General features: G+C 33.5%; 1 protein-coding gene across 3 annotated transcripts; it reads right to left on the minus strand.

The window, feature by feature from the left end:
* Positions 1-2,435: 2,435 nt before the first annotated feature.
* LOC143237296 (carboxypeptidase D-like) lies at positions 2,436-38,690 on the minus strand. 3 transcript variants are annotated; one of them, XM_076476381.1, is made up of 9 exons: positions 38,447-38,690; positions 27,734-27,942; positions 19,249-19,346; positions 15,126-15,298; positions 12,678-12,877; positions 8,122-8,295; positions 4,559-4,711; positions 3,637-3,779; positions 2,436-3,062 (listed from the first exon to the last, which is right to left on the minus strand). In XM_076476381.1, the coding sequence occupies exons 2-9, from the start codon at positions 27,927-27,929 to the stop codon at positions 2,658-2,660; spliced, it is 1,542 nt and encodes a 513-aa protein (XP_076332496.1). In that variant the 5' UTR covers positions 27,930-27,942; positions 38,447-38,690; the 3' UTR covers positions 2,436-2,657. The 3 variants fall into 3 exon arrangements, with proteins under 3 accessions (XP_076332496.1, XP_076332495.1, XP_076332497.1); XM_076476380.1 differs by lacking the exon at positions 38,447-38,690 and adding an exon at positions 37,077-37,464; XM_076476382.1 differs by lacking the exon at positions 38,447-38,690 and adding an exon at positions 25,184-25,354 and having other exon boundaries at positions 27,734-27,874.
* Between the last annotated feature and the right edge of the window lie 25,483 nt (positions 38,691-64,173).

A 64,173-nucleotide genomic window follows, 5' to 3' on the forward strand; every position in this document is an offset into this window, starting at 1 on the left:
ACTTACGTTATCAGTGTTTTCAATTAGACACAAAGTAATGCTAAACATGATCTTATCACATACTTTGAGTAAGAATTATCCTTGGAAACACAAGTTGACCCTCGATATTATATAAGAAGTGTGTGTTGAAGAAACACAGCTATTTCAGTGAGTTAGTTATCTCACGTCACCAACTCTAAGATATTGTCAAGTCTACCATTTAAACGTCACTCACAATATGAAAAGTTACCTTTACTTTACCGTTAGTTCATATATTAGGAGCTGCTGCTACAAAACTAGAGGTTGATTAGCGTATAGTGTAAAGACGTGCTTGGTGTATAGTGGAAACAAACAAGTTTCTCCCATGCACATTTCTGTAACATGTTCTCTGATTATTTGTATTTACTAGTTCAGTGTATTTTATTGGAACTGAAGGACACATCGAAATATTTTGTTCCAATTTACATACTTTACTGCGAAATGTAACTGTTAATTATTCATGAATAAGCATTTTTCTAAGTTGCATTTATTCAGGTTATTAAAGTACATTACTATTTATTTCTGTATTCTTGTAACTGAACAGTTCACTGAGTATTTGATTTCTGTTTTCCTTTCACATTTGATGTTTATAAAAATGCTGACATAAAAATAACACGTGTAAGCTATACGATGTTTTATATATTGGGCTTGATTCCAAGTAAATCTGGAAAGTTCTCTGAAACATACATTTACTGTTATTTATTTAGTTCAGTTGCATTTACTAACAAAACACCTCAATGTTATCCAGTGCGTTACGAAGTAAACAAATCTTTTTACTACGATGACAATATGATCAAGTCATACCCGCCATCTGGTAACAATTTGTAAAGTTACATTCACAATGTTAACAGTTCGTAATATGACAGGTATTACAACTTCGATAATTTATAATAAATTTATGAGGATTATTGCTAGTTATCTATAAAAAGTGTACATAAACATCGTTGCATTCCAAAAAAAGATGTTTTGCAAAATAAAACACAAAAGTCGGGTAATTTATCAATTAAGTAAAATTCATGAACGAATTCACAAAAAATCTGTGTGCCAAATATCGTTACTTTATATTAAGTCGTTTGTATATGACAGTGGAAGTAAAAGCATGATTTTTTCCAACTTCAGGAGGTCCCCAGAACACTTGAACTGAAGAAACGTCCATAAAAAATAATATTATACTTTAAAGTGTTTAATGCTATATCATAAAATATGGTACATTACATATGATACTTAATACCATTCACAAAACAGTTATAGTTAGACTCGACTTTCATATAATGATCCTGAGTGATGCCACTGAATAGGTTTGCCCATTCACCTTTGAGTGCATTATAAACCTTACTGTTAGTCCTGTCATTTAGTTTAAAGAATTGGATAAAGCATTTGCAGAAGCCAGAGCTAGTGATTGATTCCTTCTCCAGAGCAGTAGTTGACAATTAAAGATGTTACATCTGAACTCCAGGGTTCTCTGATATTGTCATTTACTGTACATGTTCATAAGATACCGTTCAAGTTAAAGACTTAAGTTCCTATTGATAGTAAAAGTATTTCAAACATTTCTCCAGTTATTTTCGCCTAAACTTCAATTAACTGCAATTATTTATAACAATAAGAAAATTTTGATTCAATGCATTCAAGTATAAATCGAGCTCTTACGCTGTTCGTTATCATGAGTAGATTCGATCATTCTTTAAACAATTAATCTAGATTCATTAAAATAAAATGGCGGGAATTGTCAAAGTAGCTTATCAACTTTAACGTAGTGGTTTAGACATAATAGATGCTACAAGTATTTTGTTAGTTGTGTATAACAAGTTATTACACGTTGAAATTATAAGTCGCAACTTTTTAAAACTCAAAATTTTAAAGGAGTCAACTAAAAATATTTGACTTTGGAAGTTTCTGCATATTAAAGTTAGAAATCTAGCTGATAAATATTTTAAAAAGTGGAGTCATAATAAGTTTCTGTTTCGTTTTTGTTTTCTAAGTTGTCCCATTCATTATGTTTAAAAAATGTACTATTTGAGAAACTGAAAGAACTTTTGAAATGTGAAAAAAAAAAATGTTGATGAATGTATCTGGTTTTTCAAATACACAAGTTCCACAGAATACGAGGCCCGGGCATGGCTGGATGGTTAAAGCACTCGTTTCGTAAGCCGAGGGTGGCGGGTTCAAATCCGTGTCATACCAAATATGATCACCTTTTAAGCCGTGGGGGCGTTATAATGTTACGGTCGAACCCCCTATTCGTTGGTAAAAGAGTTGGTGGTGGGTGGTGATGATTAGCTACTTTCCTTCTGATCTTACCCTACCAAATTAGGTGCGGCTAGCACAGATATCCTTCATGTAGCTTTGCGCAAAATTCAAACAAAACAACAGAATACGTGACCACGTTATGAAATGCCAGGATAAAATCAACAGTCTTGTGTTACACAGCTTGCTTTATTTCAGTAAACTTCAAAAAAATAAAACAATACTTCTGGTGGATGAAAAACGAAACCTTAATTCGACAAAAGTTTGTAAACCCAAATTCTGCAACACTTTCTATGCATTTATGATACATTGTAATGGGTAACACAGAACTCATCATTTTGTAGTTTTTAAATCAAAAACGATGTATTTTAATTACCGATCTTCAATGTGCTTCATTGAGAAAATAAAACTGAGCCCATACATCCAAGTAATACTAGTAAGAGGTATGAACTGTCACGAGTCGTGTAGCTCTTTCCCGAGGCATCACCAAGAGCTCCAACTTGTGCATTAGTAGAAGCGTTTTTTGTAGATAGCTCATTTCTTATTTTTGTCACACCTTCAAACAGAAATGGATAATTTGTACTATCTGAAACCACGGAAACAGTTACATTGTGTGAACTGTATCTCGTAGAATAAAAGGTTCCTACAGAATCTTTTATTTCCAAATCAGAAGGCTTTGTCGTTGTTTTTAGTGCTTCCATCTCTTCTTTAGAGTACATTGTCAAGTTCAGGTATGTCATTTGATTATTCATAACAGAAAAATGAGCCTCTGTTACTGCAAAACCTTTCATATAAGCCTGAAAGACATGAATTGGACAAATTTTCAGTTTTTAAAAACATTAATCATTTACGATATTTCAATTTAATCGTAGTGCTATAACGTTTATTGAGAAGAAACATCAAGAAACAAAATATCAAGTGTATATTGCAATTGAATATATAAACAGTAATAGTTGTAATTACGTGTCTGTGGTATTTTTTTAGTATTAGCAAGTTACAATATCTCACCAGGTAATAATTTTTACATTAAATATTTCAAGATTTTCTTTTATAATAAATTACTATTATTGTTTTAATTTTTATGTCAGGACATAGTGACGATTTATAATATTGTGTCTTACGGATGTATAAATTATCTTTAAAATGTTATTTTAATTGAAAATAATATATTATTATTTTTAAATTGTTAATATTGAAAAAAATTTAAATTATTATTGATATATAATGTTATTGAATATTAAATAATACCATAGATAAATTATTATTATCTCTAATTATATAATAATGAATCATTTATTTTAATTATTATTATTGCTAAATATACGATATAAAATAACCATTCTTAGAAGTCTGTGTTTTTGTTTTTCTTACCTGGATGGTATAATTTCCAGGGAGAAGAATCCTCCAGTATTCGCCATTTTTTGTTGAACAGAAACTCATGTTTCGTCTTTCGATTTTCAATCTCGTTTTCGATAGAAAGTTTCCATTTGAGTCTACCACTAAACCTTTAACACCTAAATAAAACGGAACATGAATTTTCTAATATTGAAAAAAATTAATGATTACATGTTATATTTATTCTTATGGATGTCAAAATCATATTCAACACTTGAATTATTACCTTTTTTATATATTATCTACAACACAGCTAAGTGGTTTTCTTCAATTTTAAAAATAACGTCTGTTTCAAAGTAGTAGCACGGTATCGCATAAACTTAGTTATTGTAACAGAAAGAGGAAGTATGATATAAAAATCTATAAATATAAATCAATAACCTAGTTTTAGAAAATTAAAAATCGTACAGGTAGTTTTGTGAATAAGACTGTGGCATGAAGATAAGGGTACGCCATAATGTTGCATAGACTAATGTTAGGCCAAAACATTTCCGTTCTTAAGTATTATAACAAAATGTATAGACGAGAAAAAGAAATGAAATATGTTGTTGTTGTTTTTTAGGCACATTTTGAGAAAATCAAATATATTTCTAAAATAAATATATTATCCATTTTTTAAGACTGGTATTTATTTTATCACAAAAGAAACTATTAATACACACATAACTTGATACTGAACGAGGAGTTTATTTTAATTAACCATTGCAATCATTTACTGTTTAAGTTACAGCTAAAAAATGAATAAACTTTCAGATACACTGTACAAAATGCAAATGTTTAAATACAAAAAACTATTTTTTTCAAAAGTGTCAACAAAGACTATATTAATCACAACATTTTTCTATAAAAGTCCTCTATATCTACTTTATTTGTCTATATCTCTATGATAATATGCAACCTTCATGAGCAGCTCCCAAATATTTCAGCAGGGATTCGCGATTTGCTTCCCAAAATTGAGGTAATTCTGAATGATGGGGGTATTTGCAGCACGAAAGTTCGACAGTGATCTCCATACAACCTGCTTGCACATAGTTGTAGTCCTGCATTCCTCCTAGAAATAAGGCATAAGTATTAGTTCTCATCTTCCCAGGATGTGCAAAAATACGAATACATAATTATCTGCATTATATCATATTACGAAACTCAATAAACACTAAATAACCTTCAAAAGGAGAGACTGTCTTCATTCACTGCTGCTTCCATCTAAGGTTTATTAAACAAATATTATTTTAATAGTAAGTATGAACACTACAGTAGTATTACTTAATGTATCATTTATGAGAAAACTGGTCGCTAGGATAACGATAAAGGAATGTAAGTGATGTTAGCTCTGGGATTTTGTGTCTTCCACATGGATGGGAAACAGAAATGTATCAAATGGATTAGCAACAAATTATCGCTCGGCAAAGAAGCTGACCTTAGTTAACAATTGTCACAGAGCGGACAGTTATCTTACTTTCTTCATCCTGTTAGACTTTCATTGTCTACAAGTATTAGAATGAAAAGTTTTTTACATATTTTTATACATATATATGTAGTGTGACTTAATTCCTACTTAGCAAATATCCTTGGTTTGGCTAACTGACTCTATCCTATGTATATGCAAAGACTAGGTTCTTCATGCATAATAGTTGTGAGACTCGGTCTGGTAGTGACATTTCTCTTGCTTGTTAGCAAGTTTATTAACATATTTATGTGTTTGTTATTCCAGAGTAAGAGATGATGCCAAGTTAAGAAGAAATTCTGTTCTGAAGTCTTAAGAAGTAAGAAACCTAATTTGGTAACATGCGATGGAATCTGCCTTAGAACCTTCTATCAAAGTTTTTGTCACGCACGTAAGCAGGGGGTTTCGAGAGGCTCAACTGAACCCCTATTTTGTGACGTAAATAAAAGCATTTTTAAATAACTATAGTAGAGCCGCTTATGGAATCTAACGTTTATTTATATAGTATACATTCTTCTGATAAAGTATTAGCGTTTTTAAACTTGAAATAGTCGCATAACTCCAGACCCACATAGCATTAGTATGTTGTGCATTCTGACTGTGCTTCGCAAAATTGGTGTTGGTTTTTGATCCCGCAAATTAGAATCTCTCTTTCAAACATTCTGGATATGCTTGTAAGAAATAACAAATTTGTCAGCAAAAATAGTCCTCTCCAAAAGTGTCTGTTATATCCAGTAAGAATAAAAAATGAGAATTGCAGTGAGAGGTGAGCTCGGAACCGTGAAATAAATGTCGACTTAAACAAATTATTTCAGTAACGACGAACAGAAAATAATAAGATAGTTTAATAAGAAGTCTAAAATATTCAATAAAATTATGTATTAAACTCAAAGTAATATTTTACTGAAACTCAAATGGCAAAATTAATTATTTCTATTGAGCCACCTGGAGCATCCCGAGTCACTAATCATAGTTGTAGTAAACGTTAGTAAAATTACAGTTTAAATGTATATGTGTTTTGTTTTGTACATGCATTAATTTAAAATGCAAAATGTGTTCTATGCTGCTGAAGTTAGGTGTGCTGTGTCAATGACCTTTGATTTATATTCATTGATTTGGTGCCTTGTTCTGTAAAACAAATATAACAAGATGAATACAAACTTGGGAATTTAAAATCCTGTAAATAGGAATCGTAAAAAGTAAGGAAACAAAATTAGAGAATATTTTGTACATTATTTACTCAAACTGCAAACCCATGTTTTGCTGTTACCTAGAATTACATTTGGTGGAATCAAAATAGGGTTTCATGGTTTAAGTGAATAATGTTTACCTTATTTCCACTCTTGTTTCCTTACTTTTTTACGATCCCTATTTACAGCTTGTTAATTATTGTTAATTATTTACAGCTTGTTAATTATTGTTAATTATTTACAGCTTGTTAATTTTTACAGCTTGTTAATTTCTTTTTATTTATCTTGTTTGCTGTCTTTTTTTATGCTGAACTATGGGTAAACCATTAGTTGATGTTGTAACTAACTTTATACATTGTAGTGGTAACAAATATAGCTAGTAGTCAGCTGATATGGTTCCTGATGATTTACTGTAATTATTAACTATTTGATTGCATTAGTTCCAGATACAAAATGTTAAGTTGTAGTTTCAGATGGTCAGGGAAACTTCTTTGAGAACATAGTGATAATACATAGTTTCCGTGTAATTTAACTCTCTATATATAACGTATAGCAATAGATAAATATATATATATATAGACTAAGATTCAACCCCACTAAGGATGTGTAAAATTTTACTAGTAGAAAAGCAGCCTTTATAAATTAAGCATATACGTCTAGAACATTGCTTTAAATAAACTATTTGAAAATAGTTATTCTTCCTTACGAACCACATAGACGTAGAAGTTTCTACTGTAATATCTGAAAAAAAAACCCTTAAAAATTGTAAGTACTGCTGTTCAAAGGTAAAACATCATTTTTATATTTCTATAACTCTAAAAACCACATAAATAATCAGCTTCTATATTTATATCATTAAGAACATATAGTAGTGATATCGGTAAAACGATTTGTTTGTTTTTAAATTTCACACAAGGGCTATTTGCGCTAGCTATCCCTAATTTAGCAGTGTAAGACAAGGAGGGAAGGCAGCTAGTTATCACCACCCACCGCCAGCTCTTAGACTACTCTTTTACCAACGAATAATGGGATTGACCGTTACATTTTAACGCTCCCACAGCCAAAATGGCGAGCATGTTTGGTGCGACGAGGATTCGAACCCGCGCCCCTCAGATTACAAGTGGAGTGGATTACAAGTAGAATAAAAAAATAATTTTATAAAACAGGGACAAACAGGGATCGATGTATATGTGACCTAGCTAGCTATAGTAATATAGAAAATTTAAATGGTACAAGAAAGTCAAAATTTAAAAACGAAAATTATCCATACCTAGGAAAATCATTAATTTTGTTAATCTGAAAAAAAGATAATTTAGATTTGTAGATTTGAGTTTCTTGTTTCAATATTATTTCTGGCATTAACATTTTATATATTACTATAATTAGGATATGTATATACTGATCCCTTTTTGTTTTTTACAAAAAATAACTTTTTTATTACACTTGTTTATAAACAGGTATTCAAGTAGTCATGGCAAAGCTCACGTGGTGTCTTGTTATCTTCCAAACTTAGAAAAAATGTGTGAATGTAACTGATCATAGTAAACTGTTACTTCACTCATATGACCAATACTTTTGGATGAAAATCTTAACATTTATTTTTTAATTTCCGTATATCTTGTTTCACTGTTTCTAATTTACCCTTTTTTTAAAACACAAAATTATTAACTGCACTCATCATCTCTGAGGTGTGAATTTTGAGACGTAAATTACACTTTTATGGTTTTGAGTTACCTGGGTGAACCAAATGGTGCGTTAATGCATCTTAAAAATAGGAACTAGCTTTCAAAACATAATAAGCTTTAACTATGAAAAGTTTAACTGTACCTTTCACAGCGTACCATTCGGCACCATTGGTAATTCCATTTTCGAAGTCTGGAACACCCATCCGACATTGCTTTCCCTGGTGAATGATAGGGTGATTAGAGGAATACAGTAAAGCAAGATGGCGAAATACGTCGTCGTCTGGAGTAGAAGACTTAATATGCCTTAGAAGTTGATCTGAAAATCAAAACTTGAAGTTTTGTGACAGTATTTATAACATCCACACCAGTTGGATGTTTTCATGTATATCATTCGAAAGCACTAGATGTATGCATATTACATGCTGCATAAATTATAATGGACGATAAACTGTTAACATAATAAATTTGGTGGTTCTATGATGACAAAAGGGTTTATCCTACTTGTAGAATAGTTTATATTATGCTGCCTTTACTATTTCAAATAATAATATTCTCTTAGCTAGTTCATGTATATTTTTTTTACACTTTCGAGTAGCTTAAGTTTAATTATATAAATTAAAAGATTAATTTATTATTGTCCCCATTCTTCAATATGTTGATTTTCCATGGATAAAGTCAGTTTGTAGGCTACCTTAACACTAAAATGTAACTAGTAATGAATGAACGAAAAATAAAGTATTCCAAATTAAAAATAAAATTATAATTCTTCACACTGCACTCAGTAAAATACTTCTCGACCTAAAACTGCTGATATTATTTGTCAGTATGTAATATAAATACATCGACTACAGTTTGAGGAGATAGTTCTTTCTTGTCCATAGTCTATTTTTGTCAGAAGATAAACACAAACATTAGCAATATGTAATGTCATATAAGATTCTAATAATTCAACACAAACGGTTTATAATTATGTTTATCTTTTACTTCTACTCGAGATCTGTGGATCCAACACCCTAAGTTTTTTTTTTGAGAGGGAAACATGAGTATCCAGAGAAAACCTACGTTCACTACCCGGATGTTCTCAGAAGTGCTGGAAGTGCTGGAGAATTTCACAAAGAAAACTGCCTCTTACAATTAAGTTATGATGCATGTATTAATGATAAAATGATTAAAGTTTAGGATTAGTAGGATCACTGTCAACTTATGTAAACAAGATAGCATAATAAGACCAGTAGTTTCCAATATAGCCACATTTATCTTAATTGTGCAAGCAGGATATGACGAAAGTTAGGCAGAAAATTTGTAGCTATACATTTTATTTACAAAATACTTAGCTTTATAATATAGTATACAGTAGCGAAGGCTCACCAGTGTTTAGGATCGTCACATTAGAAAAAGATCATGGAAGTGTCATGCCTCAAACGCCATCAAAAATGAATAGAAGAGTCAAAGCCGCATTAGCTATGGCGCAGTTGTTCCAGGAATCCAAGTGGTGCCCTTCAGTGGCACAATGGTATGTCTGCGGACTTACACACTAAAAACCGGGTTTCGATACTCGTGGTGGGCAGAGCACAGATAGCCATTGTGTAGCTTTGTGCTTAATTCTAAAACAAAATCCAAGTGGTGAGGCGACCTCACTGATGACCCGTGCCATCAGATCAGTTTTTTTATAAATTTTCATTTTTTATCTATTATTTGTTTTATTCTTACTCAGTACAAACTAGATCAATTTGACTGACCTCGTAACCACCATAAAAATACAAAATATATTAAAGATTCCATTTTTCTTTCTCGAATGACTTCAAATTGTAGCAGGAAGCATTTCTTTACACTAAATAGTTTAAAACTTCTTAACTTTATACATCTGTTTATAATTAAATTATAAGAACGTACTTGTGCCTACTTCGATGTTAAATGAACTCTTAAATGTCATTAATTTCTCACGATGGAAAACGCGTTGCTTAGCCAAATAAATTATCAAGATGTAATTAGAGATTCTACTTCCGCCAAAGAAGAAAAAATTATTTTAGGGCAATGTTTTAGCTTGTTTTCGTAATGTTCTAGAAATAAATAATAATTATTATAATATTTTTAACATATCAGTTAACATAATATGTATTAATCATAATTAACTTCAAATATTTTGTACCCCCATTCAAATGGCCTTGATAAAATAACTTCGTTAAGGTATCAAACTACCTTAATGAGGACTTGGGAAGAGTATGTTAATATGATCAATTTGCAAGTGTTAATTAACACGTTTCTGGCCTTATAGAGTGTGCAGAACGTCACTTTAAGGGAAAATCTGGCCATCTGCAACATAATCATGAGAGGAAATATATAACAACTATAAGAAATATTTAAAATGTTTACTTGTGTACATACGCTATCATGTTGTGACTCGTTGTTTTATATTTGCATTGAATATACAACTTGAAAATTTTGTATGGCTGTCTATAGATATAGGTTTAGAACTCGGAAAAAAGAAAGTTATAAAGCGTGCATGTATATAAAAGTTGTAATATGTAGGATAGTCAAAACACATTAAGCTACCTATCCTGTTACTGTATTTTTTTTAAAATTCCTATTCCCCATTTTTAAATTAACAATTCTTAGTAACCTTCTATTAACGAGTTCCAACAGGTCTGTTTTTAAGATATACCTAATATTTTCACAGTTTTAGTTCCCGTTTTATTATTTAATTTATTTTGTTGGGAATAATCTACAGGGTGTTCAGAAAGTCACTGTGCAGTTTTGAAAGCAGCAATAACAGCATTCATTCAATCTATTTCGAGCCAGCAACTGATAGCGGTGTTTAGAAACAAAATAAGAAGGATCCAGGCCTGTATTGATGCCAACGGGGGTCACTTTCAACATTGTTTATAATTGTCATTCATACTTCCCTCCTGTATTCTATATTGAAATATATCTGTTAATAAATATATAAGTGAAGAGTGACTTTCCGAACACCCTGTATAAAATATAGTAGAAACATATTAGAGTGGTCTCCTTTCATTTCTGGCCCGGCATGGTCAGGTGGTTAGGGCACTCTATTCGTAATCTGAGGATCATGGGTTCGAATCCCCGTCACACCAAACATGCACCCCTTTCATCCGTGGGGACGTTATAATGTACGGTCAATCCCACTATTTCTTGGTAAAAGAGTAGGCCAAGAGTTGGCGGCGGGTGGTGATGACTAGCTGCCTTCCCTCTAGCCTTACACTGCTAAATTAGGACGGCTAGCGCAAATAGCCCTCGTGTAGCTTTATGCGAAATTCAGACCAAACCTTTCATTTCTACTTTAGAAATTAGAAGTGTTTTCACGATTATTTGCCTTCCCACAACTACCTGCATAGAGTGAAAGGCAGTAAGGGTTGAGACGTTGTGGGTTTAAGCACTCAACTCCGTACTCTTAACTGATTTTCAACATTATTCAGTAGTTCCCCAATCCAGTGTTTACAAATTTTCCAAATAACTAACAGGATCTAAATATTGTATCAATATACATTTTACAAACATATGCGTAACATGTAGTACGTTTATAACTGTACATCGTAGTGTTCATACATACGGTACCACTGTTAAAGATAAAATTGTAGCAGTAACGTCACGAGCAGTTGTCATCTAATATGCATTAAACAAATACAAATGTTGTCATTGTTTCTCGAGAAACCATCATACACCGACAACATATTTTGTTGAACCGAAGTGTTTCAAATGGAACATTGTTACTCTTTTACAGATTTGTGTCCATGATGGACATAGAAACTAAAGAACAATATTATTTTAAAATATCGTTGTCATAAAAATGGGGCTAGATATCTTCAAGAGATTACAGAAACAAGATGGGTAGCTGAAAGTGAAACTACAATCACCTAAAAAAGGTAACAAACAAGGTTTGAGAAATTATATTGTCATTATTTTTTCATGCCAAAAATCTCTATTTTGACCCCATATCTAAAAATCTGCAATATTCAGGGCAAAACTGGTTGGTAATGAATCAGAAGTATTCCTATCAAAAGAGGAGTAAGACAGGGATGTATAATTGTGCACAAAGTTTTTAATTTGTATACAGAAGATATTCTCAAAAACATTAATATGAACATCTTTATTTAACAGTCGAAGCTCCAGTTTAGTTTAAAATTATTCAATCGACGTATTATACTTGTAGTTGTTAGAAAAAGACTTTTTACGTGGTGGGACATGTTGCTGTAATTACTTTTTATTGTAGGAATCCACCAAGTAAGTTGGCGATAAATACTAAGATATCAAGCTTTTTATACGTAAAAAATAGCTGTAAATTATTACAATAAAATAATACATGAATATTATTCAATATGAAATAGAAATAATTAAAACTGTAGGATAATAAAAATGTTTATCTTTACAATATTGTTTTTATGTTAATTTTTCTTTTATTTTGCGTATTGGCTCACTTAAAGAACGTAAATAATACTGAAAAGTTATGACAAAAATAACTTATTGAATATAAGCTGGTAGAATAGTTGTTATTAAAACAACAAAAATACAGGTTTAAATAATATGAAAGCACTTGTCTTAAACAGATGCACTGGACGGTTCTCAGAAAATGACGCTTAAATCATGCAAAAAGGTTTTCATTTACCACGATTTGCACATTTTAACTATAATAAGTTAATGTTTCACATACTTAGAAAAAACAAAGCTGAAGGAACTTACTTGTGATCTTTTGTGAAGTAGGGAGATTGTCGTAAGGATATATAGCTACAAGAGCTCCTCCGTGAAGATTAGCTGATAAAATAAAAGGAGTTTTACTCAACCATTTCTTGACAGCTAATGTTTCAGGTTGCTCTTTTTCTTTATTGTCTTCAAAATAATCTGGGAAGTTTCGATTTAAGTCGTAACTATTTTTATTGTACCTGTAACGAAATAAAATGACAATAAACCTTGTTACAGTAAAGGTTCTTTTTGTGGTTGTTGTTTTTCCAACGCAAACCCACCTTGGGCTATTTGCTGCGTTAATTAAAAGGAATCTACCTCACTTTTTAATGTTGCAAGTTTGTAAACTTAATGGAAGGAAGATTGTTTGTTTGTTATACATAAAGCTACACAAAGGGCTATCTATGCTCTGCCAACCACGGGTGTCAAAACCCGGTTTTTAGAGGCACAAGTCTACAGGTATACCACTGTACCATTAGGGGGGCGAAGAAAATGTTCTGACCATTTTGATTACAATAACATTCAATTATTTATAACAAGAAATGCAAGCTTACAGGCTTGTACACAGAATGTTTGATAGGGGTTATAATTTGTTATATCGAAGCCACGACATATTGTATGAAACATACTTAACATGCTAAGTACGCTAATGCTACTGCGATCTGGTGATGTGCATCCCCAGAACATTTGTAAAAAGCAGGTGTTATGGGATTGAATCTGGAAGAAATGTTGCATGAAATATCGCTTAGACAACTGCATGGCTGTTTACACAAAATCCAAAAACATTGAACGAAACGTCAACAAATCACCATTCTATTGTAATGCTGCATGGGGAGCCAGACTTAAAATTAACATAAATGTATATGTTTTAGCATTATAAAGTACTTTACTATCTGTATAAAGAGTAGTTAAATTATATTACTAATTTAAACAACTTTGTGCAACAATATTATATTAGCTACTTCAGTCATTGTCTATTATGTACATACACGTGTACACTACTGGAATACAAATTTAGTATTGCGTGGAATATTCCTGACTTTTGTCGGGATATAAATACGCTTGAAAAATTATTAATTGAGTATAGACTGTATGATTGTAAGTTTAACGATAAAAAGTGTTTGTTTGTTTATTTGTTTTTAAATTTCACACAAAGCTACTCGAGGGCTATCTGTGCTAGCCGTCCCTAATTTAGCAGTGTAAGACTAGAGGGAAGGCAGCTATTCATCACCACCCACCGCAAACTCTTGGGCTACTCTTTTACCAACGAATAGTGGGATTGACCGTCACATTATAACGCTACCACGGCTGAAAGGGTGAGCATGTTTGGCGCGACAGGGATGCGAACCCGCGACCCTCAGATTACGAGTCGCACGCCTGAACACGCTTGGCCATGCCGGGCCCATAAAAAAGTGTATGGTGGTGATTTTGAAAGTAAATTATCACAGGTTGTATTGTAATAACAGAGCAAGGACAAACAATTAGTCATGTAAGTTATATTCTAAAATAATTGAATGAGACTGTGTGAACCTTGAAGAAAAAGAAAAATTATTTAAAGTTCTGAACACGAGTGTGATAAACAACATTGTAACGAACATTTGTATATACGTTTGACTTTGATTTAATATACTATTTTAAATTAAGTGAGCTGCGTTGTTTGTTTATTGTTTAAATTTATCGCCAACAAGTTCTAGACAACTAGTGTAAAGAATCCGGTTACAAAATCTGACAGTAGCAACATAGTTTTAGGAATACAATCATAAAATGTCAACAGATGCCATTGCATGCGACTTTTTCAAGCTTAAAATGCTAATGCTTTTTTCAGAATAATGTAAACGTGTAGAAAATGTTAAGTATCATAAGCACCTGCGCTATAACTATATAAAGGTTTTTTTTTTCAGTTTGCGTACGTGTATAACTTCTAATACAGTGACAGTTTAGATAGGATATTTCTTTCGTTATTTCGGCGAGGTAGATATAATTAAAGAACTAACATGGCTGAAGAGAATTTCACCCCTCAGGAGAATGAGCTAAATGTAACTATAAATAATAAGCCGTTTCATTAACAGGACATCTTTATTTGTTAGATGGTGTAGATAAATATATATTTAAATACCAGTAACGGTCTAACTCAAAATAGCGTCTTTCCCTCCGATGGTAAAAGGAAGATATAACTCTAAGTTAATTACTTTTTACTTGTCTCAAAGGTTACACTTTTATCTTCAACTGTTTAACTAGACGGATGTGAATATATATATTACAAATAACAAAAAACTCCTTTGTTCCTTGACAGTAACAATACACCAACGTATATAATTCATATTGGCCCAACAAACAACTTTATTCTGGGCATGGAGCTAATGATTTAAAGAACGTACTAATAAAGCTATGCTCAAATAATAACCTCCTTTCATCAAGTAGTTGATACAAATATTAGTACAAACTTACCTGCCTGGCCCACGGGAACACGTTCCTTCTATGGCCATTTCAAATCCATCTGGATTCATAGATGGCATGAGGTGGATCTGGGTATTGTCCATCAACCAACGAACGTAGTGATCACTATCATAGTTGTTGAGAAGATATCCAGCTAGATGTATTAAGAGTTCTCTTCCAACTGACTAAAGAGAAAATAAAGAAATATTTAATAATCAGTTGGAGCTTGTGGAAATATGTTAAGTTGAAATTCAGTTTTCAATAATAATGACCTATTATGCAGTTTCAAAAATTAGGTTGTTTCCAGTCTCAAAAACACAATAAAATACTGAATAACATACTGTAGAGGATAAAAAAAGAAACCCGATGAGACTTGAAAACACTTTCATACACATAACATGAGCCCAGCATGGTCAGGTGGTTAAGGCGCTCGACTTGTAATCCGAGGATCGCGAGTTCGAATCCCCGTCACACCAAACATGCTTGCCCTTTCAGCCGTAGGGACGTTATGTTGGGACTGAAATCCCACTATTTGTTGGTAAAAGAGTAGCCCAAGAATTGGCGGTGGGTGGTGATGACTAGTTGCCTTCCCTCTAGTCCTACACTGGTAAATTAAGGACGGCTAGCGCAGATAGCCCTCGTGTAGTTTTGCGCGAAATTAAAAACAAACAAACAAACAAAAACATAACATGTTTCGACGTGTTTACTGAATCTTTACCTTTAGAGTGCAATGAATTTCAACTTAGAGTGAAATTAATTCTTCCAAACAAAATATAAATTCTAAAGTATTATTTCAATCAGAATTTATATCTAATTTCGTGAATCAAAAGTTTTAGTTATTAGCAAAATATTTTAAGTGTTACTCAAAATGGTTTAGACAACATTAACTAACATCAACTTTTTCAATAGTTTAAATTAGTTTTAGCTTTCAAAGCAATAAGTCATCGTGTAATTTACCATACAAATATAGTCTGCAAATGTTGTCTACCAGAATGTTATAAGAGATTTATTTTTGAATTAGTTCGCAGTCAAGAAAAACAAAACTCTCATAGGATTCTGGTAGAAAAAACGCCTTCCATGTTACAGGTGTAACATGTTTCAAACAGAAACACAAACAATATAGTTCAATACACAAAATGTCGGAATGAAGTTCTATGTATAAGCCTATATATACACTTAAACAAAATGCATTTAATGTCCATTTTTGTCAGTCTGTTTGTTTAGTTTTAAGCATAAACGGGCTATCTATGCTTTACCCACAACATGTATCGAAGCTCGGTTTTTAGTGGTGTGAATCCGCAGATATGCCGCTGTGCCATTGGGGGGTTTTCAAATTGAAACTATCTGGATAGCTGTATGGACGTAAACACAAAAACAAATTGCTTTTCTTCACTAAAATTTATAATATTCGTGAAGAAAAGAAAGAATTCATGAAAGAAATAGAAGTCTAATCCATCATCATAAGGGTCACAAGTAGTTTAACATTCTAAGTGACACAACACAATCCTATTAAGACAATCACAATATATTTATTATTCATAATTCAATTACTATGTGGTAACCATTTTATCGCTTTAACTGAGCTGTACGATGCATATAAACAGCAAGTGTTATGAAACAATAATATCTCCAAGTGATCATAATGGGTACATGAGAAAGTCAGGACGATATAAATGAGACGTCTGATACCAGTCGAGGAAACTTCCTAGTATTATTGCATCTTTGGCTTAAGACATACCATGGCATGCGGAAAAACTCAAAGTTTCACTCAAGGCTCATGCTCAATGGACATCACCAGACATTCTGAACGAGCTACTTGACATCATAGTCAATTTAGTTATCGCAATGGTAACTTCTGAGGCAAAGGAAAGTGGCCAAGACTTCATCATCATGGATGAAACCTCAGACGTAAGTATAACAGAAGTAGTATCATGCATCTAAGGTTTATTCATAAAGATATGACAAAGGAACCATTTATTGGATTCTACGAAACTCAATCCACTTAAGGAAAAGTTATTTATAAACTTATGAAGGATGAATTTGTAAAATTATACCTGAAGTTGGATGACATTGTTGGTGTATTCTCTGACGGTGAAATTGGATGACGTTTTTAGTGTATGCTCTGACGGTGCCTAAAATGTGAGGGTGGTACACAGAGGTCTTGTGAAACGAATGAAGGAACGTTCACCGAAAGCAAATTATGTATATTGGTATAAACACTTGCTGAATTTAGGTATACAGCATGCTATGATAGAAGCTGAGCCACTCTGAAACGTGCTTGAAACTATGCAAAGGTCATATAACCTTTCAAGGAAAGTTCTAAACGGTACGCCATGTTTGTTGATATTGAGATGGACGTTAAGCAGATCGCCAAAACTCTCAACCCTCAAAATGTAACTAGATGGTCTTGTCATTGAAAAGTGATGAAGGCAGTGGTCCAGCAATACCCAGGATAATAAAGGTACTCTTTAAATTTGTAAATGATCGAGACGCAAAAACATATGCTGATCCCAATGCATTGCATTATGCTGTTTGAAACTTCGACTTTGTATTTGTACTAGTACTGCTCTATAAAACACCGTACCATTCGAGTATTCTTAGTAGTATCTTCATGAAAAGGCAATAGATGTGTTCAGATGTATGGCAGGTGGCAGACTTGACGACCAAAGCAATGAGGTATATTCGAAATGAAGAGGGTTTCAACGCAGCATAGCAAACAGCTGTGAACTTCAGTGTCAGCGTTAATGAGCGTATCAGAGATATACTTTTGTCATTCAAGGACATGAAGCTTTCCAGAATTAAACAACCGCCTCAACGTCTTCAGGCCATTGTCGGCGAACCACTAGAAGGAAACTTCTCTCTTGTGTAAATTACGGAAGATCATAATTGTATGTTGATATATTATCTAAGTTTAAACAAAATACACGTTGAACTGAAGTCTAGATTTCATGGAAACAACCATAATATTCTGCGTGGATCGGGCTACGTAGTATTCAATGAATTATCAAAAAAGAGAAGTTTCTATATAATTGTTAAATACTGCACTGTGGACAGAAATATACTAGAAACAGAGAATAATATTTATCTCATGTCCTGAAATTTAACTTGCTACAACTGTTATCAACGCATTTTGTCAAAACAGACTTCATTAAATGATGCCAGTGTTATATAAAGTGGCTAGTATTCTAGTCATGAGTCCCATAACATCAAGCTCTACGGAGCAGTCATTCAGTGGCTTAAGGTGACTGAAGACGTACTTGCAGAATAGCATGGGTCAGGAACAACTAAATAACATTGTGATAATAAATATTAAAAGTGCTTACACAAACCAAGTGATTACATTTATAATGGACCATATTACTGATATCTTTAACATGTGAAAAGGTAGTGAGAAATTCTTCTTCTAGGACGTTCCAGTGAGAAGTTTGTTTAATATTCAACTTTTTATTAATGTGGTTTATTGTGATATTTTATACGTTTTCTTGATATTCTTTGAAATTGTGCCTTTATGTACTCTATAAGTAAAATAACATATGTTCTTGTAGGTGGAAGTAAAATGTATTTTCCGTTTACTTTTTTGTTGCTGATATTGGAGTGGGAGAACTCGAGCATCATGAGATCATTTCCCTCTCCTAATTTGGAATGATACTTTGGAAGTGCCCTTATATTTTAGGGAAAAACTTGCCTCCCAGGTCAAAATCAAGTCCCATAAATGCTCACTTTAAATTTATAAAGTGATGGAACAGAAACTTTCTAAAGTAGATTAAACTGATTAATGAAATGTATAAGTTTACTGAAATGTTCTAATGCAATTAGCATTCCGAACCTTTCGTTACAGTTGTTTATTGTAAATTATAGAACGTCAGATGTACAAGAAGATATTATAAGAATCTTCATGCTATAATAATTATAACCAAAACTGTGTGATATTTACATATTTTAAAAAAAATACCTTTTTTAACACATCAGTTCAGGCTGTTTTAGATTGGCATTCTAAAGCAGAGAGTTTTGTATTAAGCATATGACTGATTTATTTTATTTATTGTATTTTCCATAAAACAATGATCACAGTAATATCGCTGAACTGTGGAATAATTAATTTATGATCTTATCAAACACTCATAAACTGTTTTACCTCGTCTCCATGCATATTGGCAATGTACTTAACATTGGGCTTCAACAGAGGTCTCTCATTAGGAGTTGACGACAAAAGTATAACCCATAATTCTCGTCCTGTAACATTACAGAAAAAAAGTGTTAACCTCATATAAGACTTTTTCATCTCCTTTCATATCAATTATGTAAAAAAAAAAATTATTTAGTTCAACAATAATTATTTAACATAAAACAACATATTAACACAAACGTTAATAATTTAGTTATCGTGATAAACTGCTCTGCCTCGATGGGTGAGTTGTAAGTTTACGAACTTATAATGCTAAAATCCGGAAATAGATTCCATGCACTGGATAAAGCGCAGAAACTTTATTGTGTAACAAACAAATAAACTCTCCACCCTTCGGTAACATGAACATCGTAAAAATACAATTTCGAAAGTAGGATTTCTTGGCCGCTATTGATTTAGGTTTCCGTTTCGGTTAACACGTTAGGGCACTTTATTATGGTTCCAAATCTTACCACAATTTCCCCACGTTATATCTTCACATGTCAAAAATTAATCCACATAAAGAATTATCATAGTTTTAGATTGCAAATATCCTGCGATATTTTCAATAAACAAAACAAGAGGTGTGAATGCACTTAGACTGTTTTCAAATATACCTAATTTTTTAATAATAAGTATCGTTATATTATAAGTCGTAAAACACTCAAATATCAAATATGCTACTTTACTTTTCAAGGAACTTAGATTTTAGACAAGCATGGCCAGGTAGTTTAGGCACTCGACTCTTAATGTGAGGGTCGCGGGTAGTTTATGCTCGCCCTTTCAGCCGTGGAGGGGCAATATAATGTGATGGTCGCGGGCTCGAATTCCCCTCATACCAAACATGCTCGCCCTTTCAGCCGTGGAGGGGCAATATAATGTGATGGTCAATCCCACTATTTGTTGGTAAAAGAGTAGCCTAAGAATCGGCGGTGGGTGTTGATAACTAGCTGCCTTCCCTCTCGTCTTACACTGCTAAATTAGGGACGGCTAGCGCAGCTAGCCCTCGTGTGCCTTTGCACGAAATTCAAAAACAAACAAACAAAGATGCAGTTTGAGATTTTAAGCAAAATAAAAATTGTACAATTTGCCTTTGAAGAAGAAAGGTTCACATTTTGAAAGTGCTATTTTATAGGGTTTATTTATTTCTATCAAACCTATATGTGTTTTGTTATAGCAAAGTCACGTTGGGCTATCTTCTGTGTCCATTGAAGGGAACGAACCTCTGATTTTAGTGTTGTAAGTCCGAAGACTTACCGCTGTCTCACCGATGGACTCTATCAAAACTTCTTGAACCTACGTGTTTTTCTGACATCATAGATACTGCACAAATATCATTTTTTATTTCTGGAATATCTTGAGGACAATTCGAAATGTATACTAATGGAAAGTCTTTTCTGTTTTATATATAAGCATGCACTATGTCATAATTCACGTTTACATCTGTAAATAACAATTATATATATGTATTATGTAAAACCTAAAATTGCACTTTCTAAACTTACAAATATCACGGTGTTTGTATTATAGAATTTCGCGCAAAGGAAAGGGATTTTGTTTATTTGTTTGTATTTCGCGCAAAGCTACAACAGGGTTATCTGCGCTAACTGCTCCTAATTTACCAGTGTAAGACAAGAGGGAAGGCAGCTAGTCATGGTCATCAACCTCCATCTCTTTGGCTACTCTATTACCAACGCATCGAGGAACTGACCGTCACTTATAACAGTCCCACGACTCAAAGGACGAGCATGTTTGGTGTGACGGGATTCGAACCCCGGATTATCGGATTACGAGTCAAGCGTCCTAACCACATGGCCATGCTGAGCCAAGAGGAAAGGGAAAGAAGGAAAAAGTCACCTGATCATGGAAACAAAACAGGTTCAACGAACTAGAATGTAGGAGCACGAGTTTAGTTGATTGTCGCCAATTGAATGAAAAGACAAGTGAGAGAATAAGTGCAGACATACAGTTATTACTAAAAGCACGATGTCGCCAGAAACAAATGTTCATGTGACAAGTGGTAGAAATAACTGAAAATTATTGTTGTTGTTGTTGTTTTGAATTAAGCACAAAGCTGCACAATGGACTATCTGTGCTCTGCCCATCACGGGTATCGAAACCCGGTTTTAGCGTTGTAAGTCCGCGGTATCGCTGAGCCATTGGGGGCATTACTGAAAATAAGATTAAATAAACGAAGCTCACTGAAACCAAAACCGAACGAAATATTCATGTAATAGTAATAAAACTATACTTTCAAACAAACTAAAGCTGAATGATTACTGAGTTGAAAGCTTGCAAATATTTTGCTCACCAAATCAGCCTGAACATTACTTCTAACACAGAAAAATACAAATAATATTTCACAGCAGATTTTAATTTTTTTAAAGGCTGTTAAGTGATATTTTTCCAAAAATGTTAATGCTAATTACTCAATTTAAATTATCTCAATGGAGATACACGATACTACGTTGTTGTTTATGATATCATTATGGTAAGTACAAGTAGCCACTGAAAGAGATAAATAGGTAATTTTGTAATTCAAGGTTTGGGCTCTTACTCTATGTTTTACACGTTCTAATTGTGGTTTCTTAGTTTTGTAAAGCAACATATAATAACAGAAAAAGCCAACCAATATTCGTGCATGGAACAAAATAATCTATATATACTACAGTCAGTTTAAAACATCATAAGGGAATCCACTTGCTAACAGGTTATTTTGCACTTTCTCATCATGTTCAGTTGATACTTAGTTGAATTTTGTGAATAGATTATGATACACAGTGCTGGAAATAATTATAGAAATACACAAGCAATGCCCACTCAGGAATAAAAAACAACTAGTAATGGCAAAGAGATAAAGCGTTTATCAATGGTATAAAAATGTTTTCACAGAAAATACAAAAACAAGTGAATACTTTGTATTGTACACTAATATTTTGTATATGAGCTCATTGCTTTCCTCTGAACATTACACCTTGTTTTTGTACCATCATACATTTTATCTATGTACAATTACGGAATATTGTTTCAAATGTATTGACTCATACAATTCAGCACTTTTGACCTTCTAAGTTTTTATTTATAAATACCTATATAGCTTTAACAGTGTTTTTGAGTGTTTCGTTAGTCCTTTTACTAATCTTATGTTCCTGGGGAAACAATGAATCAAAAGGTGCCTCATTTTTTAGTTAGGATACTATCAACTTTGTGTAGGTCATTGGACCCTTTAACTGTGATGCATCCCCAGACATATACTGATGAATAAGTATGGCCAGGCGGTTCGGGCGCTCGACACGTAATCCGAGGGTCGCGAGTTCGAATCCCCGTCTCACCAAATATGCTTGCCCTTTCAGCATTTGAGGTGTTATAATGTGACTGCCAATCTCACTATTCGTTGATAAAAGAGTGGCCCAAGAGTTATCAATGGGTAGTGATGACTAGCTGCCTTCCCTCTAGTCTTACACTGCTAAATTAGGGACGGCTAATACAGATAGCTTTACGATAAATTCAAAAGGCAAACAAACAAACTTATACTGATTCTCCATCGTGCCTCACTGTCATAGCAAATATTTCCCTAACTTACTGTTTCCCATGGTTTGATACACAAACTTATTATTGTCATCTGAAAATTATGAAACTGAAATTAAAACAATAAAATAACTTGCTGTTAATAGTGGTTGTTTAAAACATTACAGATTGTTGACTTAAATCAATCTACCCACATACTAGAACAAATTACCACGAAAAAAAAAAAGAAACCAATGGTACAGGCCCTCGAGTAACCTTGCGCGAAATTTGACAAGCAAACGATATATTTTACTAACAATCTGACTAAAATGTAATCTAACAAGGACAAAATCGAAAAACAAACGAATAAAAACGCAGAGTGTTTACCAAATCAATAAAAACGCAGGGTGTTTACCAAATCACGTTGCAGAACACCAGTAGTTTGTAAGAGGCAGACAGTACAATCCCTATAAATGACAGTCAAACAATACACGAGAAGGTGGAAATTAGTGAAAATGCATTTGAAAAGAATGCATTGGAAAGAAATCACCAGTTTCATTCCAACAAAAAACTGCAAAATTTTACATTTTGTAACTAAATAGGCTGATGATCTTGGAAAGAAATAGAAGTTTGTATGTGATGCCAAACAAAATTTTCAATGACCCCATCAACTTAGCTCTTTCTTACTTTTAATCCTTCTTGTCAAGGTTTTCAAGGTATTCTTTTCGCTGTTGTTAAGCTCATCTTTGCCTGTCTGCAAGCTGGTTCAGAGTATACCAAATGATGTTTTACAGGCAAAACCATGGAAATAGTAAATGAATTTTTTTTGAAACGCACAATTTTTTTATATTTTACTCAGTTTTGTAATTACATAATTTTACTAAGCATGTAGTATGTTCCACCATCAATAAAGCTATTCCTTGTAAACTGTTGTTTGCCTAGTTATTTTTCAAGCATTTCTTACTTTTCTTTATTAGTAAATCTTCGGTGTTATCACTTACTAATAGTTGTGACGTTGCTAGCTTTACGCCTGCAATGACCCGAGTCCAAGGACACGAGAATGATATCTCTACATCCTGATTAGTCAGTCACAAAAAGAAATTCTAATCGTATTTCCCTTCCTTCACATTAGTCATAAAATAGCCTCCTTCACACAAGGAGCGATTTTTTTTAATTGCTTAAAATAAGAATAGACAAACTTTAAAAAAATCATAATATCAGAATGAAAATTAGAATAATTTATTTTCTGCGATCCCAATCTCCCCAAATGTTCTCTATGGAAAAAATTATTTGGAATCACTGTGGCTGTTTTTTATTTTCATTTTTGTTAATTTCACATTTATTGTATTTTACGAATGTTGTTTGGCTATTGAACTCACTTAACACGTATTCTTTTGTAGAGTTATATGTGTTGTGTGTTTAAGGGTTAGGTTCCGATGTGACAGAATTTCGTACCGAGACTACATTTCCTTTAATATTGTAATGATATTGTGATTAATTTTTTGTTCCTCTTAATTCAACCTTTACATTACTTCATGTCCCCCAGTGGCTCAGCAGTATGTCTGCGGACTTACAACGCGAAAAACCGGGTTTCGATACCCGTGGTGGGCAGTGCACAGATAGCCTATTGTGTAACTTTGCGCTTAATTCAAAACAACAACAAAACAACTTTACTTCATAGGTATCGTTGAAGAAGTAAATTTACTTTTACGTTTCACAAATATTTCATTTATTACTGTCATAATTCTAGAAGTACAAGAATCGTCAGACATAACAACCATCAAACAACTATCAAGCACTCGAGAGTAGCCTGGACTGAAAGTTTCGTAAATACAAAGATGCATATTAGTTCAGTAGCTCCAGTAGAAGAAACGATACCCATTGGAACTCATGAAACAATAATAAGGTGTAAAGCTAAGATTTGTACAACCAGCTCCAAAAATTCAAATGCCTGTGTTGTATAACGATTTGAAATTACATCGTTTTCCAAGCAAGCATAGCGAGTAAAACACAAAATAACCATTGCATCTGTGATTCTTGTTGTGGACAAATGTTTCTTAGAAAATACTCTGTCTGATGAGAGATTTGCAAAAACACTGAAAAAGGCAATGCTGATACACATTTCCAATAGCCCCCCAGTGGCTCAGTGGTATGTTTGCGGACCTACAACGCTAAAAACCGGGTTTCGATACCCGTGGTGGGCAGAGTACAGATAGCCCATTGTGTAGCTTTGTGCTTAATTCAAAACAACAACAACATTTCTAATAAAGGACTAAAAATCATCTGAAAGTTTGTTTTTTTTTATTTCGCGCAAAGTTACATTAGAGCTATGCGCAATATCCGTCCCTATTTTAGCAATGTAATGCTAGGGGAAAGACAGCTAATCATCATAACCCACCGTCATCTCTTGGGTTAGTGTTTTACCATCGGATGGTGGGGATTGAACTTCACATTGTAACGCCCCCAAGCCTGAAATGGTGATCATGTTTGGCGGCACGGGAATTCGAATCCGCGATCCTCATATTGCGAGTCGAGCGCCCTAATCACCTGGCTATGCTGGGCCGCTCATCTGAAAGAACAACAATAAAAAAAATATCTAAATATTATGGAGTAGATAAACCAACTGCAAGAGTTTTGTTTGTTTTTATTATTTATCATTCTTTACAATTATAATCAGTCTTGCAAGAAATATTCATTAAATTAAAATAGCACAGTGAGTTATTTCTATTCCTCTATGATATATTGAAAGTAACAAAAACGAGCTCATGTGGCATCAAAAGCACAGCATGGTCCTTGAAAATGCTCTTACAGATTAACAAGCTTAATATAGAGATGTTAATAAATTAAATGTCTTTGATGAACTGAAGTGTTTTCAATAATCATCGTGCAAGGAATAATTCCAATTCACATAAAGGAGTGGCTGCTAGTGAAGAATAATCTAAGTGTTCCCAGATGTATACACTACACTGATAATTCTTTAAATATTGCTAATAAGTATGTTTAGAGGAGAACAAAGCTCTTCAAAACCATAACTAATCAAAATTGACTTGAGATCAACGATAACAGAAAATGCGTTAGTTGGCCTTGCCATCATATGAACAAAGTCAAAGTATCAGATTATTGAATCTTAGACTTGTAAGAGTTTGTTATAGAGTTTGCTTCGTTGTAAGCACGAAAAAGTGAATTTTAATTAAATATTATATTTATAAATATATGCGTATATATATGTGTGCGTATGCCTGTATGTATGTATAAATATATGTACTTGTATGTGTATATAATGCTTATATTGTGTAAGTGTAGCTCTCTTTATTCCAGTTGCTTACTTCTAATGTAAATTACAAACTTAGAAATTGAAATAAATTCGCTCGTTTATTTTTCACATAATAGTAAATGTACATGTTATACAATTTAGAACAACATATTTTAATTTTAGCAATGTATCATTCAGTTAACCGTAACCTGAACAAACACAACATCTCATTCTCATAATTTGTATAGAGCAGCAAAATATCTTTTTTTTCTGTTGTGATAAAACTCTTGAGATGGCTGGCACTTTTTCCAGTTCTATTGGTTGTCGTCCGTGGTATTACTGGTGGTTAAAGTCCAATGCAGTCTTTATATATTTAACATTAAGGGAATGAGAATGAAGTGATAGCCAACTCAATCTGAGTTAAAATAATTTGATGAAATTAGAGCATTGGTAGACCTTTAGGAGTATTTGAAAAAATATTCAAAACGTCTAAATGTTTTATCTGTATTAAGCATCCATATCAAACTATAATTTAAGCTTCGATCAAACTGGGGCTTTTCAAGACGTTGGTCTGTTGCGTTACCTACTAGTTATAGTTAATTTAGAACAGGTTATGTGTTTTTAGTTGTCTGAATGTTTAATTTTATAGGAATAAACATAACACCAATAAGTTTACCACAATCTAATTATCTTTTACATTACACTAGATCTCGTTGTCATCAGTAAGATTTGTTATTAATATTTATTTTTCAGCAGTTACTGTTTTATTAGAAACAATTTTACGTAAATAAACAGTAATAAAGCATCACTTGAGGTGATACTCTAGAGTACTTAAACTTATAAAGCATGAATAATTAAGGGCTTAAGTCTCATATAAAACTTCGAAGGTTATAGATATTTGCAAGTACATAACGATTATATTCACACCCACTAGAAATGTCTTGAAAACAGTTTGTAATATTATATTTTATGAAGTTAACTACTGTATCTAGCGAGGAGATCGAACCTGGGTTTTAGTGTTGTAAGTTCGTAAACTTACCGCTGTCCCACCGGGGTAAATGTTATATCATCTGTATTTTATTACAAAAGTAAATAAAAATAACCTTCTCAGCAAAGAATAGTGGACAGAAATAGTTAGATAGTCCCTGAATATAAGCACTGCTACTAGAATACAATGTCTACAAGTAACATGTTAAACATTCTTTATTAACAACAACAAAAAAGAAATATTTGGTCGTTGATATTGTTATGGGAGGAAGGTTGTTGTTGTTGTTTTCAATTAAGCACAATGCTACACAATGGGCTATCTGCGCTCTGCCCACTACGGGTATTAAAACCCGGTTTTTAGCGTTGTAAATCCACAGACATACCGCTCAGCGACTGGAGGGCATGGGAGGAAGGACAAATTCTCTATCAACTGATGAGTTTAACTCATAACAAAAGCTGGTATATAATGTTATTTCGAAGTTGAGAAAAATATAACATGTTAGTTTCAAACGCTCTCCATTAGAATTAGTGATTAAAATTCTTAACCGAAGAATCAGTCATAAGTATATATCATCAGGAATAAATAACTTTTAAGATGTGCTTAAAATAACTAAAGACAGAATTTATATATTAGGTAATTTATTACTGAGAGACAATTTATAATTTTGTCTCTATTTAATCTAATTTACAACAGGAATCTCAATATACCTTCGATCGAACGTCCAATAGAATAAAGCTTGGCCATCTTTGGAAATATTTGGGTCATTTTCATTAGCAAAGTAGTCATGTCATTATAGCGGTGATATCTGTAATCCACTTGAATCCGTTGTTGTTCTGATACCTCACACATCAGTACAATGGAATAAAATATTAAAAACTTGACAGACCAGTTAATGTTTTCCATCCGGCTTCACTGGCTACAATAAATAATATGCATAAGAAAATTAATGATAATTTTCAAAACCCAAGCCAAGCAAGATTCCATAAGTAATAAGTCTTTTATTGAAAACATTATTAATTCTGAATGTGTTTCATATTAACCTTTGATCAGAGTAAGCTTCCTGGCTAGTTTTGTTACATTACTCGAGTAATTTTCAAAACTATTTACATATGCTAATAAAGCAGAACAAAAACGTTATTATATATTTAATAATGCATCATGTACTTACCAAGGCAGAGAACAACAGCTTCTAAAATTACATCAAAAAATGTTCTACTAAATTAGTTTATGCGTTCTAAAATTCGTAAATCTTCTTGCCTTTTAGGCTTAGCTACACGTAAGCTAAAATTATATAATTTATCTTAAATAAATTTTTGGTTTTATTCATTAGGTTAAATTGTTGGAAATACGTATAGAATCACCAGGTTTATTGCGCGGCATGAAGTTTTGAATTAACAGTTTTCCTACGACATTTTAGCTTTCTTGCAGTTGCCCATGAACTACAGAGACACTTGTTGAAGCAACCGTTAAAATGCTGAAACGTCTTAACTTCATCTCTTTCTAAACAGTCTGTTCATTTATATAATGTCATCATTAATTTTCAACTTACAGACTAGAAAGATAGCAACTAATCACCAGCTTTCAGACATTTCGTTGGCTACTCTTGTCTGACCGAATATAGGGGTTTGACATTTACTCTTATAGTACACTGACAACCTCAAAGTGTCAAACGTCTTTTGGGCAACGGGCTCAAACTCTAAATATTTGCATTCACGATTTAGCCAAACCAACCACTAGGCTCCAGTAATGCTATAAAAATGAAAGTTTTCTTCGTAACTCGAAAGAACTCGCCCTGAAAATAAACCAACTTAAAGGCCTACACACCACTATTTACATGGAATCAGGTTAAAAACAATTTGGCCTTAATTACCACGCCGTTCTTGGTGCAATGGTTGTAAGATTTTAAGTCTTAAATTAAGCAAGTAATTAAAATTTTATATCTACAAAAATATCATATGAAATCCTAGCAATCTTCAGATGCGATAACTTGAAAAATAGGAGAAAAATAAATTACTCATTATCATGTTTTGGATACTTTGAGTTCTGAACATAGTTCAAGTTTTCAGATATACATAAACAAATATCCTACATTTTAGTTTATATACTTTTTTGTTTATATCTTACCAAATAATGCTTATTGTATTTGTGAAAACGCAGTAAAATCTTGAGAATATGATTATATTAGAAATTTTTCTAGGGTAATAACAGGATTCATTTTTTTATAATTCCCTATATATTTAGAAATTAAAGATAATAAGTTCAGTTTTTCTACAAGCTTTTAATTAAGTTAAAATATTTTATGTTGACAACAGTGGAGATTGTTTGTTTGTTTGTTTCAAAAACTACACTGGTCATCTCCCAGTTTGAAGTAAAAAAGTAGAAGGTATGTGGATGGATATTTAATCCTAACCACCACAAACTGTCTGACCATTCTCGTCAGGCCTAATAGCAGAATGTGACTGTCAGTTTATAAAACAACGACACGAACATTCACATTTCTTAAAACTTTTGTAGTAGAGGAGGGTGTCACAAAATCTGAAATCTCCAATCCAGTAAACTAACCGTTGGGCCGTGTTTCACCCTGATAGAGAAGTAAGAAATACTTCTAAATACAAAATATGGCATTTATCTGAGAAGACAAGTATTCATTAATGTAGATATTATCTAGGTATTGTATTGGTTTGTCAGATTAGTTTGTTTTATTATTATTGTTGGTTCATGTTGCGACATTAGGCCTAGCATTGCATATACTGTTTGTTTATTTGTACTTCGCGCAAAGCTACTTGAGGGCTATCTGCGCTAACCGTCCCTAATTTAGTAGTGTAAGACTAAAGGGAAGGCAGCTAGTCATCACCACCCATCGCCAACTCTTGGGCTACTCTTTTACCAACGAATAATAGGATTTACCGTAACAATATAACATTCCCACGGCTGAAAGGTCGAGCATGTTTGATGCAACCGAAATTCGAACCCGCGACCCTCAGATTACGAGTCGAACGCCTTAACCCACCTGGCCATGCCGGGCCTGCATATACTGAAAAAGTTGTGCCTAAATCTACTCGTCTTATAATAAACATTTTGTTATAAGTATTTACAGTTATTTTTAGAATACTCAGGCTTTTATATTCAAATTAAGAATTGAAGTTTCTTTTAGCTAAATTAGTAGGAGGAGTTATTAAAATTAAAAATTAAATTATATATATTCCATGATTATTTGTACCTCCTAAATGTTTAGGAAATTATTTAGTGATTTCTTTAAACATGTGACGAAACATACTCTTCTGTAGTTTCGGTATTAGTAATTAACAGCATCAGTAGTAATTTACAAATGTTTTTGTGTTAGATTTAAGGACAATCACACAACGTAACTTTAGTTAGATTTATAAATATAAGATAGATATATTGTTTATACTAATACCAATGCATGATTAAGGTTAGCATTAACATAGATTGGTATGGTTAGGTCCACAGTCTTCGGATTTGCAACGCTAAAATTAGGGGTTTAATTCCCCTCAGTGGTTACAGCAAATAGCCCACTGTGGCTTTACTATATGAAAACGTACATACTGGTATGATTAAAAATGGGTAGAATTTATATGGTGCGGAAGGTGCCAGAGTTGGATTATATAGTAGCTTGGATGCAATTTTCAGATACAGTACTCTAAACTTTCATAGCTTGGTTGGAGATAAGTTATAGATAGCTTTAGGGACGATAGCACTGTTAGAGAAAGGTAGATAGCAGAGTAGGAGCAGCAAAAATAGAGGAAGCAAGAAAGAAAAGTGATAGAATTGAGATAAAGGTTCCTTTGGGTAAGGAAGTGTGTCTTAGTTTTATAAATCTTAAATGGTAAAAAAAAAAGTCGAGTCTCCGTATGAAGGTGCAGTTATCATTCAAGTATTGTTTATAATAGATTTGATCCTTCAGCTGTTTCACTGAAGAAGTAAATGAAATATCTACATAAAGGTAACTCTCGATACGTACGTTATTAAAATTGTTTGTAGGTGAAGCGTAGGAAGAATGGATTGGTTTAATTTGTTTTGAATTTTGCGCAGAGGTACACGAGGGCTATCTGCGCTAGCTGTCCCTAATTTAGCAGTGTAAGACTAGAGGGAAGGCATTTAGTCATCACCATCCACCGCCAACTCTTGGGCTACTCTTTTACCAACGAATAGTTTGATTGACTTCAACATTATAACGCCCTCGCGGCTGAAAAGGCGAGCATGTTTGGTGTAACGGGGATTCGAACCCACAATCTTTAGATTACGAGTCGAGTGCCGTAACCACTTGGCCATGCCGGACCGGAAGGTTGGAACTAAAATTTGTTTGCAAGGTTCTAAAACAATATTTTATAAAACGTATTTATTGTCAGTTCAACTACTGGTACCAAAGAAAATCCTCTTTTTGTAGTTCCTATAAGAGCAAAAAATGTTTGAAGCTGCAAACCCGGAGACCTTCTTAAAAAGAATAAAGAACTTCTTCAGAGGTTCAGTGAAAGACAATCGGAAATTTGCTTTAGAGCTTTACTGGTTTGACCTGTATGGTAGTTTCAGGATAAAGGTGAATTATCTGTTAAAGTTTATTTAAGCAAGTTAGATATGAAGATATTCCAGATACCTCTTTAAAGGCAGTTTAAACTGAATTTGCATAATGCTGAGAGAGCTTGGAGAGATTGACAATGTTAAGTGTGTGTTCTGTAGATCTGAATCAATCACATTAACTCTATACATCCCAACATTAACTTCACATGTAAACAGGAAGAAAGCAATCAAATATCATTTCTTAACCTCAAAATTACAAGAACCGACACACAATTCAAAACAGAAATCCACCGAAAAATCACCCATACTGAACTATACATTCCTTGGGACTTAACACATGAAACAAAATAAAAACTCAACATACTAAGAAACCAAATAAACACAACCATAAAACTATGCTCACCAGATAAAATTAAAGATGAATTAAACAAAATAAAACAATACTTCATCAACATCAATAAGTTTTCTCCACAAACCGTAGAAAACATACGCAAACACCTAGACAGAAAGCAAAATCAACCAACAAAAGTAAATATATCTCACAACGAATCAAAAAATCACGAAACCATATACTACTGCATACCATATATTCCCGACATCAGCAGACAAATAACCAACATTTGGCAAAAACTAGTAACAAAATATGACATTCCAGTAAAAACCAAATTTATTCAAAAACCAGGCACAAAACTGAGGTCTATACTATGTAAAAACTACACTGACAAACACCACACCGACATTATTTATAAAATACAATGTGATAACTGCCACGACTTCTATATTGGAGAAACAAATAGAAAAATGGAAACCACCTTCACGCGTTTTCGAACACTGCAAGTCATATAAACACAACATAACCATAGAAAACACTCAAATACTAAATAAAGAAACAAACATAAACAAACGCAAAATTAAAGAAGTCTTACTTATACAACAACTTAAACCCAAAATAAACCAATATAAAAGAACGCCTTTATACCTATATTAAATATAGTAAAATAAAATTATATATTCAAACATCTAAGCACGCCCTTTACATTCCGACACTCAGTTACACAACCCCTTCCAAACATGTGGTCAGCTTCCGGTCAGTTACCTCTTTCTTTCTTTGTGAACCTGACGATGACCGAAGAAGGTCGAAACGTTCTTCGCTCTTCTATGTAAAATATTTTCTCAACCCAAACGAGCCGTTTTTGCATACATATTTCTCTACAAGTGGGTTTTCTCGACATCACTGGGAAGTGGACATTGAGCGTTTAAATCGATTTCAAAGACCAATGCTTGAAAAATGAAATGAAAACTGTGTATTATTTTGTCTATGGTAATCAGAAGTGGACATTGAGCGTTTAAATCGATTTCAAAGACCAATGCTTGAAAAATTAGATGAAAACTGTGTATTATCTTGTCTATAGTAATCAGAAATGGACATTGAGCGTTTAAATCGATTTCAAAGACCAATGCTTGAAAAATTAGATGAAAACTATGTATTATCTTGTCTATGGTAATCAGAAGTGGACATTGAGCGTTTAAATCGATTTCAAAGACCAATGCTTGAAAAATTAGATGAAAACTGTGTATTATTTTGTCTATGGTAATCAGAAGTGGACATTAAGCGTTTAAATCGATTTCAAAGACCAATGCTTGAAAAATTTGTCTATGGTAATCAGAAGTGGACATTGAGCGTTTAAATCGATTTCAAAGACCAATGCTTGAAAAATTAGATGAAAACTGTGTATTATTTTGTCCTTTAGCGTTTATAGCTGAAATATTTATGGTTTATTTTGCGCTCCTTTTTTGACGAATTGTTTTTATGGTAAATATTATATACTTAACATTTTTGTTATTACTATCAAATACTGAAATAAGCTCTTTTATTCTTCATTATTCGGTATATTGTTAAAATAGTCTTGTTTAAACAATTTTCAACGTGAATCGAAAAATACAGTTCATGATTTAGAGGTAAGAAGCTCATGCTATATATATGACAGGGGTTACCAAACCTCGGCTCGCAAGCTACATGCGGCTCTTTGACATGTAATGTGCGGCTTGCGGAAATATGTTGGCTGAGCTTCTTTTTGCATCACAATTAATATAAAAGGTAAATAAAAAAAATTCAAGCTTTATACTTATTTACCGGGTATTAACTGAGAGTCCACTGGATTAAAACGTAAGTTTAATGTTCATGGTAAGTAAACATATTTAAGAATTTAAATCCTGATTTTAATGTTAAATTTGAGTCAGGGATTAAAGAAATTCCAGATCAAGAAGGATTACAGAGGAATTGTGCTGGAGAATCAGTAATCATACAAGCCAGTGCTGACAATGTTGGCTTTAGTGGGCGTGACTTGCAATCGCGTGACTGTGGCTGTGTTGCGGGACGTAAAATTAATGGAGTGATAATGTGATACTGGACGCTGTAGAATTTGGTTACGCTGCGCATATGGAGCTTATTGTTTCTTTTCACTTAAATTGTTTAGAAGTGTCTGTGAAAATTTTGTAAAGGAAGATGGCGTCATCAAATTGTAAGAAGCGAAAGTATGAAGATGAAAACAAATGTTAAGCCACAGTGAGAGGTAGATTTTGCATTCACCATTAAAGAAGGTAAACCTTTGTACCTTATCTGCAATGTATTACTTAGTCATTACAAAGCCAGTAACTTGAAACGCCGCTATAAAACAAGTCACAAAAACTTTTCGTCTGATTATTCACCTAAATCAGAATTATGGAAAAACAAGTTAACTATGTTAAAAACATCACTAAATATCCAGCAGACACTGTTGACAATGTTCAGTAAGGAAGTTGATACAATGACTGAAGCTACTTTTGTTCTATCATGGAATATTGCTCGCACTAAACGCCCATATCGTGATGGTGAATTTGTTAAGAATAATATAGTTGAAGTTGTTGCAGTGTTAGATCCAAATAACACAAAACTTCAGCGACTAAGAGCAAAAACACCAGCTTCATACCACACTATAGAGAGACGTATCTCCCATGTCAGTGCTGATGTTGCAGGCAAAATGCAAAATGATTTAAAACATTCCCTTGCATTCAGCTTAGCCCTTGACGAATCTACAGACATACAAGACACCCAACAATTGATTATGTTACCTCTTATGTAACTGTGAAAGAATAGATGTAGGACCTATTGGCACTAAAAGAAACAACTCGTGGTGTTGACATTGAATGCGGTTGACAGAGCATTACCAAATGCTGATATCCCATTAAATAAACACGACACTGTTGCAACAGATGGAGCACCTGCAATGGTGGGGAAATGCAGAATTAATTGCAACTATCAAAAGTGATCCCAGCTTTCCAGAGTTTCTCCCTGTTCGTTGCATTATTCATCGTAAACACCTGCCAATCAGATACTTCAAGTATGAAGATGTCATGCAATTTGTTCTTGAAATTGTCAATTTTACACACTGAAATGGGAATACCCATTGGCAGCTCAAATATTTTATTGAAGAACTGGAGCTTGAAGATAAACCCAGTGATGTCTCTTTCTACTGCATTGTGAGGTGGCTGTCAACAACAATGTCTTAAATAGGTTTATGGATCTGCCGATGCCTATTATTACTTTTTTGAATAAAATAAACGATTATATTTTTAACTGGGAAATGATGAATGGATGCAAGATCTAATGTTCCTTACTGATATAATGAATCATCTACAAATTCTCAATTTGGTACTCTAGGGAAACGATAAGATTGTTTCTGATCTTATTCAGACAATTTTCAGCTTTCAGAATAAAATAAGACTTTTCAAAGAAACAATTGTCAAGAAACTTCAGCTACTTTCCCAATCTCAAAAGGAGAGTAAATACATTACCTGATCTTGTAATAAAGAACCACAAACTGGAAGAATACAAAAATAAATTACAAGGACTGCTTGATAATTTCCTAGATAGGTTTGATGACTTGCAGAAGCTGAAGTACTGCTTTACCTTTCTTGTAAATCCATTCATGGTTGATATGATCAATGATGGTTGTTCATTTTTCGAACCTCTGGTTGCAGAATCATCTGTTGTGGAAATGGAACTAATAGAACTACAGGAGGACCTGGAACTAAACATGATCCATAAATCCTGTTCTACAGTTGAGTTCTGGAAGCAAGTTCCAGAAATAAAATGTCCTGAACTGAAGAAAACTAGTGTGCTGCTCATCTTAATTTTCAGCACAACATATTGCTGTAAATCACTGCACTCTGTAATGAAGTTTCTGAAGTCGAAGCCTCGTGCAATCCTTGCAAACCAACACCTGACTAAAATTCGTACAGCCTTGACAACATACCAGCCAGAATTTCAACGACTCACAACCAAGATGGAAACTCACAAGACCTCTACTAGCAGTAAATAGTCTGATAATTGTACCAATGTTTGTTTGTGTCAGAAAAATATTATGATAAGACTAAACTTTAGTAAGGTGGTATCTGATTAAAACATTTCTAATTTTATTGTTTTACATATTTTCCTCCATGTTATGACCAGATATTTAATAAGACAAATAAATATTATTGAAAATATCTGTTTTTACCACTTTTATTTTTATTTTTGGCAATCTCATTTAATGTTAATGACATGCAAATTTGCATATTTTTTACTTAGATGTTCCCGTAGTTCATTACCGTATTAAATACGCTCAATATAGTTAAAACAATAATCAGCCAGAATTTTGAAAACATTTGGTATATATATATATATGTACTTTGTAATTATTGAAACTAATACAAATTAACAGTTTAAAAACTACATACATGAATAAATATTATTAGGTACATGTATTTCTTAATATTTATATAAAAAGATGTGCGTGTTACAAGAAAAACGTGTGTGTGATATTTGTTCATGTCTTGTGGCTCTCAGACATCTGAAGTTTATCGTATGTGGCTCCTACGTTAAGCAAGTTTGGTCATCCCTTATATATGGAATGATTACTTGATTGAGATCTTTCAAAATGTGGTTGTACTAGTTAGCGTGCCAACGCACAGGAAAGGCACAGGAAATCACCTACGAAGTCAATCCTCCCCTCCTGATCTCCTAAGTTTGTTCCTGGGGGCCCAAGATTATATGCCAGGTTTGGTGACAATCGGTCAAGCGATTCATTGGCTATACGTGGACTCAAAGCATGGGGAATACACAGGACTTCCCGAGGTGGTAACATAGATCAAATTATAAGGCTGACTCCACCATGTCGCTCCTCTGAAGTTCTAAAGTTACATATCAGGTTTGGTGAGAACCGGTTCAGTTGTTTTTCAGTTATTAAGGGACACACAGACTTTTGCCAAACAATTGTTTAAATTCTTTAAATCTGTATTGCTATTGTTTAAAAAAAACAACAACTTTTAGACATATAAGGTGGTTCCATAGTTAATTTTACCCTAGCTGTTTTGATTGTTAATATAACGATTAGTCAGAGGCAAATTTTTGGAGATTTATTTTTACTCATGCACTCATTACTTATTCAGAAAGTGAAACATTATTTATTATAATATCTAAAATTAACTTACTTTACTCTTCCCTTTCGTCTAGAAATGGGTGCACTTGTGCAATCAGAGAATTTTAATGATCCGCCTTCGGGGTTCAACTGTTGTTTATACAATAACTTAATATCAAAGAAATACAACAGATGTTACGTCAGGCCGGATATTCCCCAAAAGCTGCTTGATAGAGTAACCGTCTAAAGCTTACTAATAACGATTAGTCCACTTCCTCTGAAAGCATTTCTGAAGGGAAGTACATCGAAATTAGCCATTAATTTCTGAAGATTAAAAGAGGTTTTAGCAAAAATGCCTTAATCTTATTTATAGTATGTAAGTAAATGAATCCTTATCTCGCCTTCATAAGACACATACGTTTGGTGCTTAACGCCGATTTTCTGAAACACAAGCGAATAAGAACGGTGACACTGAACACGATACCAATCTGTCACTAGTTAAACTATAGCTATCTACTGGTGCCCTTTGTATAGTCCGGTATATTAAAACAACCTTCCGACCATCAATACAAAACACTAACCATTATCCCATTATCTTGTTTATAGCGATATGCATATAATGTGGAGAACACTTTGTAGAAGTGAATAACAAAATTAGTTAGTTGGCATTATTCCAAGCTCAATAACAGTAATATAACTAACATTCTTCTTAAAGATATATATATGCATTGTAATCGTCAGTTTGTTCTTGTATCTTTCTATGAATACATCTTGTAACATTTTTTGTCGTTGTACACCAATTGAGTGCCATAAAAAAACAACAAAAATATCAAGTTAGGTATGAAGACTCCATTGGTAATAAATCCTGTTGAGAAGTACCTAAAGTACAAACTTTACGAAACGTACAAAAACACAGGATGAGGTAAAATATAGATATATCATAATGACTAATGAGCTCAGCAAGTTTTCACTACACAGGATGAGGTAAAGTATTGACATATCATAACGACCAATGAGCTCAGCAAGTTTTCACTCACGTAGTTAACTGTTGTTTTTGATTGTGTATCGTTTATCACACATCTAAAACTTTCCATGAATTTTTGAAACAATAAGTTGATCGCTATAAAACCTGTTGGGTTTTAACAGCTTTGTAATTAACCAAAAAGATAAACCAATGACAACTAATTACGTCACACGAATACATCAGTACCTTTGGAAAAATATCACACTACTTCTATAAAAACTTAAAATATTTCTATATTGACTAAACTATGTAAAAATGTAATATAAATTTACGGCTCCCTGTATACACATAAATTTGAGTAAAGATGTATTTTGAATAAGATATAAATACATTACATTTCATTTACTTCGTTCAATTCTGATTTCACATACATGCTGCTTAAATTACGTGTGACGTTTAGATTCATCTTGATTACTTACAGGTATCTTAATGCAACAATGGAAAGTCTATTTCAAATTAGAAAACCAGATGGAATTTTGATGCTGGAAAGTTAAAACTGCTTAAACGCTGAGGTTGGTATGCTAAATTACTTTTAGACTCATAATGTTTTCGAAGAAAGCTAGTGGGGTTCAGTCTAGTTTTAACATCGCATTGGAAAATGACACGTACACTGTAAAACAATCCCAAACTATCTGTAACTGCAAGTTAAGGTTTGCTAGGAACGGTTAATTAGAAACAGTTCCTTTGTGCAGTTGACTCACTTCCGTATTCGGTGATCGTATACAAAAACAATGACTACATCACTCATAGTGTGAGCCAATTGGCGTTTCGAGGAAGTTTCGAAATAATAATTTGATAAGACGAAGATTGAAAAAACATCCAGAAAAAAACATGTAAGTAACACTTTTTACAACACAGTAATAATAATTTCTAACAGAAAATGTTTCCACTAAAGGTATGTATTTGGAAAAACAAAACAACAATAAACTATGTTTGAAGAGGCAGACGTTTGAAGAAGTCACAGCAAAATGAAACGTACTATAATTTTAACTGAGTAGTGGAAAGCTTTAGCATTGGATATCTACTAAGATAAACCACAATATTGTTCACTATATATATATTCGTGTGTTCAGTGGTAACACAAAGAAAACTCTGTTAAAAATTATACTGGCTGGTTTATATCTTAAGACAAAATTAAAGAACAGAGTTCTAATGAACATCATACACTTTTGTAGTACAGTTGTCACCTTAAGCACAATCAATCAGTTTTATTATTACACATAATAGAATATTTCAAAAACAGTGATTCCATACTCCAGAACAACTTGAACTTAACATTTATCGTCTAAGACAGCAAGCGATTCATTCTAATTTTGACATTACCTCCTAAGAGTGAACTACTGTATTTGAGCGCTGCAAGTTTTTGTTATAACGTTAAAAAAGTATTACATTTACTTAAATTTAAAAAAAAAACAATATATGTATGTATCAGACCAGAAATATCAAACACACTCTTATATACAGTCACTACATAGATAAAAAAGAAACCATAAAAACTACCTATCTTCAATGACACAGTGAATCTGAAGGATTATAAGGTTAATAATACACACCCATAATAAGTATAAAACTGATCACTATTGTATTGGTACATGTTGAGCAATAGACAAACCAGAAAATTAAAGCTTGTATGAAGATAGGTTTGAAATAAAGGAAAAATGTAAATGATCTAAAGATAAAACACTTTATTATTTCCCCAAAAGTGAACCAAAGGCCGCCTGGAGAAGTGACCTATTTTAATCACTCATACCAATATGCAATAGGTTTTTATCTGTCTGTCAGTCGATAAACGCTAAAACGACATCACATAAGGGACATTTAACTTTGCATTTTGTACTGTCGTGTTGTCAGTAAAACTTACGCGTGCTATGAATCACGAGAAGAATTGTGCATTCTGTATGCTGGAGCACAACATGACACACAAACTTAAAAAGCAAATAACAGAAATATTTTTTTTTTTTATTTTGGTTTTATTCACTCGTAAAATAGAATACTTTAGAAAACTCTGCAGACGTAGGTCTAGTAGAAGCTCCTTACATTATATAAAAATGGTGCTCGAAGTATCGTAGAACTTTCGAGATTCATTCCTCCATTGTCAATCATGCTTAGCCTGAAGATCCATATGGTTATAACACTGATCTAAAATAATATACGCTGGGAAACTTCTCACTAACTTTTCACTGTATATAAATATATATTTATTCAGCTTTAATGGGCTTTTATTCCTTTGGTCTTTTTAAAGATTGTTTTAGAAATCGGTATATATATATATATGTTGACTTCTAGGAACAAAACCCAAATCATGGAACCTAAGTAGCATGTGGCCAAATAGGTTTGGTTTTACTTTTTTGCCCATCGACTTTTTTTTGGGAAAATAAATTTTTTTGTTGATTTTTTATTCAAAGTTTGAAGTTTGTCAAATTACACTTTGTGAGCAATTACTAATTTCAAATTCTTGTTTGTCATCTAACGAACGTTACGAAAGTATAAGTCTAACTTCATAAAAAACATTTTATTGGATGGAAGTATTCAAAACTAATATACGAAAAAGAAAAGAAAAACAAGTGCATATAAAACAAATGGCCATAGCTGAACCAGTAGTAACTTTCGAAAAGTTTGCCCAGTAATCTTACATGGATATTTCACGTAAAATAATGGAATGGTTGTCACGTGACCGATGCATAAATAACATAACACTCGAGCGTATAATAATTAGCTGAAACAAAGTAGATGAATCTTTAAAGAAAGTTTTCCAGTTGGCATTAGAATTGACCTCATTAAGGTTTCATGCATAGATCACGGAAATAATCATATCCTAAAGTAGAGACACTTGCATAGAAGAAATGAAAAATTAAGTTAAACATTTAATTGCACCGTAAAAACTGGACTACATAAAGAATGCGATGTTAAAAATAATAGATTTAATACTAGTATCTTATAACAAGTATAACTAATTGTATTTGTAAGAGTTTGGTAAATAGTTAGATTACTTGAAAACAAATGTGTACATGTTGAAATAATGCTGTATATTCCCAATTTTACATCTAAATATGCATAAAGCCATGGAAACCAGGATAATGTATTTATTGCCACCTAGCGGTAAAAGTGTTTATAAAAAACGTTATGGAGGGTTTTTCATTCTTTTTTGTGTGGGCGTTCGTGAGAGGAGGAGGTAGGAAATATTGTGCAATTCCGTTCAGATTATAATTTATTTTTCTTGAGATAGGTATGCAGTTTGTATTATAATATTTTTGAGTTGTATTATTTTAGTTTTTCTATTACTTTTTTGACTTAAGTAAGTAATTAATTATTTAGTTAAGAAAGTAAGTTACACGTGATAGTCAGCTGCTAACTGACTGGTGAAATTATGTTTAGACCCAACCCAAACACAGTTATTGATAGTAATAGTTTAAGTTTTCAAGATTGGGCAAAGTAAAACGAAAATTCATCAGATCACCCAAAAGAATATTTACTTTTCTTAAAAGGAGCAAAAAAAACAACTTAAATTTCTAGAAAAATGATATGAGAATTCGGGAATATTATTTATGAGTGCGTTACAGACCAGTTACGTTTTATTACACTAGAAAATCTTGCACTTTACATTAACTATGTACAAACACTTGTATTCTCAAGTCAGAGTTGCAAACTCTCCTTGTTAACTGAAGATGACCTGAGAAGGTCGAAATGTTGTCCTATATTTTATTTTAAAGTTTTAATACCCATATGCGCCGTCTTGAGAATACATTTTTACTTCAAGTGGATTTTACTTTTATCATAAATACATTTGGTTTTGAATGTGCTAGTACTCATTTTAAATGAACTCTATTCGAATCTACATTGTAATTTTGCAAGAGCGTTTAAATATTAATACTGTAATAGTAATAACAGTTAATCTTTCAACTACATTAAGCATATACTCCTCGTTACTCAATCTTGTAAATTGCATTAACTTCGTAACTTACATAAAAGGTCTGGAAGTAAGGACTGTGTTGCAAGTTGTTAAATGCTCTATCCTGTGCCATGCATTAAACACATTGTAATTCTAAATGTTATTACTTCATAATGTTTAGGTAAAACAAAGGAGCTATTGGTCCATCTTCTGAGCTAAAACTATTAAATTTATTTCCAATTTTGTTAAATGTATGTAAGCTAGTCCTTATCACTCATGTATTTATTAAGCTTTCTCTTAAACTAAAATGTATTCCCATCACATCTGGAGGCAACATGTTTCAAAAGTCCAGCTAGTGTTATAGAGACAACTTGTTCTTAAGACTCCCGTTTTATTCTTTGTCCACTAACCCTACAATTCTTGCCATTAAGTATATATAAAAAGATTATGCATCAGTACTATTAATTCCCTTTATTTTAAACAATGGTTGATATCCAGAGTAGCTCTTTTCTTCAAGAGAAAACAATTTTACAGATCTTAACTTTTTACATGACAACCTTTCTATTCTAGGCACAAAGCTAGTAGCTGCCATCTGAATCCTCACAGAAACATCCAATACTCTTCTTAAGGTAAAGAGCCCTAGACTGGGCACTGTACTCCAAATGTGGCTTAACCAATGACCTATAGAATCAAAATACAACTTTTTTACAATATTTCTATAGATAACCTAAAATCCAATTTCCTTAGAAATTGTATTACTCATTATGCATAACCTAAATGTTTAACTCTTATTGAAGTTGTATATTTTATCACTGCTGTACCTTCATATTGAAGTATCTTTTATATAGAAGTGACAATTAATCTTTAGTTATTTATGTAATACTAAGAGTATTACTACTTTTTGATTTTGTAATAAAGCAATGTATTTAACCTGTTTGAAGTACACATTACACCATTAACCATACTATTTTTATGTACCAGTATTCTTAGATTTATTTCATTGTTATTTAACACAAATTACTACCAAAGATCATAATATTAAATAGTATTTGAAAATTTTAAGTGCTTTTCTTTCTAAAAGAAACATCTCTAGCACCCATTGTAAGCTTTAGCCAATAACGTCATCTTATTTTGGAGGAAAAATAAACTCCACTACAAATTATTAAGCTTTAACTCGTGTTTAGGTCTAAAAAGTATGAAAGTAAACAGTCCAAAGACAACCTACCTCCTTGATCTTGGATTAAAAGAACATGGTAACTTTTTCATAGATTAAAATCATTGACAAACTCGCTAGAGGCCATTCTAAAGTGTTGAATGATTACTAATGTCATATGTTGTAAGAGTATACAAGGGACTTTCTAAAAATGGAAAGAGGTGAATGGGAGAGCTGTTGTTTGTTCCAGTACTTAAGTCATATATTAGGTAAATAAGGATGATATTATTTTATATTTCCCCTCAGTGTGGATTCCTTTGTGTGGTGAGGGGACCTCCCAGGGAAGGTAACCAGACAGAACAGAACCTTCCCTGGGATCTAAACATCCATCCATGTGTTTGCCGTGCGTGGCGACCCATGAAGGGGAGGAGAGGATCCTGGTGGTTGAGGGGTCCAACCCTACTACACCTTTTTAGCCTTGAATTCCTGTAGATGGGCGGCCTTTGGGTGGTCCCCTTGGGTCAATCGGCTGGTCCACTTGGGCTAGAGTCAACCGAGTACCAGTGTTGGAAGTTCTCAACGGGGTTGTGGACATTGTGCTTGATGCTGGTATAGTGCTCACAAAATCCTGGCATTGCTGCATTGTTTTGCATGATTTTGTAGTGCATCCCCTTGTAGGGCTCCATGGTGGGTGGGGTCAGTGGGTACCGAAATTTTTCTTTTTTCCTATGGATCCTCCTTCAAAAAATTTAAATAAAATAGTGATAAAACAGTCAATGGGTAAGCGACCACGTCTTGAAGACTAAACAGCAATCTTCAACATCTGTAACACACGTACCTCATTTTCTTATATTACATTCTCTTTTGGAAAAACCTTTAGGGCAATTGTCCCCCTTTTTTATTCAGAAGGGACTAGAGGGACTTGCTGGCTCTCCAAAGTCAGTAAAGAAGCTTCAATCTGGAGACATTGGTTGAAACATCCACATCCCAACACAGTAAACTCCTCTTCAGTTCAAAGGCAATTGGGCATATACCAATTGAGGTTACCCCTCATGCTACTTTGAATTCATCACGAGGAGTTATTGTTGAGAGGGATTTGAAGAACGTCCCCAAGTCAGAGATTCTTGCTGGTCTCTCCACTCAAGGAGTTTCTGCAGTGAGGCGCATCTCCACTCGCAAAGATGGAGTTACACTGCCAACAAATACCCTTGTTTTGACATTTACTTCATCACATGCACCTGCCACCATCAAGGCAGGTTATCTCATTTGCAGGGTACGGCCATACATTCCAAACCCTCTCCGATGTTTCCAATGTCAGAGATTTGGCTACTCAAAGACATCATGTCATGGCTCCCTGACATGTGCTTGTTGTGGGGGCAAGGACCACAATGCCTATGAATGTGACATGGACCCACATTGCATCAACTGCAATGGTTCTCACCCCTCCTACTTTCGTTCTTGCCCAAAATGGTTGGAGGAAAAAGAGGTGCAGCGTTTGAAAACAATACATAACGTTAGTTATCCTGAGGCTCAGAAATTGCTGCCCACCACTCCATCTCGGACATATGCTGCTGCACTTCATTCCACAACTACAGTGGGAGTGCAGACAGATCTGTGCTTCCAAGAGAATTGTTTTTAAAACAAATGAAAAGCCTTATGACCTCCATGGTTAAAAAGGTTGATGAATTGACTTCCACACCCATCTCTGTTCCTCCCATACATTCCAAGAAACCTCAAGATCCACATCCTTCAGTTTCAGATACAGGCATTTCTTCTGATACATCTTTTTTTCTCCCACCCCAAGAGGCAAAACAATCCTTCATTTGCATCCTCAGTCACTGGAATCCCCTTCCAATAACAAAGACCTGCCCACTCGATCCAGGGCAGGATCCATGGAGGTTGATAGATCTCCTCCGACTAAGGACAGTAAGGAAAAAAGACATGGTTGTAAACAGAAGGGTTCTCCAGCCACTTCACCTACCCGTCATTAAAAATGGCCACTTTGATACAATGGAACTGTTGAGATTTACCTTCTAATCTAGATGATATCAAAACACTTGTTGCTTCCTACCATCCTGTATGTCTTTCCTTACAAGAAACATTTCTAAAACCTGCTGATACAGTCACCATTCGGCAGTTTTCTCTGTACAGAAATGACAGGGTGTGTGATGGAGGGGTGGCACTGTTGGTTGATCAGCATGTGCCCACCCTGTCTTTGTCACTCAACACACCCTTGGAGGCCGTAGCCATCAGTGTTTCCTTGGGTCATACCATCTCTGTTTGTTCTCTGTACCTGTCCCCTGGAGAGACATATGATCAATCAGATCTTGATGCTCTCGTTGAATAGTTGCAGTCTCCCTTTCTACTCCTGGGGACTTAAATGGACATCATCCCCTCTGGGGAAGTGCTGTTATTGATGGGAAGGGTCGCTCTGTAGAGCGTATGCTTTCTGATCACAATCTTTTTCTTTTCAATTCTGGTTCTTCCACTTATTTTCATGCACCTAGTCAGTCCTTTACTGCTATTGATCTCTTGGTTTGCTCCCCTTCATTATTCTTCCATTCTACATGGAGGGTTGACAATAATCCACTAGGCAGTGATCATTTTCCTATCCTTTTGAGAGAGACTGGCCGTTGTCAATGTCACCTTACCCGCATGCCCTGGTGGAAGCTGGATTAGGCAGACTGGTCCATTTTCACTGCTCACGCAGAACTTGATCTTGCCATCAATACACGACTGTGTGGCAGTGGTAACTGGCTGTATTATACAAGCAGCTGCTCAGTGTATTCCTAAAACCTCGACACGTTTTCCACGATATCTTCGTCCGTGGTGGAATCCTGCTTGCCACTTAGCACGGAAGGCTCAAAAACGAGCCTGGGATACTTTTCGTAGATATCCCACACTTTCAAACTGCGTCGCTTTCCAACGGGCCCGTGCACATGCTAGGTGGATAAGACGTCAAAGCCAGAAAGAATTTTGGATTAAGTTCACAACTAGCATATCTTCTACTACCAGTTCCAAGATCATATGGGACAGGATTCGAAAGGTTAATGGGCACTACAATTCTGTTCCCCTCTTGATCTTACTCTCTGATGGTCAGGAGGTGGCTGATGTCTGGAGCATTGCTGATACTCTAGGTGAAAGCTTTTGCCATGTATCTAGCACTTCTGCTTGTTCCTCCACCTTCTTGGCCATCAAGACTTGGGCAGAGATTTCACCTCTTTCCTTTCGAACTGATTGTTTCTTTGACTATAATTGTCCCTTTACACTGGTGGAACTGAAAATGTTTTCATCAGTCTGCCAGTACATCTGTTGGAACTAATGATGTTCATTATGACATGCTGCACCATCTATCTCCTGCTTCTCTTGATGTCCTTCTGATTGTCTTTAACTGGATCTGGCAGGAGAATGTTTTTCCTGATGCCTGGCTATTATTTTACCTTTCTCTAAACCAGGGAAAGATCCCAAGATTCCTTCAAACTGCCGTCCAATTGCTTTGACGAGCTGTCTCTGTAAGACCTTAAAGGATGGTTAATGCTTGTCTTGTTTGGTTCCTTGAATCAAACAACCTCCTCTCGCCCACCCAGTGTGTGTTCCAGTGACAGCACTCCACCACGGACCACCTAATTCGTCTTGAAACATCAATCAGAGAAGCCTTTCTCAAATGCCAACATCTTGTATCAATATTCTTTGACATTGAGAAGGCTTACGACACAACATGGAGGTATGGCATTTTGTGAGACCTCCATAAATATGGGTTACATGGCCATTTACCCATGTTTATTAATTTTTTACTGGACAGGAGATTCCAAGTTTGTGTGGGTTCGACACTTTCCCATTCTTTTGTACAGGAACTTGGAGTCCCTCAAGGCTGTGTTTTAAGTGTCACACTTTTCAGTATAAAGATAAATGCCATCACTGAACAACTCCCTCTCACTATTGCAAATGGGCTGTATGTCGACGACTTTCACATCTCATGTCAGTCGTCGAACATGAAACATATTGAGTGACAACTACAAACTGCTCTCAATCGTGGACTATAGCGAACGGCTTTAATTTTTCTCTCTCTAAAATCGTATGCATGCACTTTTGTTGCCAACAGGGTATTCACCCTGATTCTGAACTTAATATTGGTGAAGTTTTGCTGCCAGTGGTCCCTGAGACCAAGTTCTTGGGGCTTATCTTTGACCGTAAGCTAATCTTTTTATACCACACTTAAAGCAGCTTTGGGTCAAATGCACAAGAGCACTGAACATCCTCAGTGTCCTCTCTTCTACCAGTTTGGGAGCAGATCAATGTTCTATGTTAGATATATTGTGCTCTTACTCGATCAAAACTCTTCTATGGATCAATGGGCTATGGCTCTGCCAGACCCTTGGCCTTAAAGATGCTGGACCCCATTCATCACCAATGACTTCGACTCTGCACTGGGGCTTTCCGCACCTCTCCAGTTCAAAGCTTATACGTTGAATCTCATGAACCTTCTCTGCACCTTCGCTGGTTGCAATTATCTTTACTATATTCTTTGAAACTTTGTTCCTTAACAAAGCATCCCACCTGTGGATGTGTTTTCCTTCCTCGGTGGGCCATACTTTTTCAGAACAGACGATCTGCCATTGCTCCGTTTGGCCTTCGCATCCGGGCGCAATTGGATGAATTGGGTCTGTCCTTAGATAACATTGCAGATTCCACAGGTCAGCCCATCCCACCATGGCTTCTTACTGTTCTCAATTGTGACCTGTTTTTAAGTCATCTGAGAAAATCAGACATTCCTATTTATATAGATGGTTCGAAATCAGGTGACTGTGTGGACTCTGCCATGGTTTGTTTTTCAAGCTTTTTTGACAAGCTTTTTCAAATAAAACCCTATATTGGGCTTTTGCCATCTAGCTTCCATAAAGTTCGGAAGGAGGAAGTTGTTCTAACTAGACATTGGTCACAGTTTTTTAACTAGTTTTCTTTTATCTGGAACTGATGCACCAATGTGTAGTTTGTATGACACTCAAATCACTATCGGCCACATTTTACTTTCTTGCCATCATTACAATTCTCAACGACGGCAATATTTTAAACATTTTTTTTCCCACAGTTTATCTGTAACATTGAACAGTGTTATTGATGATGGTCACACTTTCCACCTTGATAAAGTTTTTAGTTTTTTAATGATCATTAATCTTTTTAATCTCATTTAATTGTTGCATATTTATTCATTACACCTTTTTAATTGTGGTTCCTTTTTTACAGTTTCATTCTCTCTAGTTCAATTCAACATTGGAAAATGGCCAGAACATTAAATTACTTGACACCAGGACTGGAAAGGCCAACTTCAGGTGACTAGCGCTGCTGTTTGAACTACTCGTTAGTCATCCTGGCGAGTTGTTTTACACTTTTGCTGCATGTCATTTAACACTTAGTACTGGTCATAATGACACACAACCCAGAACCAGGACTGGAAAGACCAACTTCAGGTGACTGACGGTGGTTCTTGAACTTACCTGTTAGTCTTCCTAGCGGGTTATGATCATTACCATTTTGCTAGAGTAAGTACTTTACAACTTCTCTTACTCTGCTTTCTCTCTTAACATTGTAGACTAGGTGTCAACATTGGTTTTATACTTTTTTCTGTTTTTCAATGATGTTTTGTTTTACCTTCATTTCCTTTTATGTATTTTACTACATTTACTTTATTTTTACCTTTTTACTGGGCATTTGGTGCAGATAACCTAGCTGCTTTGTGTCATAAAACACTAGATCAATCAATTATTTTATATTCTAGCTTGTCATTATTGGTAGTTTGAGTTCCTAATTTATGTGAAACTATTGAGTATCTTGACATTAAGTTTAATGGGTGTTGCATTCAACATACTTTGTGACTCTGGGCCTGGCATGGCCAGGTAGTTAAGGCCTTCAATTTGTAATCTAAGGGTTGTGGGTTCAAATCCCTATTGCATCAAACATGCTTACATTTTCAGCCATATGAAGCATTATGTTGTCAGTCCCACCATCCATTGCTAAAAGAGTAGTCCAGGAGTTGGTGGTAACTGGTGATGACTAGCTGCCTTCTCTCTAGTGTTACACTGCTAAATTTGGGATGGCTATTGTAGATAGCCCTCGTGTAGCTTTGTGTGAAATTGGAAACCAAACCACATGACTACCTAAAATTTGTATTTTGGTGAGTTCTTTTTATTTACTTTTAAATAAGAAATTAACACATTGAAGTTTGAATTCTAATCTAGAATTTTATTCTAAACTTGGCATAAATTTATAAAATGGTATTTCAATAAAATTTTGAATGCAAGTTAAGTGAGATGATGAATGACTCCTCACAAAAGGGTTAAAAGTAAATTAAAAATCCTGAGTATTGATTTTTTGTCACTTAATACTTTGAATGAAGCATTTAATAAAATGGATCCAAATATGCATCTATAGTTCTTTCAGGATTCTACCCAAATTACCAATATTGGCAGGTTAGAACATAAAATAACATTCTGAGATAGTTGATTCCTTATATATTACTGAGGGGGCCCTACCCATTTCAATTTTAAAATACATTCTCATGTGTACCTACTTTATATAGTGGTGTAACCAAATATCAGCCTCCACAGTGTGTGTCAACTTTTCCCTTTCATGTTTTCATTTTTATATTCTTGGGTATTTTAACATGAATGAAGCAGTTTGGAATATTAAGGTTTTTTTGGGTTTCTTCAGTAATTAAGCAAGTATTAAGAATATAGGTAATAAATTTGGTGTGGGACTTGTGCAAGAAGAAAAGTAAAATAGCATGAAAATTCCCATTAAGTAATGGGATTGAGAACTAGGTGGATTATAGTTAACTAGGATTGAGAATTGAGTGAAAAACACTCGAAACATTCATGAGGAAGTATGTGAAAAAAGTCAATTTCACAGTGACTGATTCACTGCTCTAGTTTAGGAAATTCTTCTAAAAATGCTTATGTTGGACAAGAGCTGCAACTTGATGGAATTCATAAGAGGCATTTAGAGAATAAGTGAGCAGGCTAAAAAGTACGGAATATAACTATCCAATTGCAGAGGGAAATTTGTTTTTATTCTTAAAGTTCAAAGAATAGGAGAAATAAACCAATGAAATGTTAGAACTACTTGTAGCTCTGCACACTGCATGGAAACTCTTAAGAATACTGAGGAACTTTATTTAAAAACTTGAAGTTGAATTGTTCCCTCTGTCTGAAAATAAATATTCATGTTTGAATTTCTCTCAGTAAATATTCTACAAGTTCAAGACCCCGAAGTTCTCTAACCTACAATGAATCAACAACTTTTATTTTTTAGAGAATTAAAATAAAATATTTAGCCTTTAAAACAAAATGAATGTCAACTGAATTTAAGACTAGATAATTTAGTAACTTGTATGAACATTTATTTAACAAAATAAATATTCACCTAATGTGTTTGTGGAACATCAAGCCAAGTTATTTTAACCATAAATTCCTAGAGTTGGTGACTTGTGTGCATCATTCACAACTGTGTACCATACTCAAGGTAAATTTGTGACTGGGAGTAAAGTTGAAGTTCCAACTATTCTAAGTACCTTGTAACAGTAGTGCATGTGCACTGCATCATTGTAATGTTTTAAATGTTAGCCAGATATGACTGAAAGGTCAATATAATAATAATTACATACAGTGTATAAATTCTGAGACCTTGTCTAGACTGTTGTTTGTTAATTTTAATCATTCTTGAAAGAAACTTTCCTAATTTTGTTATGGTAGTTCCAATGTCAGTGGTGAAAATAGCAAAATAGTTTAAATATCTGAAGGGTGTAAAGATTTTGCATGTGAAATTTGATGCATAAATGTATTTTTAATCTTAAGCAAAAAGTACTTTGCTAATTGGGTAGTCAACATTCTTAGAATAAAGGCATAAGTGTATTAAATCTGATTTTGTGTACAAGATCCTCATTTAACATTATGCAAGCCTTTGTAATGATACTTTTACAAACTTTTAAAGTTAGTACAAAAACTTAATCACAAAATAGTTACAAAATTAGTCCCTGGTAGCATGTGCTGATTTAGATTGGCATTATATACATATTTTCAAATGGATGCTGTCTTAATGCAAAGTAGTCATCTTAAATTCTTTGCTAAAACCTTGATAGCAACTTGGATTTCAGTGTCATAAGGAAACTGTGGAGAGCAGTTTTCACAATTAAAAACTTGAACTGATACCTGATTTTTACCTTTACTGAAGAAACCATGACCATTAACAAAGTATTTGTGAAGTGCACAATTTGTTTTTGTTTATTCTGAATAAACTAACTTTAAACTTTAATCATTGAAATTTAAGTTTCCATTTATAATATGGATCAAATTACCAGTGAAGCTGATCTCAAAGTTTCAGTACTCAATGGACTTGATCCTAAAGAACAGCCCTTCTTTATTTCTGCTATTTATTTCTGGTAAATGGTTGTAGGCAGAGGGGAAACATTAAAGTTGTACAATCATGGGAGTGCAGTGTAATAAGTGGCATAAAGTGCACTATTGTAATATTTGCTTTAAATAAGTGGCAGATAGGAAGAGTTAAGCCTTTTTTGTGTAGTTGTGTTAAAATGGTTGAACTTTTTAAAAGGACACTACTATAGTGGTAGATAAAACTGGGGTCTTTCTACAGGAATACTCGTTTTGCTCCAAGTAAGTGATTTTGAATAGTTTAGGTGAAGGTTGCCTATTAGCAGGTATCTCCATCTATGTTTAAATTTGAAGAAATAATAAATACTAAAGTTTTTATTTTGGTTATTAAATAATTATTAATTAGCAAATTGTGTAGTTTTTAAATCAGTTTGGGGTCATTTTATTGCTATTCAGTACTGTTTACTTTGTCACTATTCCCTTTTAGTTTTCTTTGCAATTGGTGTAATAACTTGCTGATTTCATTGAATATGAAACTTGTTTTAATGGTCTTTTGATGCACATGCTTCTAAAATGTTCCTTTTAAAATCAATAGATAAATAATTAAAAATTATAATGTGGAGGAAATGCAAATTACCTTTTCAAACTGTTATTAATTTAATACTGTAATGAATCCTGTTGGGAGACATTCATTTTAGTAATTTAATGTGTTCTCTCACATGGTTGTTTAAACATTAGCATTATTCCTACATTCTGTAATGTCCATGAAATTGGTGATTTCAAGTTAAACTTTTGTCCTTTATGCAACTTTCAAACAACCTGAATGTCACTTCTGTATTGTTCAGAACTTGAAGGATAGTTCTTGACTATAATGGTAATCAAGTTTAAGCAGTAGTTTAATATAGAAAACATTACCCTATTATGAACTTTAGTGATTTTGAGCCTTAAAGAAACTGGGCAGAAATGCTTGTTGCAGTATTTAGCATTATTTTTAATAAATTTTGGACATGAAGCCTGCTATTGGATTTCAACTAAGTTTGTGAAAAGTATTTTAAAAATGCATAAATTAAGTAAATTATGTGATCTTTAAGGTTAATTTAACTTTAAAAGATTAAAGATTAATTAAAAGATTTTAAATATTTTTCTATGAAGATGAACTATCTTCTCACAAAGAAGTACAAGTTGAAGTCTAATGCTAAAGGACCAGCGAGCTGTCACATGTTGGAAGACTACATAGAATTTTCCCATTGAAGTCTTTTGCCTTGAGGTATTTAAAAAAGAAACTGTTAGTATGAGACCCAAGGAAGAAGTTAGAAAATGTTTGATACCAAGAGCAACAGATGGCAAATATACCATGTATTCATGTGTACTGAATTAACAACTTGTGTATTTTACCTGAAACTATTCACTTACACACTTGTGTATATGAGAGAATAATCTGGATAGAGAACTTTAATGGAATATTAAATTATCTAGAGGATTAAGAAAACTAAATGGAAATGAAAAAAGAAAATATGTAATGCAAGATACAGAATCAACTACAGTGGAGCGCCATTAAGCCGCGAAATCGCTTAAGCCGCTGTAGCAAGTCTTGTGAGCGAGGATTATCGCGGCTTACGAATTTAATCCTGGCTTTATAACTTCAAGGGTATATTTAAAAAGGATTTGCTTTAATTTGGGAAATAAATAAAATATATTACAATAGAAATCGACCGTTAATCTACCTTATTCGCTCTGTCAGCTGTATGGAGGCCACCATTGTTACCGAATCACACCTCTCCATACATTAAAGTTAATCCGCGGTAAATCCGTGAAAAAAGTGGTCAATAATTAAAGTATTTTTAATTCGATAATCCGATATTTTTATGGAATTGTATAAATATTGGCCACAAACCCAATAGAAATCACTTCAGTTTCTGAATTAATAGTGAGCATATCATATTGACAAATTCCTGCCCCATGAGTACCAAACGTAAACATGCATCGTATGACGTTCAGCAAAAGTTGAATGTCATAGAAAGAATACGAAACGGCGAAACTCGCGCTAAAGTTAGTAGAGAGTTAGGCATACCTGAGTCTACATTGCGTGGGTGGATTAAAGATGAGAATAAATTAAGAGCATTTCTTGATGAATTTGGTGGGGGTGGTTTGAAACGCAAGAGAGCTAGAACAGCACAAGATCCTCAGTTAAACAAGGCAACGTTCAATGCATTTTGTGAATCCAGAAACAATGGAATTCCCATGTCTGGACCAGTTATTCAAGCACAAGCAGAGAAACTACACAAGAAACTTCATGGCTCTAATGCAGATCCACAGTTTACTGTTTCAAGTGGTTGGTTAAGAAGGTGGAAGCAGCGACACGGCATATTGCAAGTAAAAATCAACGGCGAGATCAAGTCAGCAGACACTGTAGCAGTAGAAGAGGTCATCCCTAAGTTCCAAGAATTCGTTGAACAGCAACTTGTTGAGGAGCAGATCTATAACGCAGATGAAACGGTACCTCCAACAAGAACTGCAGATGAAGCCGTCAAAGGACTTGAGGTAGCCCTAGAGTACTACGAGCGTGAAGGAGACAAGCTGAAAACACTACAACTAAAGTCCATTATTAGAGACGCCAAGAAGAGGGCAACAATGAGCAAGAAGCAAGCAACGATAACGTCATACTTTACCAAGAAATAAACTGTATTTGAACTATTATCTGTATTTGTAATTTTTAAAATTAATTGAATAAAATTTGATAATAATGTAAAAAGTGGATAAAAATTTAATGTGGTTTCGTATATATTTGTAAGAATTTCAAATGTAATAACTCAGCATGAAACTAACTTTTTTGTCTATATTTATGTTTTTAAAAAATGTGAAATAAAATGGATTGAAATGCATTTTATTTGTTTTTTCTTATTGTTTAAACTGCCAATTAATAAATTCGGTATTAAAAATTTATGCAACTGCGCAATATCGCTACCACGAGATTTAAAATGGCGGCCCGCATGTTACGGGAAGACGAAATTTTACAATAAAAAGGTTTATTTTTATTGTAATCTTTATATTATTAATAAATCTTAATAAAAATTGTGTTGTATATTTTATTTATTAAAAAGGGGAAAAGCGAACCATCGCAATGCATTGGTCGTTTGTGTTAAAACAGCACTTGTCAATTGTATCTGAATAGTCTACACATTAATATTATAATCACGCAATGGTCTGGATGAGGCTCCTAAACGGAGCTGTTGGCGACTTCGGCTTTTCAGTCACAAAGGTTTAAGCCGCGGTTAAGCAGGTTGACCCCCCTCCCCCAAAGTACCGCGGCTTAACGGCGCTCCACTGTATATAAGTAATTGTATGTTTAATGACTTGTAAGTACAGTTTAATAAGAAAAGTGTCTGGATCAAATACTTTGTAAATTCTTTATTATTCTTTGTTAGCAAAAGTGTGCAGAAACCATACATAAAACGTGTAGCTTGTCATTTGGTTTGGTCTTCAATCTTTAGGCAGTAACTATGAAAATGGACTTGGAAATTGATGTATTCGTAATGTGATAGAGGAAACACTTAAGTGTTTTTTTGAAAATGTAAAATGGTGCTTGTAACATTTGTTGTTTATATATTTTTTTAATATCTACATGTTTCTTTGCATGTGATTTGTTAGATGTGTATTGTCCAAGTAGCACCTCTTAATTTATAGAAGATTGAGAGTAAATATCAACAATATCTGTTTTATGAAAATACTGGCATGTTTTTAAAATGTTGAATGTTTGGGAATCTTGTCTTAAACTATATAAGCCAATGTGCCAAAAGAATATGCTTGGTCAGCTACAGTCAGTATATTAAGACTCAAGCTATAATTGTGATTAATGCTTATTTATTAGAAAACTACAGAAGGTGACAAGGAAAGTTTATAAATTTGGAACATTACAAACTGTTATCTTTAAGAAGTGGGCTTGTGACCTGTATGATGCCTACCAAGCTACCTAAAGAAAGGTGTAACTTTCAATTCAGAATAAATTTATAAGTTTGTAAAACCCTTTTATATAAACCAATATAATAACTGTTATAAATTGTTTTTGTATATTAAAATATTTAAGAAAATTGTGTATCAGTTTTTTTGGTAAATATCATAAATTTCATGCATATTAACGAACATTCACTTAAATTCAAATTTTCAGTTACTTAATCTTGCTACAATACTAAGTAATAAATGACAGACTTCTTCAAGATTAATTTATAACATGGTTTATTACATATTAATTTTAGTTGAAGCAAATTTCACAAAACTTTGGTACATTATATGACAAAATATTTAAATGTACAATGGGTGATATTTCTCAAGTCCTGTTGGTATGAAAAGTTCTTTATTACATAACACTCTCTATATAGAATACATAAGGTAAAATGTAGGTATTAGAAAAACAATGAGAAATGATTTGCAACCTGTTTAAAATTGAATGTCTTGTTATAGGCAGGGGTCAGAGGACATGTCTTCACATTTGTTTACATGTATTCAAAAGGTATTAAACTGTTTTGAGTGTGTAACAATATAATTCAAATTTTTATATTCTATATTTAATTTCTTGATTCAAAGGTAAAATTTCTTAAGTTTTGTTTTTGTCACAATCTGTCTTCAGGTTATAATATACTCATAAGACTGTAGTTTTTTATGAATTAACTTAAATCACATTTTGAGAAGCTATCATATAAAAAAAACCTTACATTTTATAGTTGCTTGGATTAATTGTTTTGCAAATCCATCAGTGGCTCATACCACCTCTTCCATTTGTAATGTACTTATTTTTGCACACACACATTGCTCAATTACATATTTATAACCAGTCAAAAGTGAACCTAGCTGTTAACTTCTCACCTGTCAGTTTTTTTGACAAGAAAACATTCTTGTTTAAAGTTTGAAGAGTAGATGTAAGAAGGAATAGTGATTTGAAATTAATGTTTTTGTTTAACTCTGTTATAGATTAGTTGAAACCTTATTTAATTATAGTAAATTTTGTATAGTAATTTTAAAATGCATCTGCACCATCAAAATTTTGTTCATCTGTGAACAAGATTAGATTTAGAGAGTTGCAACTCTAATCTACAAAGAAGTGTTATTTTATGTACTGTTCCACAGTTTAAGAAAGCTGGAATTTAAATTTGAATAGTGTGTGTATGTACATATGATAACCTAAATGTGATTTTTACAAAATATTGGTGTGTTCAAAGCTTATACCAGTTTTATGCCAGTTGATATGGTTAAGTGTGCTGTGTGATTTACAACTTGTATGGCACAGTTGATAGTCAGTTAGGTGTCGGTAAAACAACGTGATGAACATATAAATAGATATAATTTTAGATTTAAAATGCTCAAAATAAACATTTGTAGCTTCTTGTTGCAATTCATTTCAGAATGAAATGTCTAATTCAATCTACTTAATTTCTCATGTTAGTCATCAAATTTACCAATCCTGTATAGAGATGAGATTAAAAATTTAAATTTGTTTTAGAAAACTTATCTGAAAGTTAAAGCTTTTGTAAATATAATTTCACAATTTTCAGATGAATAAGTTTATTTTAAAATAATGTTTGCTTCAAATGTTGGACAGCTACCATTCCAGATCTTTAGTTGAAAATTTTAATTAAAACATTTAGCATAGTGTATGAAAACTTAATTCTGTGAAATGTTTTGGAAATGGATTTAAATTATCAAAAGCTGTAACTGCTCTCATGGTTACTTTTGTGGATAATTAAAGAACCTTTAAAATCCAAGTACATCAAAACTAGCATTTGATATTGTATAATATTTTGTAACTTAGTGCTAATTACTCATTCTCATTGATCACAACAATGTTGGACTGTTTTTCACTAACAAAGTAGGATCATGCAGAATGGATTGTAACAAGTGATTTTGTTGTGGACATACCAAACATCAAATATTTTAGGTTTTACTTTGTTCATTCCCTTGAGTACATCCTTTTCAAAGTTAGTGTAATTTAGCTGCATATGTAGATAAAGTTCCATGTTATCAAGCATGAATAGATATTAAAATATTTTGTCACTGGTCTGCCTTTCCTCGTTTTCTGAAGTGAGTCACTCCTTTGTTTCAAAGCATGTTCTGTTGCACTTTCAAAAAGAGTTCAGCTATGTAGATGGTAAGCCAGTAATTTCTCCTTTCCTGAGTTTTGCATTATAACATGTTTGTTACTTATCCTATCTGCTTGTAGTGTTCCTTCAAGATGGAGCTGATTTGACAACTGTTTTGCTAAGATAAATGTGAAACATATCTGTTGTAGTTCATACATCCAGATAGTTTTTAAAAGTCCAGTTGTATTTGATTTGCATGCATAAATTTTTTTGGTGACTTTTGCAGTTAACTTTTTTTTCCTACATAAATGTAATTTCTATATGTATGACCCTGGGGATTGCATAATTTGTACTTTTACAAGTTGAGCTTTTTCTAGGGTTGTATTTGCAAAACTACAAGTTATCTCATCTACTGCAAGCACATTCACCTGGACTATTAGTTTTGTTAAAATTTTCTTTTACGAACTCAAGTAATTTTTCTTCTTAAACATTATCTGCAAAATAAACAAATTGTAACAATGATTTATCTATTTCTTGACACTACTCCTGGTATGAAAATTTTTGTGTGGAATGAGTCTAATACTGAGACCTCTTTAGATAGTTCAGTTGCATGTACATAATTCCAAGAAACTATTTTATCAATTTGTCTATCCTCTTTTGCTGTCAAGTATTCCTGTTGTTTGTCTGGTAACAGATTAATTTATTCTGACTACAGTGTCATATATTGGTAACCATAAGGTTAAATGTATCAGTAGGCCTTGCTATAGAATTTGCTTGTCTGTTGAAAGTTGGAGTAACAAATGAAAAAGCTTTTTCAATGGAATTTGTTGCCGATAATTATTACTTTTTCCAGTTTAAACCTCGATCTGGATGTTCAGAATTGTCAGGAGTGTGGTGTATAATAACCTTGAAGTTGGAAGATTCAGGAAGAGGTGGTTTATAATCTGAACTGCCTGAAGACATGTTCTTATTCAGATAATGCTAATTCTTACTGAGGTCTATGAAACAAAACACAAATTTATTTCCTTGAATATCTTTTTATTGTTTTTGTAACTTCTGATTTTCCAGTTGTACCTGGTTAAATCATATGGATTAAACCAAATACTTAATTTTAACAGGATCCTAGGGTCCAATTTAGATTTCCTGGTGTATCTGTTTTTCCTCTCAATTTGTCTAACCAAATGGCATTTGACTTGTTCTAATTTTTGCTGCAGTCTTAACAGAATTAGGACAATATTCTCATATTTGTCCCCCACTGGGATAGCAGTAAGTCTTCATATTTACAACATTAAAATCAGACGTTCAATTCCCTTTGATGGGCATGGTGTATAGCCTGGTGTGGCTTTGCTATAATAAAAACTTCTCATACTTTCTATGATACTTTCCTTACTAGTGAGAGTTAAGATTATATCGTCTGCATGGGCATTCATTTTTGCTTGATACTATAGTTTCCTGGCATTCCAAAATCATTAACACCAGAACTAGCATTTACACTCGCTTATTAAAAATCTAAGATTAAAACCCAAAATGCTCTTCAGTGGTACAGTAGTATCTGTGTGGACTCGCACCATTAGAAGCCCGTTTTTGATACCCGTGGTGGGCAGAGCACAGATTGCCTATTATGTTGCTTTGTGCTTAATTCTAAACAAACATGTTAAGTGGGAGATAAAGGATAGCCTTGTTTCGCCTCTAACCTTGCATAAAATTGTTCTTAAAAATCAATTTACGTTTACAGTAGAGAAATTTCCTAGAATAACCTTCTTAGTCTGATATGCATAATTTCGCATGTTTTTTTCATTTATTTTTAGTTGTTAGTTACCTTTCCAGTTTTATGCCATTTACTATTGGTAAAGATACACTAGCTCGTACTCAAACGACTCTTGATAGGTATTACTTGCAGACTTGCGTGATTCACTAAAGAAAATGGCGTGTTCACGCAATATTTTGTTTATAAGCTTTAAGAATTCAGGTGACAATAGGTTAAACTTATTAAATATGCATTTTAAAATAAAATTAATACATAATTAAATTATAAAAATGTAATATAATTATCTCGCATATCAATGTATTTTCATAACTGGCTCTTCTGCTTATTGTCGTATCAAGATCATGTTCAAGAACATTAGTAAACAAAGTTTAAATGCTGAATTTAGTCTTTTTTTTTTATTTTCCCACTGCTCTTTCTCCTATAGTTTAGGTTTTCATTCCGTTTGACTTCCTTTTCAATGTTGGTTCGAATCTTATACGCTATCAAAAAAAAATTGAAGTTTGTTGGAGTACCGTCTTTCACAGAAGGACGAAAACAACTGTATCATAATTATGGAAAGGAAATGCAAGACTGGAGGGATCTTAACTTAGCCACACCCTATTTTATGGTGAATCTTCTTGGGATCGCTTGACCTGGAGATAGTTAAAAAACGAAGTACTGATTACAATAAATAATGTATTTCATGTGTATTTTTATAAGTTTGGTTAGGTCTTAGTAATTAAAATTTGACTATTTGTCTTATTGTTTTCACTGGTACACACAAAGTTCGGTGGATGTGTATTATCGATACACGAAATAATTTTACAAATATCAAACAAATCCCCTCTGAACGTCTTCTCGAGTAAAGTTTAGAGATTTTAGTCTCTTCTCATAGAACAATCCCGCCATTCCAGTTAGTTTTTTTTTTTTAACCTTCTTTAGCAACTCAATGGCCTTCTTGAGGAAAGGAGCCTAAAACTGTACACGGTAGTCTAAATGAGGCTTGCAAGTGATGCATATAATTCATAAATATTCCTCGTCTCGTATTTAGCATTTCTATGGATGTTGCCCAAAATCCTATCAGGCCTGTTGCTATCTACAATACATTATTTAGATTACTTAACTTTTGAATCACAATATCAGAGATGCCAACTACTTCAAATGACTGAGCGTAATGTTTGTAGACAGAGCCCGTTATCATTTGCGGCTACTAGGCCTGACCAATGTATCTAAGCTATTTATTATTATATTATTACTATAACTATTATTATGTATTACTGCTATAGATTGCTCATTTATGACTGTGTTTTGGCTAAACTGTAAACACTGTTAGTAAGTATGCTTGAAATTATTTTGTCATCTTCACAACCCAACATTTGTACAATGGCTGTAGTTTTGGTTCTAGCACAGCCATATTTTTCGCTATATCAGAGTCTGGGAACATTTTTCTGAATAGATGTCCTGCATGATCGGCTACAGCTAGGGGTAAATTATGAGCAATGACAAATTGCGTGAGCATCACTTCTGCATTTATGGTTTCATATTCTGAATTCTTGCTCATAAATGTCGTTATCTGCATCGTTTTTGTCTTCGCCTCAGCCTTTTGTTGGTCAGATGCCAATTTTGTATGCCTAGAACAATCGTTTATCCCGCCATACGCCCCAGAAAAATCTATGTGACAAACTGTACAAAACTCATGACTGTCACTGACTTTTGATGCAGTGACCGAATATTTTGCACTATACTCTTTCCTAAATTTTTGATTCACAGTTTTAGTCCTTTTAAATTTGCCAGAAACAAGACAAGCTAGTGAACGAGGCCTCTCTTTTTCCACTTGTGAACGATTGCATTCGTGTTTCTATGCCGCTTAGAAAACGAGATACCCATCTATGCCAGCGCTGATTGGCTGACAAGCACTGATGACATAACTATGGATTTCCCCACGTACCCAGTATGGAGAAGCACCGCACTCAAACTATTGGTAGACGTCGGAGATACAAATATTTTTTTTATTATTTCAAGCACAAACATGATTATCGCAAGTTGCCATTGTCTTTTATTTATTATCAAAATTTAAGATAACTTTTAACGTCAAATGCGTTTCTCCCACTGAAACCAGACATTCCTTCACTGCTTATAGTGTGGTGTAGTGACAACACTAGTGAGTTCTTGACTGTGTTTTCAAAGTATTACTAGTCTCTTGGTTTCGTTTCTGTATCACCTGAAATAATTCATGTCGTTTTAGAGATACTTCGATGAAAATGTAAATGGATTGGATTGTTTCTAGGCTGTTGTGCAGGGTTTCTACTTGATTCATTGATGCGTGCGAGGCCAAATTGAGATAATAGCTTGTACTGTGAACATAAAAGGCATTTAGCACTTCTTGCATTAGTGCTACAATACTCTTTAGCGCTCCACTCATGTTTGACGCACCACCAAAACCCATTGCAACTAATTTTGATAAATTTATTTCGAGCTCTTTAGGGACGAATTTTAATAAATCAAATAAAACCTCTTTCTTGGTTGAAATAATGCCATGAAACCAAAATAAACGTTATTCAAATAATTTTATGAACACAAAATGGAAAGAGAGTAACACATGTTACTGCCAGACGACGTTACTATTCTCATCAGCTATAATAATAAACTGCCCAGTGCTTTTGATGTGCTATATTATGTGTTAGAATGCTAGTTCAGCTATAAAGCTGGTTAGTTCACTGTGGATTTCAAGAATTGTTCACTGCATATGAACAAAACATATTTCCTGCACTTTTTCTTTCATCCAAGGAAGATTTTGTGATCAGATGATGACAAAAAATTGACCCTGTTTTGGTTACTCATTTCTTCAAGATTACCATGATTCTTATTGTTGTTACCATTGAAATGTTTTGCTGAATATAGTGAAAAACTACTTTAGTAATAGCACTTAAATAATCACATTTTCCTTCCACTTGCTTATAACATTGAGCTTCTTGCATTTGTAGAACTGTTGTTTTATGATCAGGTATGTTCTTTTGACACATTCAACTGATCGTGACTTTTGAATGATCTTGTGTTGCACAAGGGCGGCTGAGGATATTAGGATGCTACTGGTTTTTCAAGGTGAATTTCTTTATCACTGCAGAAGTTTTCTCAAGGAAAACATTATACTAGTGAAGTAGGAAATTAAAGGATGCTTCTTATACCATACAGAGTTGAAGCAGCGGTTTTGTGTACCAAATTTTGGAACAGGAAATAATAGAAGAATAGGCTGCTAAGGAGAATCGAATTTAGTTGTTGCAGGAGTATTCTAAATACTAAACATATTCACTTAACTTTATGTCTTCATCTTGAGCCTCGGATTCAACTAGTTGTAATTTAGTTTTGGATGGAAGCTGTTTCTCAGTGTCTTTGAGTGCAGGAACTGTTTCCCCACTGGTTGAAGCTTGAGTTTGAGTGTCAATTGTATTTTTTTTTCTTGATAATTTGAAATTTCTTCCTTTTCTCGCTCTTTTTTTTTTGGGGGGGGGGCAAAAGCTGAATGTCTTTTTGACCACCAGAGGCAACATCTTTGATTGCCACTTTGTGATTTGCCTTTAAAATATCGGGGTGTTAGCTTCAATCGTGGTGAAAGTGAAATAGGATCCTGTGATTTCAGCCCTAAAAAGGTATTTCTCTACATGAACATTAAAGTAGAACTTGCTACTTTATAACAACGTTGGTGTCTGTAGCCAGTCAAGGAACGATGCGTCTAACCTCAATCTACCGACATCACCGTCACACATGCTCCATCTGCTGCTTTTCCCATCAATTTCTAGTCTCTACCACGTTCAACTTTTCTCTTCTTTCGTTCTTGTCTCGTGGCTTTTCACTGATACTGCGCAACATTTAGGTAGTAAAGCTGTTTCTATTGTTCATCCTAAGTGACAATAGACAAATTGACGCTAAAATCTACCTCAATTGAGTTTGTATGTGTCACACCTGTCATGTAGCTTTCATATCTTCCATCCCCAGTATAACCTAACCTAAAATTTATGTAGCGAGGCTGAAGAGAAACAGCAGTTTCTGAATGCTACAGATACTTCTCAAGCTTCTTTGGGGAATCTTAAATATAAAATCTAATTTATTTCCAAATTAATTTCAATCATGGTCTGCTTTATTATGTTTTTGGAAAGCCTTAAAGACCAGAGACGTAATAATTTTACGAAAATTCCGTTTTCTATTTGACACGTGGTAGCAAATGAAATTAGAATTCTTGATTAAAAAATAAGAAAAATCAGTACGAAACTTTTAAAATAAAATGAACAGTAAAGTATGAAATATAAAAATAAGGAATACAGTTATAATATTAATATTTTGATTTATACGGAATTGTATAATTATATTTGTTCGAATTTTAACGATCCGGCTAGCCATACAGGGTTCTAAGGACATGCCTACATGTCCCTTAAGAGAACGGTGGATATAGCTTCATTTCATTCCATTTCAAAATGAAAGACCAAATATGCTTCCCATTACAGTAGCAATATTCAAGAGCAAAATCTAAGCTATCTGTTTATCATAAGGATGCTAATCGACTACGCGTTTACAAATGGCCGTGGCTAGTAATAAACTAATAAAGTATATGTAATAGTTTCTTTGGGTGGGAAAATTTTCGAAGTAAAAATGAGACAGTAATGTAAACCACATGTATATGTAACTTGTCAACCTGAAGGAATCCTGTACAGTGCAAACACACAACTACTTCTTTTCTACTGGCTCTTAAAATTGAAAAATGATAATTGTGGGTTGATCATATGACAGCTAAAACTGAAGTTTTACTTATTTTTGATGTTTTTTTAAACAAAGGAATAAAAAACATACATAATATAAAACTTTAACTTGTAATGTACTTAATAATAATAACTTCATTAAAATACATTG

Source organism: Tachypleus tridentatus, chromosome 13 (genome assembly GCF_004210375.1).
Source record: "Tachypleus tridentatus isolate NWPU-2018 chromosome 13, ASM421037v1, whole genome shotgun sequence".
Lineage (NCBI taxonomy): Eukaryota > Metazoa > Arthropoda > Merostomata > Xiphosura > Limulidae > Tachypleus > Tachypleus tridentatus.

Bases quoted from the DNA above. Each gene is read 5' to 3' on its own strand.
- LOC143237296 (XM_076476381.1), bottom strand. From the start codon at position 27,929: ATGGAAAACATTAACTGGTCTGTCAAGTTTTTAATATTTTATTCCATT. The intron at 8,296-12,677 runs GTAAGTTCCTTC...TTTGATTTTCAG, and splicing joins TACTTCACAAAAGATCACAA to ATCAACTTCTAAGGCATATT. The intron at 4,712-8,121 runs GTACAGTTAAAC...CCTTATTTCTAG, and splicing joins CGAATGGTACGCTGTGAAAG to GAGGAATGCAGGACTACAAC.